Here is a 72,089-nt window from a genome sequence, read left to right on the forward strand (position 1 = left end):
GGAAAGCTCTATTGACACATGTGGAGCCCCATACTGGGTCCAGAGACAGCCTACAGCCATAATGCTGCATGCCTCAGAGCGGCATCTCTGAACATATCATCCAATGCCACCAGCTAGCCCCCTACACCTGACCCTACACTCCATCATAGAAAGCAGCCGCGTCCATCTTTAGACACTTTCCCATAACCATTTAGTTGGGGCAACTCCCAGCTTGGAACACTGGCTGGACAGGTAGATAGACTCAACTCCTTCCACTCCCTGGCAGCCACTAACCCGGCACAGTGATTGCCCAATTCAAAACAGCTTTCCAAGACAGATGTACAGCCCTCAGAGAACAACCCACAAGACCTCCAGAGAAAAAGGTCCCTTATTAGGAAGTAGAAAGGGAGAGGATGAATGAGATACAGTGTAGACACTAAATTAGAGACCAGGAACTATAAGGTTTACAGGCTAGATAAATAGATAAGACCGGGCACCCATATCACAAGAATGAGCTCAAGAGGAGATCCTTGGAATGCAGTCTCCTATCAGGGACCTGTTGGTGCCATACCCCACTTTCAGGTTCCCTGCACCCAAGACCAACCCTCCCACCCTTGTAACCTTCACCATCCTGAGGGTAGAGATACCAGCAAACAGCAGACAACCCCATCTATTGGTTGAGAAGGGAAGCAGGAAAGATACTGATCTCCATCCAAAACAACCCTTGTTTCTTTCTTCAAGATTTTTTTCTTTTTTCTTTTTCCTCTCTATTCTCCCACTCTCACATACCCAACATTTGTGAAACCAAGAATTTACGAATTAGAATACTGAGGACTGGGATGTCTGAATAGTATATTACAGTTGTGTTGTATATTCTTTTATTTCCTATTTTTACATTTTTTATTCTTTTTAATATTTATGTGTGTTTGTTTTATATATTCTATTGTCTTTCCATTTACTTATCTCCCCCAAATCTCTTCCTCTCTCTTCTCTTGCTAATAACCATCTTCTTTAGATTTCTATTTCACACTTTCTAAAAACAAATAAGTCTATATTTTCACCTACAACCCCCTCAACATCTCATCCTACACCTCATCCCCTGTTCTTTGTCCACTATCAAAAACTATAAACCCTTTTGCAAACATACTGTTTGTATTCAAGATGATAATTGAACTTGCCATTCCTGTATATTATGACCAAAGTGTAAACATCTTAAGAAGAACTCTTTGGTTTAAGGTTGTATATTGTTTGTATTTGGATCAGTTAACACTGATCTTCCCCTCAAAGAAGAGGTATTGGAACTCTTCAGCGTCACTATGAGCCTATAGGATAAAAACGGTAGCACTGTGGATCTGCAGTGCTAGAAGGGAAGACATACAAACAACATGAACAAAAAAGGAAAAAAAAGTGTCCCAAACAAATCAAGATACTACATTATTAGAATCCATGGCTAGCACAACAGAAGAAATTACAGAGAAGGAGTTCAGGATGTTCATAATTAAAATATTCTGTGAATTAAAGGAGGATATAAAAGAGCAAATACAGGCAGCAAAAGATCATTTCCATAAAGAGGCACATAAACAAATTCAGGAAGCAAAAGATTACTTTAAAAAGGACATAGAGGTTCTGGAGGGAAAAAAACAAACAGAAATCCTTGAAATGAAAGAAACAATAAGCCAAATTAAAAGCTCAATAGAAAACATCACCAACAGATTAGACCACTTGGAAGACAGGACCTCAGACAATGAAGACAAAATATATAATAGTAAAAGAATATAGATCACACAGTGAATATGGTAAGAAACCATGAACAGAATATTCAAGAAATATGGAATATTATAAAAAGACCAAATTTAAGAATTATTAGGATAGAGCAAGGTATGGAGTTCCAAACCAAAGGAATGAACAATCTGTTCAGTGAAATAATGTCAGAAAATTTTTGAAACATGAAGAATGAATTGGAAAACCAAATACAAGAGGTTTACAGGATGTCAAATGTACAAAATCACAATAAATCCACACGGAGTCACATTATAATGAAAATGCCTAGCTTACAGAATAAGGAAAGAATCTTAAAAGCCATGAGAGAAAGGAATCTAGTTACATAGGGAAACCAATTAAAATATCTGCAGATTTTTCAACCCAGACCCTGAAAGCTAGAAGATCCTGGAACAACATATACCAAGCTCTGAAAGAAAATGGATGTCAACCAAGAATCTTATATCCAGCAAAATTAAGCTTTTTATTTGGTGATAAAATAAAAACCCTTCCATGGAAAACAAAAATTAAAAGGATAAGTCTGCACTGAAGAACATCCTCAGCAAAATATTCCATGAGGATAAAACAAAAAACAACAATGAAAATAAGCAGAAGGATGTATTACACTAAAGGAAAAACTAATCAAAGAAGAAACCAAGACAAGTTCAATACCAAAATAAACAAAAATGGCTGGGAATACAAATCCTGTCTCTATAATAATCCTGAATGTTAATGGCCTAAACTCACAAATCAAAAGACATAGACTGGCAGATTTGATTTTAAAAAAAGAGGGAGAGACCCATCAATATGCTGCATTCAAGAGACTCACCTCATAGGAAAAGACATCCATGGACAGAGAGTGAAAAGTTGAAAAAAATCACACCACTCACATGGACTGCAGAAACAAGCAGGGGTCTCCATCTGCATATCAAATAAAGAATTATTCAAACAAAAGTTAATTAAAAGGGATAAAGAAGGACATTTCATACTGCTTAAGGCAAACATACATCAACAAAACATAACAATTATAAACATATATGACCCAAACAATGGAGCATCTACATTCATCAAACAAACTCTTCTCAAGTTTAGGAGTCAAATAGACCACAACACAATAATTCTGGGTGATTTTAACACACCTCTTTCACCACTGGATAGTTCATTCAAACAAAAGCTGAACAAATAAACTATAGAACTCAATAACATAATAAATAACTGAGGCTTAATTGACATTTATAGAATATTTAATCCAATAATGAGTTAATACACTTTCTTCTCAGCAATATATGGATTCTTCTCTAAAACTGACCATGTATTATGACACAAAGCAACTCTTAGCAAGAACAAAAAAGGAGAGATACTACTCTGAGTTCTATCAGATCATAATGGAATGAAATTAGAAATCAATAATAAAATAAAAAATAAAATTACTCCAACACCTGGAGACTAAATAATATGCTATTGAATGACAATATGTTGCAAAAGAATTCAAGAAGACATTAAAAATTCTTAGCGGTAAATGAGAATACTGATACAATATATCAAAATCTCTGGGACAATATGAAGGCAGTACTAAGAGGAAAGTTCATTACATGGAGTTCATTCCTTAAAAGAAGAAAAAGTCAACAAATAAATGACCTAACATAACATCCCAAATCCTAGAAAAAGAAGAACAAATCAATACCAAAAGCAGTAGAAGAAAGGAAATAATTAAAATCAGAGCTGAAATCAATTAAATTAAAACAGATGAAACAATTGAAAAAAAATTGACAAGAGAAAAAGTTGATACTTTGAAAAAATAAATAAAATTGATAAACCCTTAGCCATGCTATCTAAAGGAGGATATAACAAACTCAAATTACTAACATCTTTGATGAAAAAGGAAATATCACAACAGACACTACAGAAATACAGAAGATAATTAGAAATCATTTCAAAAAATTGTATTCCAATAAAATAGAAAACATTGAGGGCATTAACAAATGTCTAGAGTCATATGATTTGCCCAAATTGAATCAGGATGATATACACTATTTAAACAGATCAATCTCAAGCAATGAAATAGAAGTTGCTATCAAAAGTCTACTGACTAAGAAAGTCCAGGACTGGCTAGATACTCAGCTGAGTTACAAAAGACATTTAAAGAATAAATGCTGTTCAAATTATTTCATGAAATAGAAAAGGAGGGAACACTTCTAAACTCATTGTATGAGGCCCAAATCACTCTGATTCCAAAACTGGGCAGACACATCAAAGAAAGAAAACTTCAGATCAATATCTATAATGAACATAGATGCAAAAATTCTCAATAAAATTCTGGCAAATCAAATACAAAAGACATATCAAAAAGATCATGCACCATAATTAAGTGGAGTTCATTCCAGGGATGAAAAATTGGTTCAACATATGGAAATCAACAAGTGAAATTTATTGCATCAATAGACTTAAAGATGAGAATCATATGTTTATTTCAATAGATGCTTAAAAACATTCAAAAAAATACGGCACCCCTTCATGTTAAAAACACTAGAAAAACTAGGGATTACAGGAACATATCTCAACATTGGAAAACCTATCTATACTAAGCCCCAGGCCAACATCATTCTAAATGGAGAAAAGTTGAAAGCATTCCCTCTAAAACTTGGACCAAGACAGGGATGCCCTCCTCCACCCTTCTATGTAATATAGTTCTCAAAACACTAGCCAGAGCAATTAGGTGAAAGATATTAAAGGGATATGGATAGGAAAAGAAAAACTCAAACTATCTCTATTTGCCAACGACATGATTCTATAACTAGAAGATTCAAAAAATTTATACAGAAAACTTCTAGAATTAATAAATTCAGCAAAGTACCAGGATATAAAATCAACAACCATAAATCAAAGGAATTTCTGAACATCAGTGACAAAACCTCTGAAAGAGAAACTAGGAAAACTACCCCATTTATGATATCCTAAAAAAAAAAAAATCCTTGGGAATCAAATTAATGAAAGAGGTGAGAGATCTCTACAATGAAAATCATAAAATGCTAAAGAAAAAAATTAAAGAAGACCTTAGAAGATGTAAATATCTCCCTTATTCTTGGATAGGCAGAATTAATATTGTCAAAATGACCATACTACCAAAAGGACTATACAGATTTAATGCAATTCTAATCAAAATCTTAATGATATTCCTCATAGAAATAAAAAAGAAGTCATAAAATTCATCTGGAAAAATAAGAGACCCAGAATAGCTAAGAGACCCAGAATAGTTATCCTTAGCAAGAAGATTGAAGTAGGTGGTATCAGTATACCAGACCTAAAACTATACTACTGGCAATAGTAACAAAAACAACATGATACTGGCTCCAAAACAGAATGGTAGACCAATGAATAGAGAACTCAGAGACTAATACAGACTAATATAGTTATCTTACATTAGACAAAGGTGCCAAAAACATACATTGGAGAAAAGACAGCTTCTTCAACAAATGGTGCTTGGAAATCTGGAAATTCATATTCAACAAAATGAAATTAAACCCTTATTTCTCACCACTCACAAAACTCAATAAAAAGTGGATCAAAAACCTAGGACCTTGCATCTTATAAAACCAGAAACCCTGCATCTAATACAAGAAAAAGTAGGCCCAGATCTTCTTCATGTCAGATTAGGCCACGACTTCCTTAATAAGACTCCTACAGCATAAGAATTAAAATCAAGAATTAATAAATGGAATAAATTCAAACTAAAAAGCTTCTCAGCAGAAGAAACAATTAGTGAGGTGAACAGAGGGCCTACATTTTGGGAGCAAATTTTTACCACATGCATATCAGATAGAGCACTATTCTCTAGGATATATAAAAACGAAAAGGGTACTCTTGTACATTGCTGGTGGGACTGCAAACTGGTACGGCCAATTTGGAAAGCAGTATGGAGATTCCTGGGAAAGCTGGGAATGGAACCACCATTTGACCCAGCTATTGCCCTTCTCGGACTATTCCCTGAAAATCTTAAAAGAGCTTACTACAGGGATACTGCCACATCGATGTTCATAGCAGCACAATTCACAATTGCTAAACTGTGGAACCAACCCAGATGCCCTTCAATAGATGAATGGATAAAAAAAAAATGTGGCATTTATACACAATGGAGTATTACGCAGCACTAAAAAATGACAAAATCATGGAATTTGCAGGGAAATGGATGGCACTAGAGCAGATCATGCTTAGTGAAGCTAGCCAATCCCTAAAAAACAAATACCAAATGTCTTCTTTGATATAATGAGAGTAACTAAGAACAGAGCAGGGAGGAAGAGCAGGAAGAAAAGATTAACATTAAACAGAGACACGAGGTGGGAGGGAAAGAGAGAGAAAAGGGAAATTGCATGGAAATGGAGGGAGACCCTCATTGTTATACAAAATTACATATAAGAGGTTGTGAGAGGAATGGGATAATAAACAAGGAGGGAAATGAATTACAGTAGATGGGGTAGAGACAGAGGAGATGGGAGGGGGGATAGTAGAGGATAGGAAAGGTAGCAGAATACAACAGTTACTAATATGGCATTATGTAAAAATGTGGATGTGTAACCAAAGTGATTCTGCAATCTGTATTTGGGGTAAAAATGGGAGTTCAGAACCCACTTGAATCTAATGTATGAAATATGATATGTCAAGAGCTTTGTAATGTTTTGAACAACCAATAAAAAAAAATTTAAAAATGAAAAAAAGAAAAAAATAAATAAAATACTTCTAAAACAATTCTTAAATGATCAAAATGCTTTATTTTTTTAAAAAAGAATAAACTATTGTGTATTCTTATCTAAAAAAAAAAAATCTTAACACCAAAAAACAAGTAGCCCAATCAATAAATGGACCAAGGACCTGAACAGACACTTCTCAGAAGATGATATACTATCAATCAACAAATATATGAAAAAATTTTCAACATCTCTAGTAAATAGAAAAATGCAAATCAAAACCACTCTAAGATTTCATCTCACTTCAGTCAGAATGGCACTATTAAGAATATAAACAACAATGTGTTGTTGAGGATGTGGGGGAAAAGACACACTCATACATTGCTGGTGGGACTGCAAATTGATACAGCCAACATGGAAAATAGCATGAAGATTCCTTGGAACATTGGGAATTGAATCACCATTTGACCTGGCTATCTCACTCCTCAATTTATACCCAAAGGACTTAAAAACAGCATTGTACAGTGATGCAGCCATATCAATGTTTATAGCAGCATAATTCACAATAGCTAAATTGTGGAACCAATCTAGATCCCCTTCAGTTGATGAATGGATAATATAAATGTGGTATATATAAATAATGGAATATTAATCAGCATTAAAAGAGAATAAAATTATGGTATTTGCAGGTAAACGGGTGGATTTGGAGAATATCATGCTAAGGGAAGTAAGCCAATCCCAAAAACCAAATGCCAAATGTTTTCTCTGATATACGGATGCTGATTTATAATGTGGATGTGGGGGCAGTGTGGGCATAATAGAGGAACTTTAGATAGGGCAAAGGGGAGGGAGGGAAAGGGAAGGGGCTTGAGAGTAGGAAAGAAGGTGGAATGAGACTGACATCATTACCCTAAATACATGTATGAAAGCATGAATGGTGTGACTCTACTTTGCGTACAAGCAGAGACATAAAAAAGTGCTCTATTTGTGTAATATGAATTGAATTGCATTTTGCTGTCATATATATAACAAATTAGAATTTTTTAAAGAAGTTTCTTGTTTATTTCTAGTCTCAATATCCTTGATCTTTTATAATTGATATTGACCTGTAGTAGCACAAAGCATTAGCTCTATCCTTAAATTTTGAAGAAAACTGGGTTGCCCATGAATTATGCTGCAATGTGAAGTTCATGCAAGAATCAAAACTTAAATTTCATATTTCCCAGCATAACTGGAAAGTTAACACATCATCCTACTTGCTCTCATCCCCACAGTATGTTTTCCCTGGAATTTTTATATTATGTCCCATGTCTACTTCAGATCATATTTTTTGAAGGTCATTTTTCTAATTAAATGAAAATAAATATCCCATTACTGATAACCAACAGCATTACCCATAAGAGATAATAAACACTGGATACTCTCTATATGACAGGTCTTATGCTAAATTAATTTAAATAAATCATTTGTATGTGCATGGTAAATTTTTATAAAAAATATTTAAGCAGAATTGAAGTGAACACCCTATTTAGTACATGGGAGATTAAAGTCATGCATTTCTTGGTATTTATCTTATTTTATCATTCACCTGATTAGGGATTCAACTCTTGTTCTCTAAGTATATCAGAGTATAATAACTTTAATCCCTTTTATATGAAGTTTTGCTTTTATTTTCTCTGTCCTTGATATGTAGGACTTATGCAATTTTACTATTTTCATGTCTGTTGATGCTCGACATGAGTGAGATCCAACTCTGTGTGCTAGGGTACTTAGAATCCATATATTAAATATCTGTAACTTCTGTAGGTCTCACCAGGAGATTGGTTTTGTATGTCATCATATACAGAACTCCCCTAAGGCAGATAATATAGCTGCATAAGAGCAAACTGCAGCATTCTAAATTTTGAAAAATAGTTACATTAGTTTATTTCCTTTTATTTATGTTCTGATAGAGAGCTCACTTCTTGTATTGAAATTTATTACAGTATTAATGTTAAGAGGAAAGCTAAACTATAAAAGAGATCATGAAATGTTCTCACACAGAGTATTGAATTTTTAAAGCAATATTTACCTTTCATTTATATTTTTGTTTTCATATTTATAGCTTATTTTTCTTTATTTTTCATTTATACTTTCATTCCATTTATATTTCCTTTGTCAACATTTATTCTTGTGGAGAGGGTTAAGTCATTCTTTTACTTATTTCTTTGTTTAAATGAGGTTCATATTATTGTGAAGTTCAATCCCAAATTATTCAAATGGAACCAATATATATCCTTCTCTCTCTAACCCAATACATGTGAAGTTACAACAGAGCACATCAACAGGAAAAAAAAAAAGTGGCCATTTTAGGTTTGCCTCCAATGTAAGATTAAAATTCTCACAAAGACCATTTCACTAAATATCTCATATCCTACAGGGAAGAGCTAAGCTTTTATTTTCCAAAAACTAGGAAGTTAAAGTGCTTTAAGCAGGGATAATAAAATTTATATTTAGAAGATTAACTCGCTTTGAGCTGTGACCAGAGTGAACTAGCTGGCTAGAAAATATTCATAGTAATGCAAGTGGGTGACAAAATGTTCTGAACTCTTGTGGAAGTAGAGTTAGAAGTGGCTATACTTGAGGTATCAAAGAAGGGTCCTATAGGTCTTTGAATCAATTAGGTCTTAGGTCAAGAAGAAAGTAAAAAAGTAGCTACTAGTTTTCTGCCTTAAGCAAGTTATGATATGAGAAATACAGGTGTAGCCAAGGCAGCCAGGACAAAACACAGAGGTGTGCAGAGATGAGATTCTAACAATATTGGAAGCAATGCTCATGGGTTTTAGAATAAAGAGGGGAGGAAGCAGAGATAAGAGGAACAGAAAGAGTGGAAAGGTCAAGAGAATGGAAATCTCAATGAGCATGGGGAATGAACTAAGAATGAGATTGTGATAAAAGAATAAGTTGGAACTTTACATTTCAAGAGTGCAACTGCTCTTGGTGATGACAAGTTTCAGGGCATTGCCACAGGAAGGACTGCTGACAGAGCTGACATGAAAAACAACTGGAATCCAAATTAAGTCACTGAGAGGTTATGGCTATCACTCAGGGCCATAAGTTTTCAGCAACTGAGCAGAATTTTGGGAAAGTCAGTGGGTACATATTATCAGATGAGGGAAATATATTATAGACATATTGGAGGATTGTAGAAGAGCACATTTTGAGGGTAGGTACTAAAAACTGTATGTGCTCTTCTTACTCCCCCAAATGGATTGGTAATGTTCTAAAAATACACTCGGGAGACAGAAGATTGTTAAGCACACTGAAGGCACTCAACTCACCTCCTGGTCCTGATCCTTGTGACATGGAGGAATGAGCAGCCAATATTTATAAGAACTGCAGGGGAAATTCTGTCCTTAGGGTAAGCCAGGTTTCCACTGAGGGGTATGTTCAGCTGTGAGATAGATAATGTTGAGGAGATTTTTTTTCTTTCATTGGATTACCTTGAGGTGTCAGCAGCCATAGGGAAAGGCTGAGTATGAAAGCAGTGGAGGACAATGCTGTCAAGGGAAAACTTATTACAATATAGAGAAAAACACAGGTAATTACAGGAGCTTACACATTTGTTTAGAAAAAAGAAAAAGATATCTTGATATCTCAAACATCATGGTATAATTAGCTGTCATCAGTGTTTCTTTTACTCAAAAGACATGGTCTAAATGGATTGTTTCCAGAAAGTAATCATGGGATAGATAAAATTTCAGCCTCAGGTGTGAGAAAACCAGGCAAGTAGCTCTCTAGAAGAAGACATTCAAATTCGAATGCAATATGTTTTTAAGACAGCTGCTAAACAGTAGAGAAGGTATTCAAATCCATCCATCTCAAGAAAATCATGTTATTTCTTTAATGTTTCACTGCATTGTTTTTTCCATATTTTAAAGATAAGAAATATACATACCACAAGCCCTACCTTAGCACAGAATAAAAAATAATTAACTTGGTCCTAGGCAACAATACATTGGAGATGGTGCAATAAGAGCAATCATAGACAGATCTGACAGGAAGTCAGCAGCCTAAATATGAGAAGCCAAAGCACAGGATGGGGAGATCCTATTCACAAGACTGTCCTTGGAGAAAATATTGGGTTTCAAAGATCAGACGATAACTTCCATTGATTTGCCTCAAAATGATCTTGAGGTTACAGGGATATTGGTTCAGATATGCTAATAGTTATGTGGAAACAATGTTATAGTTGCAATTAAAAGTAGGGGTTCAACTTCCAGTTATTCTTGACACTCACTATATAATCCTGGATTAAGTTTCTCTCAGCTATAAATTGATTAACTGTAGAATAATATCTACAATTATATCTGTTGTAATATCTGTTGCAAAAATGTATCCTGAAGAATAAATGAGAAATTACCTTTTCCATTGCAAATGTCAAATTTGTAAAATTGATAAATTGAAGGATTGACCTGACAATAATGTTTTCATTCTTCGGTGCTCATTTATTCTTCATGTACAGTTACTAATCTCTTAGCTGACTATATGCCTACTCTATCTCTCTTTTTCAGTCTTTCTCAAGACGTGATTAGTCTCTAGCTTCATTGGAACCTGTCTTTCTAGCATAATTTCCTATCTGTCAACATAATCGCTCTATTCCAACCAAGTTGGTTTATTTGTTATCTTCTAAACACACTGATTTTCTTCTCTAATCTTTTTCTCACATCAGTTTTGTAACAGGGAAATATCTTAGCCCACAAACTCACCTTTAAGGAATTTCAACGTGATTATATCCAGATTTAATCTTAAGGGTTAGAAACTGACTCTCAGTCACATTATCCTTCCCTACCCTTCCAAAATATATTTTTTAAATTATCCCTTCTTCCTACTTCCAAAGATCTTTTCTTTCTTCAATTCAGGGTTTCATCTGATCATCCACGCAAGCAAAAGCTTCATGAACTCCTCATCGTCTATCTGGCATGAGAGATGGGTGATTTTTTTCCTATTTCATGGCACTTCGGGAACATGAGAAGTTCCTTCCTATCAGGAGCACTGAGCAGCCTATGCAGGTTCTCCAGCCTCAACAGCATAAACATCCAAACCTTTCTACACTGGAATTCTGTTCCCGTCCCAGAAAATTCCAATGACTATAAACAAAAGATCTCTGCTTTCAGATACTCTGAACATTTCAGCCTATCTAGTTCTAGGTTGGTTCAAACCTGTTGTCAGAGTTATGAATTGAGGAAATCCACAATTAAGTCAATAGTATAATATCACTCTGGGCAAAGTGATTTTCTCAGAAATAACTTGACCTAATTCATACCTGTATCTTCTGGACTAGAAGGGTCCTAGCTTTTCTGGCAGAGCCAGTAGAAGTCAGTGCTTTTGGGTAATGTACTATGCAGTAAGACATAAGTTAAGAAATTCAGATCATGTTGGAATATGAGGAAGGAAGAAGATAATGTATATTGGAAGCTTTATTATCTTCCATTATGTGATCTAATCAATTAATTTATTTTCTATACTAAATTCAATTTTGTGTGAAGTATTATAGAAAAAGTAACAATGGTTATAATTGCTTATATTAATACTATACACATTTTTAATGTTTCTTCCATTTTTTCCCCAAATAAGTTTAAATTCCTTAAGTACAGAGGTTATGTCTTATGTTTCTATTCCTAGCATATTGCATAACACATATTAATGTCATATGAATATCTATAAACTGGTTCATCAAGGTATCTAACGTAACTATTTAAGTTTGGTTTCTAATATAGTCTGGTTTTAGATGTTATGAATTCATCTAAAAATAATTTGGAAAATAATCTTTTTTTTAGTCAAATAGTGGTTTATATCTGACTAAAAGGGGCATATTTCAAAATGCATAGATTCCCTGGCCAGTTTTATAAGGTGACCTGCTTCTGAATAGACACCATCTTCAGATAAATTCCTTAAGGACTTGCCTATCTTGTTGAATCTTTGTTATGAGCAGATTTTGAGGTATTCATTTACTGACAATAGGTATTCTATGAAAAATGTACAACAAAAGTCAGCCATTTAAGATAGAGACTTTTTAAAACTTTCCAAAAATGAAGAATGAATTGGAAAACTAAATTCAAGAAGCCTATAGTATGCCAAATATACAAAATCACAACAGATCCATACCAAGGCACATTATAATGAAAATGCCCAAAATACAGCATAAGGAGAGGATATTAAAAGCTATGAGAGAAAGGAATCAGATTACATATAGGGGGAAACCAGTTAGGATAATGGCAGATTTTTCAACACAGACCCTGGAAGCTAGAAGATCCTGGAAAAACATATATCAAGCTCTGAAAGAAAATGGATGCCAACCAAGAATCTAGTATCCAGCAAAATTAAGCTTTAGATTTAATGATAAAATAAAAATCTTCCATGATAAATAAAAGTTAAAAGAATTTACAGCTAGAAAACCAGCACTACAAAACATCCCTGGCAAAATATTTCATGAAGAAGAAAAAAGAAACTATAATGAAAATCAGCACAGGGAGATAGTACCCTAAAGAAAAAACTAATTTAAAAAAGTCAAGTTAAATAACAAAAAATTAAAAAAAATGGCTGGGAATACAAACCATGGCTCAAAAATAAGCCTGAAGGTTAATAGCCTAAACTCACCATTCAAAAGACATAGGCTAGCAGGTTGGATTAAAAGACAATAACAACATGATGCCTGCAGATGACTCATCTCATAGAAAAAGACATACATAGACTGAAGGTGAAAGGTTGGTAAATATTGTATCACCCGCATGAACTGCAGAAGCAAGCAGAGGTTTCCTTTCTCATATCAAATAAAGTAGACTTCAAGCCAAAGTTAATCAAAAGCGATAAAGAAGGACATTTAATACTGCTCAAGGGAAACACACACCAACAAGACATAACAATTATAAGTTTATATGCCAAAAAATGGAGCATCTGTGTTCATCAAACAAATTCTTCTCAAGTTCAAGAGTTAAATTGACCACAACACAATAATCCTGGGTGACTTTAACACAACTCTCTCACTACTGGATAGATCTTCTAAACAAAAGTTAAATAAAGACACTATAGATCTCAATAACACATCAATAACTTTGACTTAACTGACATATATAGAATATTTCATACTTCATCAAGTGAATACATGTTCTTCACAGCAGCACATGGATCCTTCTTTAAAGTAGACCATGTAATATGCCACAGAGCAACTCTTAGCAATTACAAAAAAGTAGAGATACTCCCCTGCATTTTATCAGATCATAATGGAATGAAGTTAGAAATCAATGACAAAATAAAAAATAAAAATTACTCTAATACATACAGACTAAACAATATGCTACTGAATGAACAATGGGTTACAAAAGACATCAAAAAGGAGATTAAAAAACTCTTAAAGGTAAATGAGATCATGGACACAACATATCAAAATCTCTGGGACACTATGAAATCAATACTAAAGAAATTCATTGCATGGAGTTCATTCCTTAAGAAAAGAAGTCAACCAACAAATGACCTAACATTACATCTCAAAGCCGAGAAAAAGAAGAGCAAATCAACACCAAAAGCAGTAGAAGGCAGGAAATAATTAAAATTAGAGGTGAAATCAATGAAATCAAATCAATTGAAAAAATTGACAAAACAAGAAGTTGGTTCTTTGAAAAAAGAAATAAAATTGACAGATTCTTAGCTACAGTAATAAAGAGGAGGAGAGAGAAAACTTAAATTACTAACATTTGCAATGAAAAAGATAATATCACAACAGATACTACAGAATACAGAGGATAATTAGAAATTATTTTGAAAACTTATACTTCCATAAAATAGAAAATATTGAAAGCATCAACAAATTTCTTAAGTCATATGATTTGCCTAAATTGAATCAAGATAATATACACAATTTAAACAGACCAATATCAAGCAATGAAATAGAAGATGCCATCAGAGGCCTACCAAACAAAAAAAAGCCCAGGACCAAATGAATACATAGCCAAGTTGTACAAGACCTTTAAAGAAGAACTAATACCAATACTCTTCAATTTATTTCATGAAATAGAAAAAGAGGGAGCCCTTTCAAACACATTCTATAATGCCAGTATCACCCTGATTTTAAAAACCAGGCAAAGACACATTAAAGAAAGAAAATTTCAGACCAATATCTCTAATGAACACAGATGCAAAAATTTTCAATAAAATTCTGGAAAATTGAATACAAAAACATATCAAAAGATTGTGCACTAAGATTGATTGGGATTTATCCCAGGGATGCAAGATTGGTTCAACATACATAAATCAGAAAATGTGGGGATGTGGCTCAAGCAATACGTGCTTACCTGGCATGCACGGAGCACTGGGTTCGATCCTCAGCACCACACAAAAATAAAAATTAAAAAAAAAGATATTGTGTCTACCAAAAACTGAAAAATAAATATTAAAAAATTCTCTCTTTAAAAAAATTAAAAATAAAATTTAAAAATGTAATTCATCACATCAAAACACTTAAAGAATCATATGATAATCTCAATAGACACATAAAAAGCATTTGACAAAATGCAACACCCCTTCATGTTCAAAACACTAGAAAAATTAGGAATAATAGGAATGTATTTCAGCATGATAAAGGCTATCTACACTTAGCTCCAGGCCATCATGATTCCAAATGAAGAAAAATTGAAGGCAATCCCTCTAAAATCTGGAACAAGTAAGGGATGCGCTTTTTCATCACTTCTATTTAACACAGTTCTTGAAACACTGGCCAGAGCAATTAGACAGATGAAAAAAATTAAAGGGAAGCACATAGGAAAAGAGGAACTCAAACTGGCACTATTTGGGCAATGATATGATTCTATACCTAGAAAATCCAAAAAATTCCACCAGAAAACTTCTAAAACTAGTAAATGAATTCAGCAATGTAGCAGGATACAAAATTAATACCCACAATTCAAAGGCATTTTTGTATATCAGTGACAAATACTCTGAAAGATAAATTAGGAAAACTACCCCATTTACAATAGCCTCAAAAAATAAAATACTTGGGAATCAACTTAACAAAAGACGTGAAAGATCTATGCAATGAAAACTACATAACCCTAAAGAAAGAAAACAAAGAATACCTTAGAAGATAAAAAGATATACCTTGCTCTTGGATATGTAGAATTAATAATATCAAAATGACTATGCTACCAAAAGCACTATACAGATTTAATGAGATTCTGATCAAAATCCCAATGAAATTTCTCATAGAAAAAAAGCAACCTTAAAATTCATCTGGAAAAATAAGAGACTCAGAATAGCTAAAGCAATCCTAAACAGGAAGAGTGAAGCAGTAGCATCAGTAAATCAGACCTAAAACTATACTACAGAGCAATAGTAACAAAAACAGCATGGTACTGGCACCAAAACAGAATGGTAGACCAATGGTATAGAATAGAGAACACAGAGACTAACCCACATAACTATAGTTACCTTACATTAGACAAAGGTGCCAAAAACATACATTGGAGAAAAGACAGCGTCTTCAACAAATGGTACTGGGAAAACTGGAAATCCATATGCAACAAAATGAAATTAAACCCCTATTTCTCACCATGCACAAAACTCAACAAAAAGTGGATCAAGAACCTAGGAACTAAACCAGAGACCCCGCATCTAATAGAAGAAAAAGTAGGCCCAAATCTTCTTCATGTCAGATTAGGCCATGACTTTCTTAATAAGACTCCTATATTGCAAGAATTAAAATCAAGAATCAACAATTGGGATTGATTCAAACTAAAAAGCTTCTTCTCAGCAGAAGAAACAATCAGGGAGGTGAATAGAGAGCCTACATTTTGGGAGTAAATTTTTACCCCTCACATTAGCTAGAGCACTAATCTCTAGGGTATATAAAGAACTCAAAAAGCTAAACACTAAAAATCCAAATAATAAGTGGGTCAATGAATAAGTGGGCCAAAGACCTGAACAGACACTTATCAGAAGAGGATATACAATCAATCAACAAATATATGAGAAAATGTTCATCATCTCTAGCAATTAGAGAAATGCAAATCAAAACTACTCTAAGATTTCATCTCACTCCAGTCAGAATGGCAGCTATTATGAAGACAAACAATAATAAGTTTGGGGAAGGATGTGGAGAAAAAACGGTACACTCATACACTGCTAGTGGGACTGCAAATTGGTGCAGCCAATATGGAAAGTGGTATGGAGATTTCTTGGGAAATTGGGAATGGAAGCACCATTTGACCCAGCTATCCCTCTCCTGGGTCTATAACCAAAGGACTTTAAAACAGCATACTACAGGGACACAGCCACATCAATGTTTATAGCAGCACAATTAACAACAGCTAAACTGTGGAACCAACATAGATGCCCTTCAGTAGATGAATGGATAAAAAATGTGAACACAATTATGGCATTTGTAGGCAAATGAATGGAGTTAGAGAAGATAATTCTAAGTGAAATTAGCCAATCCCAAAAAAACAAATGCCAAATATTTTCTCTGATATAAAGATGCTGATTCAAAGTGGAGTAGCATGGGAGAGCATGGGAGGAATAGAGGAACTCTAGATAGGGCTGAGGATTGGGACAGGAAGGGAGGGGAGAGGGGGTTAGAAATGTTGTTGGACATCATTATCCAAAGTACACATATAAAGACATAAATTGTTGTGGACATACTTTCTATACAGTCAGAGATATGAAAAATTATGTTCCATATGTGTAAATATGATTACAATGCATTGTGCTCTAATATATAAAAAATAAAACAGAAAAAAATAATTTTAGCAAGTTAAAAAAAGAGAGTCTTGGGGCTGGAGATGTGGCTCAAGTGGTAACGCGCTCACCTGGCATACTCGGGGTGCTGGGTTCCATCCTCAGCACCACATAAAAATAAAATAAAGATGTTGTGTCCACCGAAAACTAAAAAATAAATATTAAAAATTCTCTCTCTTTCTCTTTTTTTTAAAAAAGAGAGTCTTTTAAACTTGATTTGTTTCTTTGAAATCACTTTGAATTAAAATGTATTCTTTAAAATGCATTTTCCATTTAGGACTGCAAAATATGAAAAATGCATTGTGTGGTCAAATTAACTATTTCAAAAAAATATCTAGGGAATTTTCTCTATGTGTAAATATTGATTTTTAAGTTTGTGTTTGCTCTCTCCAGTGAACAAGAGCATATAGAGTCTTGAACCAATTGCAAACCATTTGATTCAGCTCAACCCCATAACTGCTCTTCAGAAATTCATAAATCAAAATTTATCAATATTTTAAAGTTACTTGAAAGAGAAATGTTAAATAATTTCACCACATCTTGCAGGCTGTATATTTTTACTTGCCCTAAAATACAAACACTGTACCACAGATCTACTCAAAAGTATCTCATAAAAAGTCTTGGGCTGGGGATGTGGCTCTAGAGGTAATGCGCTCACCTGGCATGCACAGGGCTCTGGGTTCAATCCTCAGCACTGCACCACATAAAAATAAAATAAAAGATGTTGTGTCCACCAAAAACTGAAAAATAAATATTAAAAAATTCTCCTTTTCTCTCTTCTCTCTCTTAAAAATAAAAAGTCCTAATGCATGCAGTTTGGTAACTGAATTTCATGTAAATAAGCTCCCATTAGGTTAATGTGTACATTTGGGGGTTTTTTGTTTGTTTGTGAATACTTTGTCTGAAGACTGCTAGTTTTTCTTTAACTCTTCCAAGGTTATTTTGTCTTTCCTATTTTTAGTCTACAATTTCATGGGGAGTTAGCATCTGTTATACTACAATCCTGGCTCATTACGGAGGTGTTGAATATCACCTGTTTTCTGATGTTTTTCATGAATCTCCGGTTAAATTTCAAGACAGCTGCCTTCTCAATCTAGTTCTTGTCACCCTGGTATATGAAGGGCATCAAATGGATAAGCATGAATTAGCTCCAGTTCTTAGTTATATCGATGCTTTTGTGTTTATTTATTTTTACTTTATGAATATTGAATTTTTCATAAAAGTTCATAAGAGGCCAAAATTTACCAACATTATTAAAAAAATTATTTTCAAATAATATTTTTATAAATTCCTGTCTGAAACTTCTGATCCTGGAATTTTAAGCCATTAATAAGTATATTTGTTTATTATAGACTTTTCTAAACTCAAGGAATGTGTTCTCCATAGTCTTCTGCTATCAAAGAGGCAACTGCTACAAAATAAGTATTTATCAACTATTAAATATTGATTTTCTAAAAATCTGATATCTTTTTACATATTGTTTCCTCTGTTTTACATTTATGCTTTTTGTTCCCCTCCCTCTAATTTTCCACTTATAGAAATAAATAAAAATCTGGGCTGGGATTGTAGCTCAGTGGTAGAGGTAAAGTGCTTATCCAGCATGAAGCACTGGGTTCAATTCTCAGCACCACATATAAATTAATAAATAAAAAATAAAGGTCCATCAACAACTAAAATAATATTTAAATAAAAAGAAATAAATGAAAATTCATTCCAGAAGTTTTTGGTAGAAATAAAATTACATAACACTCTCATATTGTTTTAAGAGTTGAAAAGAGAAAGTCCACTTGATCAAGGATTTAATTTTAGAATGTAATAGTGAATGGAATTGACCCAGGAGTTCAGAAACTAGATGATCAATCTACCCATATCTTGTGATATTAAACAAGTATGTGATATTCATCCATATTTTCTAATTTTTCTAAATACTATAATTCATGTATGCTGTGACTAAATGCTAGATAGAATGCAGTATTTCACTGCATAATTGTCAGATTTTATGATACTTTTTTTTCAAAAAGTGGGATAAAATTATTATGTGAAGCTTTTAAAAATGGCTCTTATCTCTCACCATGCACAAAAGTCAACTCAAAGTGGATCAAGAATCTAGGAATTAGTCCAGCGACCCTGCACCTAATGGCGGAAAAAGTGGGCCAAAATCTTCATCATGTCCGATTAGGCCTCAACTTCCTTAACAAGACTCCTAAAGTGCAAGAAATAAAATCAAGAATTAAAAAAATGGGGTGGACTCAAACTAAAAAGCTTCTTCTCAGTAAAAGAAACAATTAATGAAATGAAGAGAGAGCCTACATTTTGGGAGCAAATTTTTGCCAAACACATCAAATATAGCGCTAATCTCCAAGATATATAAAGAACTCAAAAAACTTAATAACAAAACAAATAACCCAATCAATAAATGGTCTAAGAGCTGAACAGGCACATTTCAAAAGAAGATATACATGTGATGAACAAATGTATGAAAAAATCTTCAACATCTCTAGTAATCAGAGAAATGCAAATCAAACCTAATGTAAGACTTCATCTCACGCCAGGCAGAATGGCAGTTATCAAGAATACAGGCAACAATAAATGTTGGTGGGGATGTGGGGGAAAAGATACATTCATACATCACTGGTGGGACTGCAAGTTGGTGCAACCAATCTGGAAAGCAGTTATGGAGATTCCTTAGAAAATTGGGAATGAAACCACCATTTGACCCAGCTATCTCACCTATTGGTATACACCCAAAGGACTTAAAATCAGCATACTATAGTAATAAAGCCACATCAATTTTTATAGCAAATCAATTCACAATAGCTAAACTGGAAGCAACCTAGATGCCCTTCAGTAGAATAATGGATAAACTGTGGTATATATACGCAATGGGATATTACTAGGCATTAGAAGAGAATAAAATTATAGCATTTGCAGGTAAATGGATGGAATTGGAAAATATCATGCTCAGGGAAGAAAGCCAATCCCCCAAACCAAAGGCTGAAAGTTCTCTCTAATAAGTGCATGTTGATCCATAATGGGGAGCGGGGAGGCATGGGAAAAATGGAAGAACTTAGATTGGGCAAAAGTAGGGAGAGTGCATGTGGGCAGGAGAGATGGTGGAATGAGATGTACGTCATGTATGGCTGAGATGTAGGTACATGTATGGCTGCACATATGGTGTGACACTACATTGTATACAACCATAGAAATGTAATGTTGTGCTGCAACTGTGTACAATGAATCAAAATGCATTCTGTTGTAATATATGCTTAATTTAAATTAATTAATTAATTTAAAATGTATTTTTATTATTTAAAAACATTTATTACTAAACTGCCTGTGGTGCAAGAGTAGGGTGCATGGAATACTCATGAATATAGATTCATGTGGTGGCTATGACTATGCAGGGAAATATGATGTGGATACAATGTCTGAGATCACAGAGCTGACATTCTAATGGGGAAAGGGCCTGAGAAGTCCACAGGACAACCTCATTTTAGGGATCAAGGGAGGTTTTTGTTCTTTTTCTTTGGAAGCAATATCCTCCTTGAAAATTCAATAATGAACAAGGTAAATATGGACATAGAAAGAACTGTCTAAAAGCAAGAGGGCAGAAAGAAACTCAGTATGTGGATGTTATAGAGCAAGTATTTGGCCTGAGATCAGGGAGCAAGGGAACAATATTGGTGGCATTGGATAAATGCCATAATGCTAGACAAGCAGCTAAGGAAGGAGCTCAATAGTAGGGTGCATGCATGAAGCCCTGAATTTGATACCTAGAATCACACAAGTGTGCATGCACACACACATGCACACATACACAGACAGTTAAGTAAGTGAGGGAAAAGGAGTAGATATTACAAAGAAGAGAAACAACCAGGGAAACAGAAGAAATTCCCAGTCAGCATTATGAGAATAGTTAGACCAGAGAACACAAAAATGATGAGCATCATTCCTGAAGATTTGAGTAAAGTAAAAGAATGTCATCCAAGAAAACCACATGATACTTTTCCTCGTCTCTGTGGCAATTTCTGTTTGCTTTCCCAAATGCAAGAAAGATCCAGGAACAACAATTCAAAACAACAACAATGAAGTACGAGAACCTTATGACTGTAACCCAATGTTAGTCATATTTAGTTTTTCCTGATATTACAAATCTTTAATATCCTATTGACCATATAAAATACATTAAGCATGTAAAGGTGAAATTTAACAATTTACCTAATGCTGTGTACATTTAGGTTTTCATAAGTTATGTCTTAAATACTTTTTGGTGGATTTTACTTATTGCTTGATCTAAAAATAATTTATGCTAAACACTGTGCTAAGTGCTGCATGTACAATGACAGATAAGTAATAATGATTGATTCCAAGGTGTTTAATGTCTTCTTTGTCACATAGAATTTTCCAAATCCAGGATGATTACTTTGGATGGACTTCTAAATATGAAAAAATAAATATAAGAACATAGTGAAAGCTCTTGGTAGTTATTACTAAATTGAACTTTTAAAATGATATACCAATATACAATCCTTTCAGAAATACATGAAAGAAATTCATATTTTGTCATCATTTAATCCAGACTAATTATGACTAACATAAAACTAACTCAAGCTGGAATAAGTTAAAAAAAAAGTGGCAATGAGGCAACTGGGTCATTGATTTAAGTTCAACTCACTGAATCTAGAAGGAATATTGTTGGTTTCAGGTGTTGAGAGATTTAGGAGCTCAAACAAGGGCATCTTCACAATTCTGATTTTTTTCTTTAATATGATGGTTTTACTCAGGTAGTCTTTGTCTATTTGGGAATAAGGATATCCAGGTTATATCCTTAGAGAAAATCTAGGAAAAAGAGAGCTGAATCATAATATTCCCTTATTTTAATTAAAAATTCCAAAACTACAATGAAAATTTGGTTTTAGGACAGTCTGTTGACTCCCTTTGCTTTCCTTCTTTGATAAGCTCTAGAAAATTTAAGTATAAAACTTTTGTTTATAGTATACTCTTTTTAAATATAGTAAGCTTCACTTAGATAGTAAATGTCTTAAGTGAAAGAGTAACTTTTTCATGTGGTATAACATTTTACCTATGTGCCTAGAAGAAGATAAAGTTACTTCTCAAGTAACTTTCAAGCAGTTGTATCTCAAATGAGTTTTGCACAAATATTTTGCATGTATAAATCTACTAATAACATATAAACATTCAAATTAGCTGAATCATTATCTTTCTGTATATGAAACTATTACATATGATCACAAAAATATCAATATTTCCCAGAGATCATCTCTGAGCAGTGATATATTACTCAGTCTGAGGTAGGTCATTCATGAGAAGCACTCTGTCCACATGAGGGATACATGAAGACGAGGGAAGATTTTATTCTATGTTCCCTCTATCTTTCAACACCTAGTTTATAGGCTAAATTGATTTAAATAAATGTCAAAGGCAGACTTAATGAACAACAACAGCAAAAGAAAAAACAAAGAAAGGAAGCTACAATGATATAAGTGGTATGGAAAAAGCATCCATAAGTCTTTACTTTGCCCAATAAATTAAAAAGGGACTTGGGGATTATTGCATGAATAGCAAAATGGAGTTACCTCTTTCCCCAGGACCCTTGTATCACAACTGTCCTCAACCTTTTTCCCCAATAGGAAATAAAGAGGAGAATGAAAACACCAGATTTAGCTGTTCATGAAACAAATGTTTGCTGAGTAATTACTGTGCCAGTCACAGTGCTGAGCAAATGAGATTGAGATTGTAAAAAAGAACAAATGATTCCTCGGTTTCAGAAAAAAACCATGTTCTTCTGAATGAAGATTTAGACACAGGAACATGGAATTATGATTTGTTGTTGTAAGTGCAGTGAAAGTAGTTTAGAATCCTGAAAAAGACTTCAGACCATATAACCAAAGAAATTCAGGAAATTTCCTAAAGGAAGTCACATCTTGGCTACAAATATTTAGGTGAAGAAGGTGGAGGAGATCTAAAGTATGACTTGAGCAAATAGAACTGTACTCCCAAAGACCCAGGGACCAGAGATTGATCCAGGAAAACTAGTGGGTCTGAAGTTATACAGTACACATAGAGCTGAAGTGCAAAGTTAGCAATCATAATAAATCAAACTGTTGAAGGAAGTTAGACCCAAATAAAAAAGGAAGTGAAGAATTTTACAAGCCAAACGAATTATATTGACTTAATAGGAGAGAATCAAGGAGGGTAGTAACATAATATGTATTTATAAAAGCTGACTCTTTTTTTTTTTTTTGCCTGGCTCATTTTCTTTTTCTTTTTCTTTTTCTTTTTCTTTTTTTTAAAGAGAGAGAGAGAGAGATTTTTTAATTTTTTTTTATTGTTGGTTGTTCAAAACATTACATAGTTCTTGACATATCATATTTCACACTTTGATTCAAGTGGGTTATGAACTCCCATTTTTACCCCCTATACAGATTGCAGAATCACATCAGTTACACTTCCATTGATTTACATATTGCCATACTAGTGTCTGTTGTATTCTGCTGCCTTTCCTATCCTCTACTATCCCCCCTCCCCTCCTCTCCCCTCTTCTCTCTCTACCCCCTCTACTGTAATTCATTTCTCCCCCTTGTATTATTTTTCCCTTTCCCCTCACTTCTTCCTGTATGTAATTTTGTATAACCCTGAGGGTCTCCTTCCATTTTCATGCAATTTCCCTTCTCTCTCCCTTTCCCTCCCACCTCTCCTCCCTGTTTAATGTTAATCTTCTTCTCATGCTCTTCGTCCCTACTCTGTTCTTAGTTACTCTCCTTATATCAAAGAAGACATTTGGCATTTGTTTTTCAGGGATTGGCTGGCTTCACTTAGCATAATCTGCTCTAATGCCATCCATTTCCCTCCAAATTCTATGATTTTGTCATTTTTTAATGCAGAGTAATACTCTATTGTGTATAAATGCCACATTTTTTTATCCATTCATCTATTGAAGGGCATCTAGGTTGGTTCCACAGTCTTGCTATTGTGAATTGTGCTGCTATGAACATCGATGTAGCAGTGTCCCTGTAGCATGCTCGTTTTAGGTCTTTAGGGAATAGACTGAGAAGGGGAATAGCTGAGTCAAATGGTGGTTCCATTCCCAGCTTTCCAAGAAATCTCCATACTGCTTTCCAAATTGGCTGCACCAATTTGCAGTCCCAGCAATGAACAAGTGTACCCTTTTCCCCACATCCTGACTCTTAAAGTAGATTAGAAAAGGTAACGGAATGAGGAAAAGCAGTAGGAGTGAAAGTATAGAATATTTTGCAGACATTAACTCAGGCTGAAATCTGTAGAGGCCAAAATGAGACTCCATTGGAGTAAAGCACAATGAATAAATTTACTTCAGAGACTCTGCAAATACCTTTCTAAAGATCCATATACTTTCTTTCAGCATCCCTACCTTGGATCATCTGACACAGGAAACTATCACTGGATTATAGCTAAGTCATCCTTTCATCTTATAAGTTGCTCAACTAGAACACAGATCTGTGGTGATCAGTCTTCTTTATCCCTTCTTTGTCACTAAAAGAAAGATAATGTTTTCATGGAGTCATGTGCCTATAAAGCTATTTCTAGCATATGCCCTGCACTCACTGTGGCCAGTGAGAGGTGAAGTCTACTAGGTAAAGCTAAAAAAAAAAAAAAAAAAAAAAAAAAAAAAAAAAAAAGTTAAAAAGAGACAGATTTAACTGCCACATGGTTTGTTTCCTCTGCTCTTATCCCTTCTTGTGTGTGTTGGTAGACAGTGACCTAAAGGCAGAGGAGCTGCCTATGACCATAGGAACAAACAAACAAAACATGGGTGCTTAGGGTAGTGCTTAAGGAAATAAAAGGAAACCAAGTAACTGATAAACATAGAACTGCTACACTAGCCCCAGTCTGCCTCCCTGTCGAGGTTCCTATTGTGTGAGAAAAATAAACCTTTGTTTGATTAAGCCTCAGCAGTCCATTTCTTTTAAGTTCAGCTGAAAGTAGTCATAACTAAATCAGCAACTTTCTTTGCCCTTTAACAGAGCCCTCTAGTATTTCTTTTTGTTTTCCTTTTTCTTTTTCTTTTTTTTTTTTAACTGACTAGTAAAATGAGTGTCCTTTAAAGTAACAACAACAACAAAAAAGTTATCCACCTGAATCTTCTAAGCTGGCTTTTTTAAGCAGAGCTTTGTGGGATAAACATTCAGGGTAACACCCTCAATGGCTTCTACAAAGATGATATAATGTATCTCCAAATGAATTGGTAGGAATGTCTGTTCCCTTTCTAGCTACTTAAATTTTCACAGACACAAAGAGAGAATCAAAGTAAATTTGATTGATTCAGAAATAGACTCTCATTTCCACAGAATAACAGAAAGGAAGACTTAACTCATCAATTAAGCTGGACGTTATTCATTGCCTCTACAGGCCATCTGTATCAGGAACCTATCTTTGTTTTATTACAAACCTTTCCTGAAGCCTTGGTCCCTCACCTATCTTATCCCAACACAAAGTGATAAGCTCTTTTATTTACTCTTTTAATAAACACTTAAGGAGTGCTTCTACAAATTGTTAACATTGTTCTGGCTGTTAGAAATCAAAAACATCCCTGATTTCAAGGTAGAGGCTAAGAGGAGGAATGCTTAACAAAGAACAGTCACAATTATGATGCTGTGATTCAGGCCTCTTCAGGGCAGTGGGGCATAGCTCTGATAGGTGGCAACATGTCCATACAGGAGAGCACTTGAGCAAGTCTTGAGTCACTGTTGGCATTTGCCAGGGGAACAAGGGAAGTATTCATGTTAGGCATAGCAAGTAGGATCATCAAGGCAATGATATATGCAGGAAATCTAATATGGTACATGAAGTTGCAAAACAACTACAAAGAAGAATCTCAGGCTGGCATAAGGAACCATCGACATACTGGAAATAGTGATATAATCAAATATAAGTCTGGGTCTTAGAAAGATTATTCTGGAAGAATTGGCATGTATACAATCATAAGATATACTTGACGAATTCAGAGAAATGATTTATTTTTGCCAAATAAGTTTATAACACAACACTTAATTTCCTAAGGTAGAAGTTGCATGTTTGAGAATGATCGAGCAAATTTTTAAAAATATGAGGAGCATAAATAAACAAAAATTAGTGTTCAGTGAAGAGAAATTTTAAAAAGGCAGTTTCAAGGACAATTTCCAAATTCCCTTTGTGGGTGACTAGGTGAATTATGATTTCATTCTTCAAAATAGGAAGTAGAGGAAAAAAGTAGATTCAAGGAAAAAATATTTTTAATCTGTCTTTACAGTAGACTTTGATGTGGGCCAATGAAAACATGTTTTGAAAGAAGATGGAATTGAGTTCAAATCCCAGCTCTGCATACAGCATATTTGTGGCCAGGGATTCTCATTTATATCCCCGAGTCATGATTCCACTTGTAAATAGAGGGTCATAATTTCTTTCTTGGAGCATCATATTGCTAACAATATTGCAAGATGCCTAACAGGGCCTCACTGAATTAAAGCTGCTGTCATTACCAACTTGACAGTGAAATCTTTGTGAGATCCAGGTAAAATTCTTTGGTGGTTGTTGGAAAAATGAGAAATTGGACATTGGTGCACATATGATTGTTTATAGTAGATTCCCATAAAATATTGTTACATTTAAGTTAATCTAATCATAAGGAGGATACAGTGAAGGGTATAAAAGAATGACAGTCTTTAGCAAGGAGAAGAAAGGAAACATTCATTTATCAATTACTCCATGCTAAGCAAATTTATACAAATTATCTCATTTCAGTTTTACTCTAACCCAGTGAAGTGTTTGATATCATCTCAGATTTTACTAATAAGCAAACTGAAATTCAGGAATATTAAGTAGCTTTTCAAAACCACACAGCCAGTAAGTCTTTGTTAGGAATTGAACTTTGATTACCAGCAATGTCAAAATGATGTCATCAGACTACTATTTGTGTTTTATTTCCACTCTTTATTTTTCCTTTCACCATATTTTATAGAACACTTAGATGGGCAAAGAGACAATTACATAATTGCACAAAGGTTTTGTTGTGTACAGTAGCATAATAGGCATATATATATATATATATATATATATGACTTAATACAAAGCTGCAGAATTCATAGAAGGATTGACAGACACCAAGTCACACGCACTTTTTTACAAGTGTCAACCAGTATTATTATATTAGAAGACTTGAAAAAGCTTTACTTTTTTCCTGGAAAGTAAATAAAATAATTTTTGTAGACCCAGTATTTCTTTTATACAATAAAAAGAGCTGTATAGCAAATGTGCATAGCTCTATCTCAAGGGAATTCAATCTAGGATACTTTTGTCCCATTACTTTAGCAGGAGCAGTAAGAGGGATGCATACTGCCCTCTGCTGAACAGTGTGCATAAATGCACTGCTCACAATGCAAAGCTTTTATCAGAGAAGCTATTTTTGTTCTTGTTTGCATACTTTATTTCCACATTTTTCCTGAGTAATATCACAGATTGGTAAATGGCAGAAACCTTTATACTTCCTTTAAAGATATGAGATCTGAGATGTCAATGCAATATCCAAAGACATACAAATATTCAGTCATCAGGGCCAGATGGTCTGACTCATTCCCTTTAACATTCCCTATAAAAAAGCAACTCATGATTTTTAGAGTGCACATGAATCACTTGGGAATTTGTTTTAAAAAAATGAGCCCTTTCCCAGTGACTCTGACTTAGTTGCTTGGGTGAAGCCCAGGAATTTGCATTTTAAACAAATAGCCACATAGTCTGAGTCAGGTCTTCCACAGACCATGTTTTAAAAATCACTGATCTACAATCCTCTCCTTATCTTTCCAAGTTTTTATTAAAATCTGATATGCAGAGAACTTTAGAATTTTCTTTGCACCTATGTATCCCTAAACAATGTTCTATAACACCACAAATCTCCAACTTTTTATCTATAAACCCTATATGTTGCCTACCTAAAATATGACCCTTTATTTCTCAAAGGTTATGAACAAAAATATGTAGTATGTGAATTTAGTGTTTAGATTATGGTGTATTTTTTAAAATGCATTACTATTTTTAATCATTACCAAAGATGAGAAAATTGTCAGGTCATTTTTCACAGGACAAAAAAAAAAAAAAAGAAAAGAAATCTTACAGTCATAGTAACAGCTGGTAAGGGCAAAACCTCACTTAAACTTGACTCTTCTGATTTCAAATCCAATTTTCACTTTGCTACATACTCTGTCACCAGAAGCTTTCCTCAAAATTCTTACCCCATGTGTTTTTCACTAAGAAATAAAGGCATGCTGAGTTCTCTTAATGCCCCAGAAAGCTTTGGTCAAACTCAAGGGAAAATGCTGGAATGTTTTCTCAGTTCTTCACAGTAAACCACCTGACTTCTTTAGAATGCCCTGTAGACATTATCAAGTTTATTTTTTGGGTATCATTGGACTCACACTTTGACCAAAGTAAAACTGTTGCTCTAATTCCAATCAATCTTTATTCAAGATAATTCTTGAAAGAGGAGTCCCATGGCATAATAGATTTAAGAGGTTTCTTGGCTAGAAACACATTTATTTTTAGCTTGATATAGAATCCCAAAGATTGCCTTTGACCAAAACCATCATTATAATCCTCTTTTTCCTGCCTTATAACTTACAAAAAATGTAAAGATTATCCTACATGATTTAATGCTAAAATAAATTGCTTGGAAGTACTTTCACGTATGTAGGAATATTTGTTAACAATTCTGCTTTATACTTTATCTGTTGAAAAAGCACACTTCCCAGTCTTTTTAAACATCAACATCTCTGAAAAGTATAGCATGTATGTTAGGGTATATTAATAAAAATATTCCTTATTTTAAGAATGTTGCAACCTCAAGTTTATTCTTGCATAGTTGAAATATTTAAAAAAAGAGATTTAAGAGGAAAGAATATCTAGCTATAATGAAAAAGTAAGCAAATTAAATAAGTAGTTTGATAGTTTGACAAAAATATAAGAATCATTCCTGGGCTATTGCTTTTGCTGTTACTTTTTCTATTCTATAAGAGAATAAACTTAAGAAAAGTTTAATCAAAAAATTTAGCAGTTAAATCTAACCAAAAAGAAATTATACTCAAGCACAGCTTCTATTAGATCATCAGATTTTGCAAAATAAAATATTGGTCATGGGGCTGGAGGTGTAGCTCAGCTGTAGAGCATATGCTTAGTGTGCATAAGGACTGTGGTTTAATCCTCAGCAACAAAACAAAACAACAACAAAATGGATCAAAATATACTTGTAGAAAAGCTTCTTTTCTTTAAGCTCTTCAAAATAAATTAAAAGTGATTTTAAAATTTTGCAATACAAACCAGAGATAAAGAATATTAAAAAATTAGTCCTCAAATCATAGTATAAAATTCAGAATAATTGTATCACATAGGAAAATGAGATCAAACAAAAACACATATTTACACATATACAAAATCCACACTATCTACTGGACCAATGAATAGGTAAGTCTATTTTATAAATGACAACATGGTAAACACAAATACATCTACATCATTTGCACCACAATTTTCATCTTGCTCAATAAATTTATAATATTAAAAAACCACTCTGTACTAGTCCTAATGAATAAAGCCTTCCATAAGATCATAAGGTGAAAGTTCTATTACCATAGAAGCTAAAAGTTGCCCTTGGCCATTTTCAACTCTTCTTGCCACTGAACAAATGAGCAGATACTGATCCTTATTAATAATAGGAATCTGGTTACTACTACACCATATGGGTAAGGAGTCTTATATTTGAATCCAGGACATACTTTGATATAACTTCTAATATTATAATGATCATGGAAACTTAAGTTCCCTTCAACAGATAAATGGATAAAGAAAATGTGCTATATATACAAAATGGAGTATTACCCAGCCATAAAGAAGAATGAAATTTTGGCATTTGCCAGTAAATAGGAGGATCTGAAGCCTATCATGCTAAGTGAAATAAGCTAATCCCCAAAAAAGTAGTCTTTCTGATATATATGAACACTAACACACAAGAAGGGTAAAGGGAAAGAATAGAAATTCAGTGGATTAGACAAAGGGGAGTGAAGGAAAAGAAGGGGTATCCTGGAATAGGAAAGACAGTGGGATGAATCAACATAACTTTCCTGTATGAGCATGTGAATACACCACAGTAAATTTCAACATCATGTATATCCACAAGACTGGGATCCTAATCAGAATAAGATACTAATCAGAATAAGATACTCCCTGTTTTTATAAATATGTGAAAATAGACTCTACTGTAATGTATAACTAAAAAGAAGAAATTTCAAAAAACTTTCAAAATAACCTTATAGAATTTTTTAAATGCTACCATCCATTTTATTAAAAATAAAATATTTTTAAAAAGTCAATAGAAAACTGTGATAAGCAAAATACAGAGAGACTTGTGAGAAGGCCTTGTTGGTTTGAAAGAAAACTTATTTTATGCAAAAAGAGATAATTAAAACTTAGCTTTGAGGTAAACATCAAATCAAGGCTTTTTTATCCAAAATATTAAACCTTTGAATAGATAAAAATAGCAAATAGCAAATTCTTTCAGTTGGATGAAATGGCTCATGGAAAAGAGATTAAAGATGTGGATCTCTCACCTCAGCCTGACTGGCCTCAGTCCTATAAATTGAGAGAGAAAGCATGGTATAGGAGGAAAGAAACATTGCAAATTTAAGAAATATTTTGTAGAAAGAATACTAGATGTGGCTATTAGCACATGTAATAACTAATATGGACATTTTAAAATCTGCTAAGGTTTTAAGAGAGTTTACTGGTGAAAGAGTCATGGGCATGCGCCAAAAAAAAAAAAAATGTCTATTCAAGAATTAAAATGACGCTTGGACCCTGACTTTCAGGCAGCAAGGAGCAGACTAAAAATGAAGTTTTCCTCCAGTAAGAACACAGCATCACAGTCTCAATTTCAATTCAGATATGGAATTGAAGGAAAATAATTTTTAAAAATCTAGTACTAAATAATCAAGAGTAGCCAAGGGCCATGAAGAAAAGTTAGAGGAGAAAACTTCCATGAACTAGAATTTCTGTCTGAACAAGAATCATTCTCCACTTTCCCAGATTAAAGACTTCATATTGTCTAGAATGATTTTAGAAGGTGTAAAGGCCATCTGCTGCTCAGTGTTTCCATTTGTCCACTTTGCTGATGGTGACGATTATACATTCCTATTCTGGTGTGGCATGTTGGGGCTGGTCTGAGTGATAATCTGTTTTGTATGTAGATCTCCAAATCAAGAAATGTTTAGATGAACAGACACATGGCACCACTTGGATAGTATGGATACTGAAGCTATCATGTAGGTTTTACTGATGGTGGTGTCTTTGTGAGAGGGAGAGGGACTCAAATACTTGGTGATCAGAAGGGCAGACTGACTAGTCATTATTGATGGTCATCAAATATTCAGTACCACTTGCTTTGGGGCACATAGATCAGATTACACCTTCTTGAAGTTACTTTGATTATTAAAATATGAGCTGAATTCTTTCTCATTTCAAGATAAATATCTTTATAAATCAATGCATGAGTTGCCTTCCCCTCTCTTTCACTCTGCCAGGATCACCAGCAATGTTGCATAGAATTAAATGGTATATAATCTGAGTAAGGACAGTACTCAGGGGAGCGTCACCTCACCCAGAATGAAAATGTAGTATGAAAGAGAAATAAATCATCATTTCTTTGAGCCACCATTTTCTGGTTTACTGACTCAAAAGGAATGATCACTAGACTTGAGAAAATCTGTTATTTCTATTCATCACATAATTTTTCACTCTTTTTAAATTATCATCTTTTCTTTTGATATTGAGGACCCTGGAAGGTACAATCTTTCCTTATTTCAAACATTACCTCCTTTAATAATTTCATCACTTGTATTACTCAATCTGAAAATTTAACTTAACTTTTACACCCTGGTAACATTGATATCAATCAGTATATTTCTAAAAGTCTTTTATTTTTAAAATAGTAAAATGCAGACTTGGACTTAGCAATTCTGTGAGGGAGTACACATAGTCAATTTTTATATGCATGCTTCTTAGATTAGCTATTTAAGTATTATCAACATTAATACAACATGCAGAATGATTATCTTACACATGAACTTCTTCAGTCACCCTTAAAATGCATAGAAAAGAAAAGCCATCATCATGGTATCATATTTTAATACTAAGAATAAAGAGTTATAGGTTCTTCTTTTATTCATAATCATCATTATACTCTGACTAAGCCCTGGAGCACCTTTGAAAATAGCTCTCTTCTTTTCTTTATTTTTACAAGCAGTTAATATTACATAACTATAAACAGGAGCAAAGAACCTACAACTATATGAAAAAAACAAAACAAAACAAAAAAAGCAAACAAACATGGACTTGATTTTCCTACTTCTTTAGCTACCAGGAAATGAAAGACATTGTATCAGGGTGAAGTTTTCTGCATATCTGTGTTAGTCACCTTTTCATCACATGACTAAAACATCTAACAAGTACAACTTTGAAAATGAAAAATTTATTTGGGGCTCATGGTTTTAGAAATTTCAATCTCTGATCAGCCAACTTCATTGTTCTGAATCCCAAGATGAGGCAGAACATCATAGCACAAAAGTGACTTTAGTAGAAAGCTGCTCACCTCATGGTGGCCAGGAAGGAGAGAAAGAAGGTAAAATGCCCAAGAGCATGCCCCAGAGACCAACCTCCAACAGCCTCACCACAACTACCTTCAGTTACTACCTAGAACAGTAATCTTTTCAAATTATTAGTCCATCAAATGGATTAAGCCATTACTTAGATTACACCTCCTATAATCTAATAATTTCACCTTTGATCACTAACACAGGAGCTTTTAGGGGTACCTCAAATTATATCTAAACAATAGCATTCTTTTCTGTCTCCCCAAATTCCATGCCCATCTCACAATGCAAAATGCATTTAGTCCATTTTTTAGAATCTCCAATAGTCTAAAAAGTTTCAGCATTTCCCAAAAGTCCAACCCCAAAGTCTTTTCTGACTCAAGGCAAACTCTTGGTCATGAGTTCAAGTAAAATTAGAAGCAAACACTATATGTATATAGTGTTTACATTCACATTCCAGAGGGGGAAAATAGCAGCATAGAAGGAAAGAAGGATGGAAACAAAGCAAGACAAAAAATCTGGGCAAACAAGTCCTATATCTCTACTTCCGGCATCTTGGACACAAGGTGAAATAATGTACTCTCCAAAGGGCTTGGGAAGCCCCAGCCCTATGGCCTTGCCAGTTATAGCTCACATCACCTCTCAACCTTGCTCCATGCATGGTCAGCATCTTTCCTTGGCAGAGGTTTCATGTTACTTTCAGTCCAATTATTCTTATTTTCTAATTATCCCTTAATTTTAGGGATCTCCCCTGCAGTTTTGGCTTCCTTCTCACAACTTCACACAACACCCTCTTAGGAGCTGCCTGCTTCCAACTCTGCCGCACTTTGCCTAGCTTCCCAGGCCTTTCTTTGGAATTGTGGTGGAAACCCCCATGAACCCTTAATTCCAGCATCCTGCATTTCTGCAAAACCAGCACCATATAGATGACATCAAAGACTGTACCAGCCTGAGCAGTATCAGGGACCACTTGGGCCATGGATGCAGTGTTCTAAGTGCCAGGATAGCTGAGCATTCTTAAACAAATATACAATGCTTAAACAAATATATAATGTTTTTACATTATATATTTGTTTAAGCATTAGAATGCTTTCTAGAATACCCCTGTGCAAACGGTGTGTACCTCAAAGTCTTTTAAATAAGTTTTCACTTCTATACCCTGACTCTGTGATGAATGTGGTCTTGTTGATTAAGGAGATGTCCTTAAATCATCTTTTCTACTGTCTATGAAGTCCATAACACCTTGTTAGTGGCTACGTTCTCTTCAACAATCATACCTTCCTTGGCCCCAGTTTTACATTTCTGGCTAAACTACAAGGTTTTAAAACCCTTTTTCTCTGCTATCTTTTCCTGATTTGGCTAACAGCTTCTTGAAATATCCATGCCACTGCCTGAGTACTATGATGCCTTGAAATTATTTCTACAGGATTAATTAGTCCATCATTTTAAAATTCAACCTCACAGAAAGTCTTAGGACTTGGGAAAATGTAGACCATTCTTTGCCAGAATGTAACATGAGTGGCCTATAGTCCAATTTCTAACAGAGGCTTCATGAACACCTTCTTTACTGTCAATATTTCTGCTGGCATTCTGGCCTACTGATCTTCCCCAAGAATTACTCATACAACTCTTCTTACAATTTTCTAAGCCTTAACTATCCTATATTTACAAACTTTTCCAAACTTATCCTGAAAAGAAATTCTAAAATCTTCTGAACCATATGATCAGCTTAGGCACAGCAACTATTCCATTTATCTGGTAACAATTTCTGTGTTAGCTTTTCATCACTGTGACCATAATAGCTGACAAGAACATCTCATAGGAAGAAAATTTATTTTGTGCTCATGGTTTCAGAAGCTTCAGTCTGTGGTCACTCAATTCCATTGACCCAAGGTGAGGCAGAACATCATGGCACAAGGGCAGCTGCAGAGGCAAACCACTCACCTCATGGTAGCCAGGAAGGAGAAAAAGAAGGTATAATCCTCAAGGGTATACCCAGAGACCACCTCCAACAATCTTACCACACCTGCCTACAGTTACCACCCACAATACTAGCATTTCAAATTATTAATTTATTAAATGTATTAATCCTTTCTTTATTAATTTAATAATTTCATCTCTGAACATAAACACAGGTGCTTTGGGGGTACACCTCATATCCAAATCATAATAATTTCCAAAGGAACACTCAATGGGAAAAATTTGAGGTGGTCTTTGGTGCTTCTGAGTCACTTCTGCATTTCAATACACACCTTCAAAGGATGGCAAGACTCATCTGCCAAATTGGGCAAACCAGCCAGAGAATGGTAGAGACCTAACTGCCCCTAAAGCTCACTCTAGCCAGCCATTTTTTAAAAAACCAATTTAGTAGTCCCAAATCCTGGTTGCATCAAAACTCTTGGGAAACAAATTAGTGGGTCCTTTCTTCGAATTGCAAAATAATGGTGTTTCATTAACAAACTCTAGATAATTTTGGCAAGTAGCTAGGCTTATCTTACTATTTGGGAGCTTGAGCTTTATAGACCTGTAGTTCAATAGTTCTTAGTTTCTGCATATTTCAGAGATGTAAGTAAAGCAAATTTTCAAGGTGTAAATGTATATATGAACATGCCAAAAGCTTGTATACTTAAGCATACTGAAGTTCTGTTATGACTCTCATGTTAACAGAAGTCATAACTATTATCTTACAAATTGTACCTGTACTGGTTTAAAGCCATGACAATTCTCTGTTACCAAGGATAAGAAAGCATGTTTCCTGCAAAAACCTCCTCAGTTTCATTTCGTAATCTCAGACAACTTCTCCAGGCATCACTTCCTTTATGCTTTTATGAACCAGCAATGTTCTGTCATGACGATATGTGTCCCTTAAACTTTAATTCTGTTTAAAGCTTTTATATATTTTGCTTGTAAGATATTAATATCTACATCTTTCATATCCTGGTAATTAATCCTTAATTGTAGTTTGTCCTTATCATATGGAGGGACAGTCCATTGTTTTCAGTTTGAAATGTTTCTCACACTTCTAGAGGTACTTCTGTAGGAGACAGGCTGTTGTTATTAAATGGTTAGGATTTATCTAAGATATTTAGCTGGATAAGATTCTAGTCAAGTTTAGTTTTGATAATACACAAACTTTTTATAGCCCCATGTGTAGTGATTCTATAATATTTTCCATGAAAAATTAGAAATTAATCATAGTTCTGATAATATCACAATGTTGACACTATTTTCAATCCACTTCAGTGGTGGTGAGGCTGCTATATAGTCATCATACATGAGCTGAAATTTTTCCTTTTCTTTTATCTAATAGAGGGAGAGTTGGGACAAAATTGGGCAGATAAAAAATTTGAGAAGTCAATTAGTAATACATCTGTCCTACTCTTACTGTTTGGCAATGCACATTTCTGATCAGCTTGCTGCTTCAGTGTCATATCCACTTATGGTCTGAAAATAGATTTATGTGCTAGCCCTCTGGTATTATTTGTATTTTAATAATTCAAAGGATCGCATGACTTCAAGAACTAAAAGGCTAACTAATATCCTAAAAATGTCTCCTTGTGGATGCAATTGTGCTTCCTTCCAAAACTCTTGTGTACACTGGCCTCTTCTCTCTCCTTAAAAAGAAGGCCTTGACAGAGAGCGTCAAATCTCCTGCCTCCCCAGAAACCTAAACTAAGGTATGTTTCCCTTTATAGATGCTTACAATGCAATCCTTTTCTGGTTAAAAGATCACGTGATTACAGTTCATCACCTGCTACATGTAACTATATGATAATGTCTATCAGAATAAAAGATAGTTAAGGGACATTTATGCCGTGCTTAAATATATTGAACTGTTAATCATATAAAAATAATTTTTCAACTAACATTACTTTGCATTGTTAAGATAAAGATATACATGGAGGCTTGGTTCATAATTTTAGACCAATTAATGTGCAATAAGAAGTTAGTTTCTGCATTATTGAATAACAGCCTGTGCTGAGAACTGAGTTTTCTGACATGCTTTGGGTCGTAAGTTTGAAAGGCCTTGTTCTGATTGGTTTAAACCATACCTGTCAATGCTTTAAAAATTTTTTTAAAATATATTTTGGCACAGATATGGGTGGTTTAACAGAGTACATAAATGTCAGGGAAGTCCTTTGGTTATGAATAATGAATCACAAAATGGTTATGGACATCACAGGATATTTATCGAGGGTCTAGGGCATTTTGAAACTATGATCATTAACATAATACAGTTGTGAATCTTTTTGGTTTTCTACATCTAAGGCATTAAATGGAAAAAGGCCATCAAAGCACTTTTCACTTTCATGCTTGAGTACATAAAAGACTCCTACATAAAATAAATCCAGATTTTATGGCTTAGGTTTTGAGGATAGTTAATATTTTACAAAAATGCTTAGCCTCCAGGATTACAAAGACAGGCAGCAATATATAATCAAAAATCAAGCTCTGCTTTATCTTGAATGATATAGGTTTAAAAAGTAATAGTGTTCACTACTAATTTTTAAGCACATTTTGTATGCTAAGGATTATAATATGTTATCTCACTTAATTCATGTAAAACAAACCATGAAGAAAGTACTCATATACACATTTTACATTTGAAAACATTGAACCTCTATAAACATTAATTTGTCTACTTTCAAGCTGATAATTCTAAATCCAAAGCAAAGTCCATACACTTTTCTCAATGCCGCACTCTTCCTCTACATATGGAAGCAATGTTTTAGAGATAACATGGATAATTTAATTGGATTTATTTACAGGGTATTTTATAGACTTCTGCCAACCTATTATTGCTTATAAAACAAATAAATAAGACCTCAGATAAAAAATTATAGAGGAAAATATTTTGTTATTAAAGCAATTGGTAAGGCATATACATGAGATATTCATTAATTCCCCCAATGCTAAATTGTATAATAAAATACACTCAAAATTCCATGGACATCACAAAGCTCCTCTGAGTGTATCACACATTTGAAACAAATGATTTAGGGGCAGAATGAGGTAATATTCAAAATATTAACACAGATGTTGAAACATTTCACAAACTAACTTTGTAACTTACTGAGCTTATGCCCAGGTGTTTTATACAGATTTTTTTTTTTTCTGTTGTGACCAAAAGACCCGACAAGAACAATCAGAGGAGGAAATTTATTATGGGGACTTATGGTTTCAAAAGTCTTGGTCCATAGACATTCCTTGGGGCTTGAGGTGAGGCAGAAAGTCATGGTTAAAAAGTGTGCTGGAGGCAAGCAACTGGGAACATGGCTCTGGGAAGGTGTAGGGGAAGAGGGTGGAGAGAGAGCCCTTCATGGAAAAAACATAAATCCCAAAGGTATGCCCCATTGACCCACCTCCTCCAGCTACACCCTACCAGCCTGCAGTCACCACTCTTTTAATTCCTAGGAAGGAATTAATGTACTGATTAGGTTAAGGCATATAGCCCAATCATTTCACCTCTTTCTTGAATTGTCTTACACACAAGCTCTTTGGGGACACCTTATTATCTAAACCATAGCAACAGGTTAGATACATCCTACTTTCTCATGGTGGTCATGGTGGATTATTTCTCTAGATTATTATTGTTGTTATTTTGGTTTGAGCTCTTGGAAGTAAAAAAAAAACTTAAAAGGTCCATTTGATGGTTGCTTAAAAGTTTATAAACATCAAATACCTTAATAATCTACCTATTTTCATAACATTTTTTTGAAATTTTTAAAAATGTACCTTGTATAGAAACCTCTGATATGATAAATTCTCCAAAATAAAGCTTTAGTCATAAAAATATATGTGAAAGATGGAATTTCTTTTGCTTACTACCTCTTAAGCTGATTTTAAAGTGCAGACAACAATGATATAATGCTTTTCAATATTTTTAATAATAGCATTACCTACTATATTACAAATTTCTTTAATATCAAGTTTGATAGAAGACTGTTACATTCTTATATCAACTTATGCTTAATAGTTTTTTTAGAACACTTTCATAAATCTGTTTTCAGAAGTAACTCAGAATGAGAGTGTATCTTGTGTCCCTAAATTCTGTAATTAGACTAAAGTAAGTGTAGTGAAATTTAACAGAAGGTTTTATTATCTGGAAAAACCACTGGCATTTCCTCTCATTAAAGTTCCTTGCTCTAACTTTTATATTCTTAGAAAGAAATTTTCCATGTTGATTTATCTATCAGGTGTTTATAGACAGCTTCCAATTTTACATTCCCAATAAACAACTTTACCTCTTGGCTTGATCCTACTTCTCATCTTCACATTGACAACCTCCCCCAGCTGTCACCCACATAGTAACAATATAATCCATCATTCATCCTTTAAGAGGGGCTTTTTAATGTTCTCATATTCTCTAAGTGACCCCTCCTTTCAAACTAATTTTGTTCTTTTTATAAGCTACTAAGAAACTTATAGCCTGTGTACATGGGGCTAACCAGTTTTGTATAGCATATGTTAAAGCAAATCAGCTGACTTCTGATTTATCAAAAATAGAGAAAACACTATATAAACATTGTAAATTTGAAGGGATGGGGGTCATAAGGTAAAAAAATGTTGTTTTAAAAGTTAATTTTATTTGAAGGCTAAAGAGATATTATTTAAATAATTAGACCTCTGGGAACAGTAAATGAATATACATCAAATTTTATACCACTTTACAAGTACTAATACTCTGAAAATAGTTTTTTCAGTTATTATAACTTTCAGAATTATCAAAGACCAGTGAATTCACATCAATATTAAAACACAGAATGAAAATAACATAATTGCATACTTATTGCACATATATTATATGCATTTATTATTATATATTGTGATTGCACACATAAGCACATGTTAAAATTTATATAATTATAATAAAGGACATTATTAGATTTCCTTTAATAAAATAAAATTATAACATATTTTGAGATCTTCATAATAGAAGCAGAAGGATATTACTCTACATTAAATTTGAGTACACTTTATATAAAGAGAGTTTTGCAATTCATTTCAAGTAATATGTTATTCTCTTATATGTAAAATATTTACACCTAAGTTCTTTGACACTAACTTTAAAAAATACGAAAGTTTGGGCTTTTATGTAAGTCTATATAAATTAATTACTATATATTTGTGTTTTACCATGTTCTATAAAATAGTTGATGTAAGACTTACATGACTTATTTTGAATAATAAATAATATAGGCAGATTGGTCCCTGTAGATCAAAGTTCTCTAACTTATAGCCTCTACAATAGCCCTCTCAACAAATTCTGGGATTCTAAACATAATCTATAGTCCTTGAAATAATTCCCTCTTTAATATATTTAATAAAATTGGTATGTGTGATGATAATGAAATGAATGAACTATATCTCTAAGTATTCTATACATCAAGATTTTATGAAAATAAATAAAAAATCAAATACTAGGTTAAAATTAATTTCAAGATGGGCTAAATGATGCTCCTGAAAGGAATACTATAAATTCTCTTAAGTGTGGATAAAATGCAAAATGTTTTGTATTATCTGGGCCAAGGTAATGATACTAATATTTTTGTTAACTTTGATCGAGTTGGTGTGCTCATTGTCAATAAAATAATGACAAATTGCTGATAATTAAAAACAAATTTGTCTAACTTGTCTTAGTTTTCATCAATAAAGCATAAATCTTGGGGATTTTAAGCAAGAATTTGCTTTGGTAATGTATAGCTATGGATTGCTTTAAATCAATGGAAAGGTATTAGGTCATTAGGTTAGACAATAAGGAATGAAGAAAAAATTTAGGAAGTAGATTCTAGAAAAAAATCTCAGATATAGAATTTAATGAAATTTTACAAGAATTATCACAGGGTTTAGCTTTCTGCTGGTAGGTTCTGAATAGAATTCTAAATCTTTCTGAGCTAATAGAAACTCAGCTCTTAGTTGAAGATTTCTTGAAGAAATTCTTCTCCAAAAACATGTTTTAAATTATTCTAATAGGTTGAGGGTGTAGCTCAGTGGTAGAGTACTTGCCTACCATGCACAAGGCCTTGGGTTCCATCCCTAGCACTGCAACTTTAAATTAAATGAAATTAAATTAGACTAAATTCAATAAATAAGAAAGTATAATAAAATAAAATGCTTCTGACTTTTCCATAAAATATATAATCACAGAATGCTGATGGGAGAGACAATATATAAGGTTTGGTTTTGGTTTGGTTTGGTTTAGATTGTTTTCAGAAAGAGCACTTCTAATGGGAAGAAAGACCTCTGCAATAATTTCCAAGTTAAGGATTAAAGAAGTCAACATTTTGAAGAGTGTACTCAAAAGACCATTCCACATTAAAATAATAATGATTTATTTGATTTTTTGTTTGTTTTTAGCAGTACTGGGATTAAACCCAGGACCTCATGCATACTAGGCAAATATTCTACCATTCAATCACATTCCCAAGTCCTAATGTGATAATGATTGACACTGAACTTTTCACAATATATGCACAATTGCAAGAACTAGTATTTTTCTGTACCTGATTTGACAGTCTAAATGTTCTCCTTATCATCAAAACAAAAGTATAGGTGTTTATGTGGCTACAATGTCAAGACTGATTTCTTAACTGAACTCTGTCATTTCCTCTTCCTAGCTTTGCGTAAGCCACAACTTGCTCCTGAGCTTCAGCTTCATTAAAAATGGCATTTTTAAATAGCAGTCTATTTCATTGTGCTATTCTCAGATTATTTTTGTAAATCGCTTAACACAGAGCATTACCAATAATCCTCAAAAATATTAAGTATCTTTATTTTTTTGAGGTTAAAAGGTGTGAATTTTATGTTTTTCCAATTTTTATTCTAATTTGTTATATATGACAAGTATCTTTATTTGTAAAAGACTTTGATTATTTCTGAATATAATAACATGTCCAATACTTAGGGATTGTGGGTTTTATTAAACCCAATATACTGGATAAGTAGAGGTATAACTTTAGTCACATTTTCTGTTACCTATTCTCTAATTTTATTCATATTTTCCCAATGGTTGGAACATTATCTGTCACAAGTATATCACTCAATCAATACTTATTAAAAAATATAATAAACTATTTAATACTTATTTCTTTAATTAAAATAAACACACACACACACACACACAGTAAAGAATCATACATCCTACAAACACTCCCATAGAGCCAGAATGATTGAAATCTACTACTTGGGCAAGGTAGGAAGATAATATATTTTGGTCCATATTTTCCTTCACTGTCCCTTGAATGCTCCCTGTGAATTGATTTAATTGCTCTGCTTATGGGCTGCAAGAGCAAGAAGACCAGGAAGAAGGAAAGAACAGGAAGAAAGCCCAACCTGCAGTCACAGTGTCATGCATGTTACATTATCTTTTAAGCAGGAGCTTCTCTGGCCTGGAGGTTCCTGTGAGTGTTCAGAGTCCTTAGATGACAGTGACTTACACAGACTAGCCTCCCGGCTACAAAGAAAGGATTTTGATGTGTTTCTATGTCTTTGAAAGGAATTTACCTGCTTAATAGTATATTTCCTTTGAGGCCCTTTCTCTCTCTGTGTGTCAAATGAAAATCTGCTCTTTGGAAGAGTAAAAGAAAGAATTAGAGGATAATATACCATGGTGCCTCATAGTTAGTAGAAAGTGATCAACTACAAAGAGACTTATTTCGGGTAAAGAATGTGAAGCATTCAAAATCTGGAAGATGAATGGGGATTGGTGACAGGGCAAACTGGAAAGATAAACTAAGAAAGAAGGAAATAATTATATAAATACATTATTTGGAGAGATTTTGGACTTGAGGTCAAATTGAAAAAGGTCAGGAACCTACAAAGAATGGCCAAATTCAGCATCATGTATGGGAAAAAGTAAACTAAAATAATATGAAAAAGTCAATCAGAAAGCCAAGAAAGGCTGAGGAAAGGGAGAAATAAAGGAATAAAGAGACAGAAATTAAAAATAAAATAAATTAAAATCATATTTTCTTCAAACTCATATTGAATTTTACTTGGTTTTCTTTGTGCAGAAAGGAAAACTGAAATGAACATATTCTTTATGAAAACCAAATATACATCAACATGCAGCAATTCATGTATGTGATCATGACATTCTATGCTGACCCTCTCTCATCTATTGAGATAATAAACAGAAACACACAAACCAATAATAGACTTAATATACTCAGGCTTTCAATATACAACTTCCACAAAATTTTGAATTTTTGGGGGATGAATTTATGACATATAGGATTTAAATCTCATGCAGCTATTTGCAGCTTATCTGTGGTAAAGGAACATCCAACATCCAGGGGGCAGTGCCGTCATGGGAAAGGGAGTAGAACTTGTCGACTGAGGCATTATATGTCCTAAAATCTGACCATCCAGGCACTCAGCCAGTCCAACAGATGGGCATTAGCCCTGAAAGCAATGTGACCATGTATGTTCATCAAGGTTGTTTTCTATAGAGCAAAATTTTCACCCACAATTGTTCTAACAGCTGTTCACACTGAGCTTATACACTTCCAGTTGGGAAGAGATGTCATTGCCCATTCATCTTTGGGATAAACTTTCCACATAAAAAGAGAAATTGCATATAAAGTGACCATTCAGCAGCAACAGTGGTAACGCTGATGGCACCAGAGTCATCAAAATCTCTCGTGGAGAACATCCACTTGAAGGCACTTTCCACATTCATGAGAGAAAGTTATCTTACATCTCTGGTCCTAGACCCTTAAACTATCAAAACACTTTTGGTCGTTTCTAATAGTTGCGTGGATCGTGTGTCTGTGTGTGTGTGTGTGTGTGTGTGTGTGTGTGTGTATTCTGTGTGTGCATTCAATACCATCTTTATAGATAAATCTGGTATTTTATTTTACTTTATTTATTTATTTATATTTTATTGCTTAGGGCCTCGATTAGTTGCTCAGTTAATCTGACATTTTATTGAGTTTCATAGTAATTAAATGTCCTATAGATGACAAAGAAAACTTTGGGAACAAATACTTAAATCATGTAACATATTATTATATTAACTCTTATGGGAATTGTGGTCTTCCGACTACACAGATTTCTCAAATCAAGGGTAATGCAGATGCTGAGGTGAAAAACACTCATATGTACATCAGGTTCCAAAGTAAAGCCCAATTATGATAATTTAGATGAAGAGAAAAGAGGGATCAATGGTGGGTATGACACCAAGTGACTGAATCATTTGAAGTATTAAATGAGTTTTTTGTTTAGTTCTCTAGTTTTAAACATTCATTTCCAGTTGCTCATACTGAAATCCTCTGACTAATTTTGGAGTCCTTCTTCTGTTCTCATCTCCAGTAGGTCACCAGGTCCACCCTGAACATATCTTGTATCTGTACCTTATCCACATGTACATTACCATTGTTACGATTCAAGTGTCCTCATCCAGCCCAAATTATTGTTATTAACTCCTTACTGGTTGTGTTAGTCAGCTTTCTATGGATGTAACCAAAATAACTAAAATGAACAGCTTAAAGGAGGGAACATTTACTTTTGTCCACAGTTTCAGAGGTTGCAGTCCCATAGTTGGCTGGTTTCATTGCTTTTGGCCTGAGGGGAAGTAAAACATCATGGTGAAAAGGGCATAACAGGAAAGTTGTTCAGTTCATGGCAGCTGGGAAACAGAGACAGAGGGGCCAAGGATAAGAAATATATTTTCAGGTCATGCTCTTTGGGACCTACTTTTTTTCAACCTGGTCCCAAAACCTACAGTTTCTATTCTCCTAGTAGTCCATTCAGCTGTCAATGGATTAATCCATAGATGAGGTCTGAACCCTCACCTTCTCACTTCCACACATCTCAATGTCTGAAAATTGCTGCATTGGGGATCAAATATTCAACACATTAGTCTTGGGTGAACACTGTATCCAAACCATAACATTAGTCTTCCTGTCACTGGTTTTTCCTGAGGGATTTTAGTCACTCTTTTTCCTAAGCTACAAATTTTTTCATAAACTTTTATTAGAGCATACCTAACATGAAACATTTATTACATTCTTCTGTTTCAGCCCTCAGATTCTAAGTTTTTTCAAAAAAAGAAAGAGACTAACCCCTGCCATATAACTAGTCTTCAATAAATATTGACTGAATAAATATTGCATATTTTAAAGTGTATTATAAACACTCCTTTTTTCCCTAGAGTGAATAGAATATTCTTAATTATGCATATATTAATACAGGTTCTCCATGTGTGAATACACTGTCTGATACTGAAGTACCATTTAAATAAAAACTAAATTATTTCAACACCTGTGGTCCACTAAGAGGGTTTTATCCTACTAGCAGTATGTAGCAAAGATTGCACATTGAATTACTTCCTTATATTAGTTGAAAGGCTCTCACCTTCAGAATAAATAATAAATCACATGGAATCCAATGAACTCACAATAAAATCCAACTGGTTATCATTTCTCCAGCCTTATTTCCCACTAGTTTCCCAAGAACATCCAACTGAACATACCAATTACTCTCAGCTCATTAAACACCCACAAGCTTTCTTTTCTTTACCTTTGCATATGCCATTTCTTCTGGCTCCTCTTCACAGCTTAGTTATCTTAATTTTCCTTGTGCTTTGAGCTTTCACTCAGCTGTTGGTTTTGTCTGCACCTGGTGTAGGTATCCCTAGCTTCAGGCTACATCAATTGTCTCTCATCAGTCCCTTTTTTTTAAACAATTCTCTTTTACAAAGTACAGCTATAATAATATCAAATTCAAGTACTCAATAATTCTGATATACATTAATCATGATAAATACAAACAAAAGGCTATCTTGCAATCTACATTTTATTGACAAGGGACATTTTTACCCTAAAGTCGTATAACTGGTAGTTGGTCAATCAAAGAAGAATTTAAATGCCACATGTCCATATGAATCCAGAGTCCTTGCTCTCATCCACATTGACATTTACTGTTTATTTACAGACTTTCCAAAAAGTAAGTTCCTTCAGGACAAGAACTGCATTATTTTTTCTGCATCACTTGTACCTGGGATATTATCTGGTTTTTACTGCTTAGTCAGATGATACTTGCTTATTGAATAAATAATAATAAATAGAAGAAAGTATAAGTGAACTTGTCACTGAATGAATTTATTAGTTCTGTGGTACATAAAAGATAAGGAATAATAATAATAATAATAATAATAAAGAGCTATCCAATTTTTCTGGCTTATCCTTTCATTTGAATGGAGCTGTATAATTTAATATTCAAACAAAAAATGCCTTGTTGTGTATACCAGAGTCCACCTCTAACCTAAAACTTTTAATATTCAGTAATCTGGAGGACAACAGCTCATAGTTCATGTAATGATCTTAAATACTTCATTTCTCCATTAAATGGTCCATTTCTGAAACACAGACCTAAATTATAAAATCCATTTGCAAAATGTTCTCTAGGATACTAATGGGCTTTTGGAAAATAACCATCAGTAAGAGTTTAAAACATGGAGAATATGAAATGAAAGAAACTTCATCCTGAGTCAATTCTCTTAGACTTTGTTAGTTTTAGAGATAATTATAATCACTTCATATTTCAGCCCAAATAAAAAAGAATACTTATTTTTAATAAACATTTTTACTTAAATTCATAACCTTTGCTATATGTGGCATATAGTTCCCAAATTAGCACAGTACTTGGTGTTTCTTTGTTTTAATACAATCATATAAATTAATAAATTCATATTTGAAAATTAAAACCAGTTTAATATGTAAATACAATAAAATTTGAATATGATTCAATTCTATATGGTTTTCTATTTCATGAGCTTTAGTAATAATAAGTTTTAAGGCGCTTGCCTTACTTTCTTCAGTTGTTATTTCTTCTGCAGTTAGTAATGTTACTTCTGAGACAATTCTTAACATGCTGCCCTCTAAAGGATGGTGAATATAGGTGGTTCCATTTAGTTCTTCATAATAATCCGTTTTAATTTTCCATTAATAAATGTCATGGCTATCATCCAGCAGATAAAAAGGAAGTAATATGATAGTCTTATCAAATACTACATTTATAATCTTATCAATAAGAGAATATGTAATATAAATTACTAATTTAGTAATAACTCATAGCTATCTAATTTTAGGCATTTAGATATCTAGTAACATTTGCCTACTCTTGATAGATCAAAATCATTGAAAACATTCCTAAAAGATGAGTATTTTTTATATTATTTCCTAAAAGTATTTACATTGCCAATTTAAAATTAATAAGTACTGTACATAACTTAGTTTGCTAGATCAGGCAGTACGGGCCAGAGTTTGTTATGCTAAGAAGACACCACCAAATCTTATTAGATTAAAATAATACAGTTCTATTTTTATTTCTCATTATATATGTCTAACATGAATCATTAGAGGGGTTTAGTTTATCTTGACCATTTACTAATATAAGATGATAGGGAGATTATCTTGATATGTTTTGCTGATAACGGTGATAGAGAATGAGATATGAAATGGTAAATACTACAGCTTTGATATAATACATATAATACAATTTACTTCAACCTATGAACCATTGCTCAGAACTAATAATTCTACCCACCTGAAAAACTGATTGGAAAAATTATCATTACATATCTTAGAAAAGAGAGAATAAGATATATATTTACATTAGGACATTAACTTCTGAAAATGTTAACTTGAATTGTGTATTTATTTACACACACAAGCTGGATTATCCAATTTAGAAAATTTGCCTTCATCCATTTATTTGTTAGGTTTAACCTCAATGTAGATTTCATTTTAAAATTTTTGAGTCAAATACTTGTTTTTATTTAAAAATGAATATTATGTAATTTTTATATCCCAAGCTCCAACTTGTCAAAAATATGTTTCCTGTTGCTCTACATTATCAATAAAATGTGAAATACTTCCATGATCTTCTCTTTCTTCATATTAGGTTGCTGACTACATATTACATTTTACATGTACAGATACTAACCCTTCCTAATAGCTGCATAAGATTAACTGTCATAGAAATCTTTATATATCTATATCAGCAAAAATTGAAACATCTAATATATGTTTTACTTGATACATGTAAAAATTATTACAACCCCAACTGTTGTAACATGCAAAATGACCATAGATTTTTTTTAAGTGACACAATATGATTGCTAATTCTCAAAAATTATATAAGGATTTACTTTGGCACTTGACATGTTTCTTCTCCATGTTCAGGATTCTAAGTCTTCAACAGAGTTGGGAAACTTTCATTATTTGGTTTTTCAGGTTTATATATTTAATGTGTATATTTATGTGCTTTTGTTTTGAAAGATTAGATATACAGAATGCTGGTGTTGAAGAAAACCTAAGAATTTATATAGTCAACCTATTTGACTGATTGTCTTAAGTCTCAGTTCTTCTATTTCATTTCCAAGTGACATTATCTATTCTCTATTGAAATACCTATTAATACATGACAATTTAAAATACTCAATATTGCTAAAAGAATGGACAGTATATAGATATCACTATTAGTAACAATTTATACAACTAATAAGATACATTGAAACGTGAATGTATTTATCAAACTACTATGAAACACTACTTCTTTCCTTTTGTTTTAAAAAATGATTTTGTATCAACAGTTAGTAATTTACAGTTAGGTAAGAATAAGAAGCTCTGGTGTTCTATTGTACAGAGAAGTGACTATAGATTACAATTATGTCTCATATATTTCAAAAAACTAGAAGAAAGGGCTTCAAGTATTTTCAACATAAAGAAATGATAAATGAGAAGATAGATATGTTTAATCTTATTTAAACATTATACAGTATGTACATATATCAAGACATCACATGGTACCCCATTAATATATGTGTATCAGTTGTAATACATGTATGTATAATATATGTATCAGTTAAGTTTTTAAATATTCATGTAAATAATTTTTTAAGAACACCCTTTATATTAGTTTCAAGGACTGGGAAAAGCAAGAGGGAAATTATGGACTCTAAAAGGTATTATGTGATAGCAATGCACTAAAATTGGTAGTATGGTCATCAACATACTATAATATGGTCAATCCACATAAATATTCTGAGTTGAACTTTAAGATTTTTAATTTTGTCATAACAGTGGCTAAGTAATGAATTGCATCTAAATTGCTCTTTAATGTATACAAAAGAGAGAGTGGCCTGCAAATAGCCTTCTAGTCAACTGTGAAGGCAGAGTTTTGCATCTAGGCAGTAACTTAGGCTCTGCCTCATTAAAGGAATAGTTTTATGTGTCCTATACAGAAACAGGACAAGGCTTAGGTAGCCAAAGATAGAATGACTTTTGCATTGCTCATATCAATTTGTCTAGCCCAGGGCTTTATAATATGTGATTGTCATTCAATGTTAGCAAGAAGAATGAATGACTTACTGATAGAAACGAAAATCACTTTGCTCCTATTCTAATTGTGAACATTTGAAGTTTGTGTTTGATCACTGTGAACAACTAAGTACATATTTGGTATAATTCTCAAAGTCCACTATAGAGATATAGTAACAAAACCAGTGTGGTATTGCCAAGAAGACCAATGGACACAGAGAGAAACCCACAGAGGTTTGCCAAAAACATACATTGGAGAAACAGCCTCTTCAACAAATGTTATGGGAAAACTGGAAATCCATATGTAGTAGAATAAAATTTAAACCCCCTCTCTCTCTCTCTGCACAAAACTGAAATCAAATTGTATTATGGTTTGGACAACAACAACAACAAAAGAGTCCTAAAATTCATTTCTTAACAATAAAAAACCTAGGATAACCAAAGTAATTCCAATCCAAAAAAGCAAGGCTGGAGGCATCACAATACCTGACTTCAAATTATACTACAGCACTATAATAACAATAAAAAAACTGTAATGGCACTGGAATAAAAACAGACAAAAAGTGTCTTGTTGTATTCCTAAGTCCTTGATCCATTTTGAGTTGGGTTTTGTGCATGGTGAGAGATAGGAATTTAATTTCACTTTGTGGCATATAAATTTCCAGTTTTCCCAGCACCATTTGTTGAAGAGAATATCTTTTCTTCAATTCATATTTTTGGCACCTTTGTCTAATATAAGATAATTATAATTCTGTGGGTTAGTCTCTGTGTCCTCTATTCTGTACCACTGGTCTACCTTTCTGTTTTGGTGCCAATACCATACTGTTTTTTGTTACTTTTGCTCTGTAATATAGTTTAAGTTCTGGTGTACTGATGCTACCTGCTTCATTCTTCTGCTAAGGATTGCTTTAGCTATTCTGGGTCTCTTAGTTTCCCAGATGAATTTCATGATTGCTTTTTCTATTTCTATGAGGAATGTCATTGGGATTTTGATCAAAATTGCATTGAATCTGTATAAGGCTTTTGGTAGTATGGTTGTTTTGATAATATTAATTCTGCCTATCCAAGAGCAAGGTAGGTCTTTCCATCTTCTAAGGTCTTTTTTGACTTCTTTCTTTAGGGTTCTGCAATTTTCATTATATATATATTTCACCTCTTTTGTTGATTCCCAAGTTTTTGTTTGTTTGTTTGTTTGTTTTTTTGTTTTTTTTTTAGGTTGTTGTAAATGGGGTAGTTTTCTTCATTTCCCTTTCTGAGGATTTGTCACTGATATACAGAAATGCCTTTGATTTATGGGTTTTGATTTTATATCTTCTACTTTGCTAAATTCATTTACTAGTCCTAGAAGTTTTCTGGTGGAACTTTTAGGGTCTTCTAGGTATAGAATTGTATCATCAGCAAATAGTGCAAATTTGAGTTCTTCTTTTTCTATGTGTATCTCTTTAATATCTTTCATCTGTCTAATTGCTCTGGCCAGCGTTTCAAGAACTATGTTAAATAGAAGTGGTGAAAGAGGGCATCCCTGTCTTGTGTCTGTTTTTAGATGGCGTGCTTTCAATTTTTCTCCATTTAGAATAATGTTGCCCTGGGGCTTAGCAGAGATGAACTTTATGATGTTGAGATATGTTCCTGTTATCCTTAGTTTTTCTAATGTTTTGAACATAAAGCAAAGCTGTATTTTGTCAAATGCATTTTCTGCATCTACTGAGGTAATCATATGATTCTTATCTTTAAGTCTATTAATACGATGAATTACATTTATTGATTTCTATATGTTGAACCAACCTTGCATCCCTGGGATGAATTCCAATTGATTGTGGTGCATGATCTTTTCGATATATTTTGGTATTTGATTTGCCAGAATTTTATTGAGAATTTTTGCATCTTTAGATGTTCTTTAGAGATATTGGTGTGAAGTTTTCTTTTTTTGATGTGTCTTTCCCTGGTTTTGGAATCAGGGTGATATTGGCCTCATTGAATGAGTTTAGAAGAGCTGCCTCTTTTTCTATTTCCCAAAATAAATTGAAGAGTATTGGTATTAGTTCTTCTTTATAGGTCTTCTAGAACTTGGCTGTGTATCCATCTGGACCTGGGATTTTCTTGGTTGGTAGACTTTTGATGGTGTCTGCTATTTTGTCACTTGAAATTCATCTGTTTAAATTGTATACATTATCCTGATTCAATTTGGGCAAATTATATGACTGTAGAAATTTTTTGATGCCTTTGATATTTTCTATTTTCTTGAGCACATGTTTTCAAAATAATTTCTAATTATCTTCTGTATTTCTGTAGTGTCTGTTGTGATATTTCTTTTTTCATCACGTACGTTAGGGATGTAAATTTTCTCTCTCCTTCTTTTCATTAGAATGGCTAAGGGTCTGTCAATTTTGTTTATTTTTTCATATAATGCAGGATATATCTCTATTTTTTATATTTGCTAAGTGTTGCTTTGTGGCATAGTATATGGTCTATTTTAAAGAAAGATTCATGTGTTGCTGAGAATAAAGTATATTCTCTCATTGAAAGATGGAATATTCTATATACGTCAGTTAAGTCTAAGTTATTGTTTATATTATTGAGTTCTATAGTTTCTTTGTTCAGCTTTTATTTGGAAGATTTCTCTAGTGATGAAAGAGGTGTGTTAAAATCATCCAAAATTATTGTGTTGTGGTCTACTTGACTCTTGAACTTGAGAAGAGTTTGTTTGATGAATATAGCTGCTTAATTGTTTGGGGCATATATATTTGTAATTGTTAAGTCTTGTTGGTTTATGGTTGAGCATTATCCCTTGAGCAGTGTGTAGTATACTTCTTAATGCTTTTTGATTGACTTTAGTTTGAAGTCTACTTTATTTGATATGAGGATGGAGACCCCTGCTTGCTTCCACAGTCCATGTGAGTGGTATGATTTTTTTCCATCCCTTCACCTTCTGTCTGTGGATGTCTTTTCCAATGAGTCTCTTGGAGGCAGATTATTGTTGAGCCTTGGTTTTTTGTTTGTTTGTTTGTTTGTTTTTGATCCATTCTGTTAGTCTATGCCTTTTGAATTTAGGCCATTAACATTCAGAGTTATTAATGAGACATGATTTATAATCCAAGCCATTTTTGGTATTTAACATGACTTGGTTTGTCCTCTGATTAGATTTTCCTTTAGTGCAATCCCTGTCTTTTGATTTTCATCATTGTTTTTAATTTCCTCTTGGAATATTTTGCTGAGGATGTTCTGTAGTGCAGGCTTTTTTAGTTGTAAATTCTTTTAACATTTTTTTTGTCATAGAAGGTTTTTATTTCATCATCAAGTCTAAAGCTTAGTTTTGCTGGATATAAGATTCTTGGTTGACATCTATTTTCTTTCAGAGCTTGGTATATGTTGTTTCACAATCTCCTGGCTTTGAGGGTCTGGGTTGAAAACTCTGCTGAGATACAAATTGGTCTAACCCGATATGTGATCTGATTCCTCTCTCTTGCGGCTTTTAAGATTCTATCCTTATTTTGTATGCTTAGCATTTTCATTATAATGTGACTTAGTGTAGATCTGTTGTAATTTTGTACACTTGGTGACCTGTAAGCCACTTGTAATTTGGTTTTCCAATTCATTCTTCATGCTTGGGAAATTTTCTGATATTATCTCATTGAAGAGATTTTGCATTCTTTTGGTTTGAAACTCTGTGCCTTCCTCTATCCCAATAACACTTAGATTTGGTCTTTTGATGCTGTCTCATAATTATTGGATGTTCTGCTCATGGTTTCTTACTATCTTCACTGTGTGATCAACTTTACTTTCCAGATTGTATTCTTTGTCTTCATTAACTGATATTCTTTCTTCCAAGTGATCTAATCTGGTGGTTATGCTTTCTATTGAGATTTTTACTTGGTTTATTGTATCTTTCATCTCAAGGATTTCTGACATTTTTTTTCAGAGTCTCTCTCTCTTTTGAAGTAATATTTTGCTACCTGTATTTGCTCTCTTATCTTTGTTGGAACGATCAAATTTTGCCTATATTTGCTCATTTAAGTCATTCTTTAATTCACAGATCATTTTAATTATGAACCTTCTGAACTCATTCTCTGACATTTCCTCAACTTCGCTGTTCATGGGTTCTGCTATTATACTATCCTGGTTTGTTTGGGGCACTTTCCTTCCTTGTTTTTTCATGTTGTCTATGTGTCTTCCTTTCTTGCAGGGTGCATCTGAGATATTACAGTTTCTTCCCTATATTCTTGTAGTACCCATGTTGTCCCTTACCTTGATGTTGGGCTTCCAGGCCCTACTCGTGTCCCTTAATGTATGTTACCGCATCTAAAGTTGGTAGTGGCAAAAGCAGAGGTAACTTAAGATAATAGTTAAGGTTCCCTAAGATGGAAGCAATGTCTTACAGAGATGGGGCTAAAAGAGTGGGCCTCACACTCCCTTTGGGTTGCCTGCTCTGAGATGCAGCTGTTCTAGGTCCTGTCTGTTGTCAAAAAGTTAGGGGCTACTGTGTGGGGAAGACTATGATGATGACTGTAGTGTCCCAAGATGGAAGTGGGTTAGACTTAGACTCCCAGGTAGGGGGAAGGGCAAACTCGAACCTACCCTGGACCTGGGTCCTCTGTACTTTGGTCTGGACAGATCTGGGCCAGGCCTGGACTCCCATGGTAGTCTGTTGGTCAGAAGAGGCAGTCCTGTGCTGGAGGCCAGGCTCTGGCAGGTGCCTGCTGGTGGAGGGGTGGATCTGGGCCTACTGTGAGCCTGCGTCCCACACAGGCAGTTGTGGATGGATGTGGGCCGTTGGGTTTGTGGTAATCTGCTGGTTGGAAGGGGAAGTCCTGCACCAGAGGCTAGGTTCTAGCGGGTGTCTGCCCCACTGGTGCAGGGGTGGACCCGGGCCTACTGTGAGCCTGGATCCTATGCGTGCGGAGTGGGCAGTATCTAGGAATTTCTCTTAAGAACAGAAAATGAGTTTTTTGCTCACCAATGCTCATAGTGTGCAATGTGAAACCACCAAATTGATTAAAAAACTCAAATGAAAAACAATGATAATGTTTCAGCAAACCATACTGATTACTTTGAGAATTTACATTTGATTTCTCAATTGCCCTCAGGTAAAAAAATTATGCTACAAAAACATTTTAATTATGATAAGTTTCATATTAAGTTAGAGTCTAAATTCCTAATGTCTTCAGAGTACACATTGTGCCACAACATCCAGATGTTGAAGATGTAAAAGAAAGATGTTAATAAGAAGTAACAGAAAAAAATGTAGAGGAATTTTTCTGCCTATCACCTTCTTTTTCTCATTGGTCCTAGTTATTTTTCAAGTGTACAATAATGCATGATTTGCCACCAATTCACACATTAGATCATGGACTCAATAATTGTAATAGGGATAATCTTATAAATTAGGATTAAGCAATAAGGATAGTGTTATCTCTAAAAACATACATAAGGGACTGAGGATATAGTTCAGTGGAAGAGTATTTGTCTAGTATGCATGAGGTCCTGAATTGATCTCCAGGACTGCAAAATTAATTACTTAGTAGATTAATTAATCAATTAATCAATATTTCCATAGACTTTTACCTAGCTGGAGTGAAAATACAGATATATACTATATCATGGAAAGTTCAGTATCATGAACAAAACCCAGAAGTAACAAGCAAGTTTGTATTATGTAACAGAATAAAATTATATTCTTTATTCTGGTAATAATGTAGATATACACCAGGACATCCAGAAATGCATTTTTTTATTTTTTTAAAGCAGTGACTGAACCCAGGAATGCTTAACCATAGAACCACATATCCAGCCCCCTTTTATTTTGAGCCAGGGTCTGACTACCTTGCTTCCTCACTGAGTTTCCAAAGGCTAACCTCAAACTTATGATCCTCCTCCCTAGGTCTCCTGAGTTGCTGGGTTCACAGGTGTGTGCCACAACACCCATCTGGGATTTTTCAAGTTTTAAATCTTAGATACATGTCATATTAATATTACTATATAAAGTAATTCCTATAGGAAAAAATGAAAAGTAATTCAAAATTAGAATTCACTGTTAATTTCAAAACTTTGGCAAAAAAAAGAGAGAAATTCCTACCATAAGTAAATCCATTATTTGACTTCTACTCACTTAAAATTTTCTATATATTTTTCAATAATTACAATGCAAGGATTAAATATGATTTATTATCTATACAGTACAATAGATTATGTATTAGTAGCAACTGTTTCAATATAAAATAGGCCAATATACTTATGATTTTGTATCATGAATAACAAGCTGATCCTAATTCAAGAAAATAAACATCATTAAAATAAAGTACCAAGCCAGGAATAGTAGCACATGCCTATAATCCTAGAGGCTCAGAGGGCTGAGGCTAGAAGTTTTCAAGTTCAAAGCCATACTCTGCAATTTAGTGAAGTTCTAAGCAACTTAGTGAGGTCTTAAAATCACATATCAGCCATAATGAGTAAATATTAATTGATAAAATTACTAAAAAAAATCCTTACCCCACAGATTCATATATTGCATCCTGTTTAAACATATCTTTACTTCACAAGGTCAGTAGAAGGTTTATATCAGGAAGAAGAAGAATTTGAAACAGCTACTTATATATTGTTTTTTCCTTTTTTTGTATGTGTGGATTATATTAGTAGATAAAGGAATAGACAAAATTTGGGGGTAATGTTTTATTGTGTTAAAAACAAAGAATCTAATACAATATTTGCAGAAATCATATTCTATATGCTGATATTATTTATAAAATTGAAATCCTATAACTACCTCTCACCCACACACATACACATACTTATCATATTCCTCCTACGCAAATATATTAAAAATGGATGAAAAAATTAGACCTTCCGTTTTTGAATAATATAAGTTATAGAAGATTTTCCCCAAGGGAGTTAATATTTAAATGTTAAATGATTAAAATTAGTTCTTTACAAAATGGGATCATGAAACCAGAATGATAATAGAATACTGACATTAAACTTTCACAATCTATCCAGGAAAATGTGAACATAACTCTTTAGGCCAAGATCAATTGGCAATGAAATGAAGTCTCAATGGAAAAAAATATTAAGCCCTCTTCATTTGAGAAAACTGGAGTGTCTTCAGAAAACAGAATTATATTTGTCTTCATTTTAGTGCAGATTAATTTATTTAATGGTTTAATACTATAAAATCAGGAGGTTATGGGTTTATGTCTTTTTTACTTTATTTTTCTTTATTTTATTTTTTTAATTAGCTACACATGACATTACAATGATCTTGGCAATTCATATATTTGATTCATTGGGGTTTATGTCTTTTGAATACTTAATTTTCTCATGAAGAACTATAGTATTCTGTGTAATCAATAAACTAGGAATGATGGTGCTTATATTAAAATTTAAGAGACTTATTACTTAATTTACATGTATTTTATATTTTGTAGTGAGAAAAAATTTTTCATCATTTTCTGGAATTCAAAATAACTGCTTATTTAGGTATATAAATTTTGCATCTAGCCTCTTTACTGAACATCTTCTTAATTTTTAGACCTATCTCCTGTTTTTCTAATATCTTTAATAATGTATATCTTTTCCTTCTTTCTAATAATGACTCCTTTCATTCTGTATCTTTAAAAAATTATTCCATAATTATCAGCTTCTATTATTAGGTACCCTAAAATTATACTTTTAAGGAATTTAAAATAAATCTTACTTCATTAATCTTAATTTCTGATATGGATTAAACAATATTTTATTAGGGAATTTTGTAACCATTTGTATGTTATACCAGTCAAAAGATTTCTTTTTTATATTGATCTCTGCCAACTTTTCTAATTGGTCTTCTACCATCTCTGTAAATCTTCACCTGTTTAATAATTTTGTGTGGTACAATAGCAATGTGAAATTTTGTGAAAAGAAAAAAAAACTTTCTTGATTAGGAGCCAAAGCACTAGTATAAGAGCTGGATTCTCTGGTTCTCTGGTGAACAAGTTTCATTCAAGAATATTTAAGATTTTTAAAATATCCTGTAAGATATTTTTGTATCTGATAAGCAATACTCCATAAGTTTTGTCAAACTTTTGTTAAGATTTCTGCAGCAGCATAAAGTTTTTATGGTTTTAATTAAGCACAGATTTACTGTCCTTGAGGTTTAATGTGAAGTTTGATAAGATATAAAAAGACATGAGTTTACTTTTTAATTAAGAGGATAAATTGATTGCATCTGAACAAATCACTTTTTTAATTCTCTACAGAATATATTAAATAAGTATAGGCACATAAATTGCATCAGAAAATAATCTGGGATTATTCTAACATTGTAATTGGTAAATATGAAAATGACTTAGGCCTTCATATATAAAATGTGAAAAATAGAAACAATAAAGACAGAAATATACTACCTCATGCAAGTAATTAATAGAAAACTAAACTATAAGATGTAAAAATATGCATACATTCTCCATCAGTTTCTTATTATTCTACAGAAAAAAATCTTCCTTTTGCTTAAAAATCTCTACAATTCGACACATCTGATATATGTGTTTTCATTCTACAGTTACCTGAAAAGATAGATATCTGTATTTATAACAACAGGGAGTCAAATATCCTATTGTTAGAAAGTAAAAAAAAAACCTCATAAAGATTAAACCCAATATTGTTAAGATTAACAAAATTGGTTATTTCTCCCTTCTTAAGAGACAGCTAATGACAGGATAAATATGCTAATACCAAGTCCATCATCAGTATAACCAATGAATTTAATTGCATAAATTCTTCAATGTCTATAATATACAGTAATGGCTACACCATTAAGAAGTTGCTTGGATTGCTAAAAGGATTATTGAGTAATTTTTAGTTTTGCATCTTTCTAGAAAGGAAAAACCATTCTCTTAGAAAATCTGCCAAAATTTCAGTGCAATGATTTGGATGATTTCTGACACAGTGTGTATATTGATTAGTAAGATGGTTAAAATCTCTAAATCAGCTTTTCTACTCTAAGGCAAAAATGACACTCTTAAATACAATGTAAGGATTACATTAAGGCTTATGAAGTGAAGGCTATATATTAAATTTGAAAGAACACTCTTAAGTTACTATTGTGAAGTGTTTCTTTTTGTGTTAAAACTGAAAAACAGGTTCTCCAGTGCATAGATTAAAGGCTTGTTTATCATCCCAAGTCACCTGTTATACCTGTCAAATGCTTGTTATAGGACTTATTTAAGTAGTACTTATTTCACAATCATACCAACTAGAGTTTGTTTAAAAGTTGCTTACATTCCAAATCACTGATGAGAGCTGTATTCTTGTGCTAAAAAATTTTAAGATTATACTCCACAAGTCATACACAGTTACTAGCCCTTTAAGCAAAGTTCATGCCACACATCAGAAGTAACTAATGCTTTCCAAATTACACCAAGCAACCAGTCTCTTGCATATTTGGCTTTGTGTCCTTGGAGCGATTTTCAGCATCATTAGGCAGAAAGTACATCATTTCCCAAGTAACAGGAATGGAGCACATGGAGATTGACTTGGCATCAGTTACATAAACTTTCTGTTTTAGATTTGCAGAATTTACATAATACTGGAACAAAATAATACCCTGCAAACATATTTGTGGTGTCAGCTCAATTTCCCTACAGTGCCATTCTACAGTAAGTCCTGCCAAAGCTTATCTGGCTGTTAAATTTTATGACATGATTTTTCTTTCATACAAAAATATTTTCTACCTAATTTTTTAAATTTATTGATGATTTTTAGAATATTTATTCTACACAAGATGCCTCCATGAAACTTGAAAATATTTTTTTAATTGCTTTGGGAATCAAGAAGTTTTTACATATTCAACTCTCCTATTCCAAAATGAATTCCAATTAAAGATCATATAAAGTTATGATTTCTGTATGCCTGTATTTATGCATTTATGCATGTGTGTCTAAATGTTTATATATCCTTTCCTTTGCAAGCCCAAACTCAAAGACATATTTAGAGATTTGTTAAATACATTGTAAAGGTCTATCACATTTGTGTTTTTTTTACCGTCCATCATGCTATAACAAAAATACTCATTGCAAATACAAAAGTATACTCAATAATTCTGAAATAAATATGAGGATGAAATTATAAATGTTTAAAATTATTTAGTAATAGAAGTGGTATAGTTTTGTTAAAGTTAATTTCATTCTCTGTATATATAAAAAACTACTTGCAAAGTTTCATAATATCAAAGTAAAATAGAAATAATTTTTTTTATTTTATATATCTCATGAACTATGAATGATGCACCTCCAATGATAAATTGAAAGTATTCATTGTTCATGGATATCTAACCTGAAAACAAGAGTTTTATCTGTTTTAAGAATAAAAGAATACATTATCTTTTATACTTGTAGATTTAGGTGAACATTAGAAATCTGCAAATCACGAAGTAAACTTTGACATACATTATGTAAAACTATTGTAAGAGCTATTAGAATAAAAAGTGAAAAATGTCTGGTGCTATTATTTTTTATAAAAAGTGTGATAAATTGTCATCTCAGCATCCTTTGTAAGGAATTATTTTCATAATCTAAAAAGAAATTTTCAAAATCATTATAATTATCTGACAAATTCAAATCATCTTTATGACTGACTTAAACAAAGACTTTTAAGATTTTTTGACCTGGATCTTCCAGAATGCTTGTTCTTAGAAATGATTCTAATACCACAACCTAAATGCAGGACCACAAATGGCCAAAATTTACTGGATATATTGGAACAAACCATCTTATCTTTGTTGAATGAAACCCTATGCAAGAGACATGGAATGGTCAGAGAAGTAAGACTGACTTATTTTCTACCCCCCTGTTCAGTCCAGGGTTCTTGTGAAAAGTGCATTCATGCATAAATTTGTACATCAGTTTAACAAACTTTTCTCACACTTATAAGCACATTCACTTACTCTCCATGCTATAATTTTAAAATTTCAATGTAATTGGTATTGAACTAATGAGCCACTAAGCAGTTATTATTTCATGAAACAGAGCAAAAATTTGGAGTGACACTGAGATGCTGGTAAAAAATTGGGTGTCACTCCCCCTGATATTTTAGGGTATCTTATTTGTACTTATGGAATTTTGTGACAAAATAGGACTAGTAATCACATACAGTGAAAATGTTGAGATATAACAGAGTATTAATATTTTCCTTCCTTTCTTGAGGTTACTGGAATATTTAACATATTATCAATAAAGACAAAGACTTAAATGAAATTCTGAATTATATATATTTGGTTATCAGAGCATTGAAGGATGCTGAAGTCTTCACTGACCTATATAATAAAGTCTCTCCCTGAGTGTACCTTATGGAATTACTTTATTTTGGTTGTTGTTGTTTTTAATGTCAGACTAATATTTTAGAGTCAAATGTACCACATGTGATGTGCCAACACTTCAGCCCCAGTAACTAATAAAACATCATGAGGTAAATTGTACTGCTTATGCATAGAAAAAGAGAAAACCTGGTCAGATGCTTTCTGATATTTCCTACTTCTATAGATTAATTTCTCCTTTCAAAATTACTTTAAAAATAAATTGTTGGGCTGGGGATGTGGCTCAAGTGGTAGCGCGCTCGCCTTGCATGTGTGAGGCCCGGGTTGGATCCTCAGCACCACATACCAACAAAGATGTTGTGTCCGCCGAGAACTAAAAAATAAATATTAAAAAAAATTCTCTCTCTCTCTCTCTCTCCTCTCTCATTCTCTCTTTAAAAAAAAATTAAAAAATAAATTGTTGAAATATACTATGGAGAGTTCTGAGACTTTTCCCTCCAGAGCTGACTATCACGAACTGATGATAAAATCCGATCAATCACAAGAACTTCGGTCCAGCAGTTGCACCACAATGTGGGACACTGAGAGTTCTTTGAATCCATCTCCTCCCTGACTTAACGAGGCTTCTAGTGAACACAAGAGGTGCTCTAATCAATGTCATCCTTTGCAGAATCAGAGGAAAAGCAATAGGGTTGCCTGTAATATCAACTGCAAACAAGTGAGCATTACCTGGTATAGTGTCATTAATGGAGTTGAGGTTGAGGGGTAGTGTGTCTGAGGGGACCAGACTCATTTTAGATCACATGAATTCTGATTTACACATGTCACAGATTACTAATATAAATCAAATCAGTACTTTTCATGTTTTCCTTTGAATCACATCAAAGACTAAAACTATGACCACAACCACTCCCACATGTTTTCATGGAATGCCTCATTCAGACTATGATATTTGACCCTTAGCACTTGAAAATGCCAAACTTTGCATTTAATCTTACAGCATGGAAATAAGAGTGCACATTCAGTTGTTGGTAGGTATTTTGAGAAGTAAAGGCAAAGCCAGAACACCAGACTTGGTCTTTTTTAGTAAGATTTTCTGTTTTTCTTTTGTTTTTTTTTTGTTCCCTTCCCTATTTCTGTCTGGCTTGTCCTTGTTGGTAGCCTTTCTTTCTGCTGTTGAAAGCTAAGACATGGTGGGATCCAATTGTGTCACATCTCATTCAAGTTGGTATTTGTGGCAGCAAGAACAGTCTATGTTCATACAGCTGCCCACAAGTCATTCTTAGCGAGCTCTCAAAGGTTAGTGACTCAAAATAAACAATGCTCCTTCTCTTTTTCTTCTCTTCTAATGCCAGGGAATCTCATGATACTCTCAAAAATTACTATAGAGTTTGAATCAGTTTCTGAATTACCTGAAGGGTTCTTAAAATATTTTCCCTAGGCTTTAAAATACCACCAGTCCAGATTATATCATTCTTGTTTCTCAAGTTTGGTGAAAACAGCAAATCCAGTCTCAGACTCGTATTCCACGAAACTGTATTGCACACACAGTACAAAGTTAGACTTTACCTATGTAATTAAATGTGTCAGCAATGAAAAGAGTATAAAAAATTAAAATATTCCAATTCCCTCTTAAGATTTTATTTTATTTTTCTAAAATGTACTTTTCCCTCCATTATACTTCAAAGAAATCTTTGATTTCAAACACTTAGTTACCCCAATTATAAAGATCAGGGAATATTTAAGACAGTTTATCCAACTTCAAATACTTGTAAATAAGTTTATGAATAATTCCATGACAAAAACTACTGCCTTCATTGTATATACATTTTCTCTCAAAGGAGCCTGTGCACACTAAATCCATTATTTTCATTTGTATGCACAATAGTCAGGTGGTTGTCTGGGTCATCAAATAATTTTGTTATAGTACTACAGACACTTTCAATATGGATTTTGTAAATTTCCAGTCTTTATTTATATATTAGGGCACTGCTTTGTCTATAATGTGGGAAACTTTAGGTGTTGAATTCCAAACTCAATCCATTCCAATTCATTTATTCACTTAACCAGTATTTATTGAGCATGTATGGAAGGCATTATTTAGGCACTAGGTATGGAACCATGAATAATGCTACATAGAAATCCCATTTCTTATGGAGCTTACAAAGAGGAGGTGGACCCCAAACAAACAAATAAATCAATATAAAATCTCAAAGTGATGTTTCAGACAGTGACTGATGTTAAAGGCAGATAAAATTAGATAATTAGATAATTAGATAATATATACATAGGATGGCTAATGGTCACAGGGGTTCAGTTGAATAGTTGGAATAACTGCTACTGTTCCAGACCATGTACAATAATTATGGTTGATAGTAATTAATTGTATATTTTAAAATAGCTAATAGAGAAGATTTTGAATGTTCTCAACACAAATGGTAATTTCTGAAGTGATAAATTTACTGATTACCCTGATCATATTACATGGTAAAAACAAGTATTATAATATCACACTGTGGCCCTAAATATATGCAACTATTATGTCAATTAAAAGTTAAAAATATATTTAGAAAAAATATGAATTTGGTGATACAGAACAACCAGCTCTGTAAGAACTTATATATTAGGGAGGAGTTTCAATTTGAGTATAATTGAAGTGGGAAAGTATCACAGGAGTTTTGGTGGGGAAATTAGACAGTTTGATCTACATTATGAATGGTAATTTTGTATTTCACTTTGCAAATCTTGAATTTCCTAAACAGCGTTTCACACATCTAATCACCTATTTAAAAGTCTTAATTGTCCCTAGTCTCAACAGAATAACAGTTTTCATAACAATATTCTTAACTTTCAAAAATGCAAAGGAAACATACTTAAATCTTCCCAAGCACAGCTTCCCTCCATCTACTCTTTCCTACATCAAAACATCTTGGGTCAGGGTTTCAACAAACATATTCTTTCCTTTCCTACCTTTGAAACCCTGTGCATCATTCCTCTTATAAACTGCTCCATCCCTTATTTCTCCTGAAACTCTTCCCATGTTGTTCCTATCATCTGAAAATTGTGTAATGCCCCAGGTAATACCTAAATAAGTTGTTTTCTCTTTACCACTAGAAAATTCGTGAAGTATATCTTTTACATTCTGGTACACAGAACCAAATAAACCCACTGTAATTTTGATGAGATAGGTCACTGTGATTTTAGCTTCTTTCTTTCTCTCATCACTAGCACATAATCATTACTAGCATGAATAATCTTAAATGTTTGATAAAAATAATAATGTGATTATCTTTATGCTCAACCTGTGTTTCTCTATCTAAATTGTTTCTTTCTAAAATTCAAAGCAATAAGAATTTTTCAGACATGACTGGTAAATCTGGGGTATAGTTCATGATCATGAAATAAAAAAAAATATTTTAAATCTGTCATGGGACTTAGTCCATGGCCTTGAACTCCCTGGCATAATACTTTGTTTTCTGTAATCATTATGGAATAGTCAAGGTTTTTCTCTAAGGAAGAAAAACATCCATGAAGGGACCTATTAATTTTTTTAAGATAATTTTACCTCAAGCCCAACAATTTTGTGAAAGAGTGGAATGAGTTCGTGTTCCTTTAGGATATCTCTTTGGAACACAAAGCAACTCTGCTGGAGTTTAAAAATAAATCAATATGGTCAGTCATAACCTTTTCTAGTACATTTAATCAAGCTTAAGTAAATGAAATAGATTGAATTAACTTGTTTTACTTTTAAAATAAACTACAAAAAAATTATCTACTTTAATGGCTCTATTTCTAATGGAATACAAAGAAAACTCAAATTCTATTCTGAGGTATAAAATGAAGACCTGAATACCTACAATGGACACAATTACAAGAGAAATGTAAACAATCTCTCACTAACTATTGTACTGTCAGCAGTTGAACTGGTCAGTTTTCTGTTTTCAATTTTGGAACAACAGAGTACTTCTTAGTGTATAATGGGCTGCCCACTACAGGGGCAATCACCTGGGAAATCTGGGGTGAAGTTTGAACATCAATATAAATATACATGGTATCAATGTAATAAAAATTTGATTGAACTCTGTAAAGCATAAACCATCCAGGGGGTAGGGAATGCCTTAGAACTAATTATGTGCTAACATAGAAGGTCAACACCACTATACTCAGTATAAATGCTTCTATTAGTGAATCTAAAAAATTGCTTGAAACATAACTGAGAAAGGATCCTGAGCCACAGTACACTATAAGCATATATGCACACATATGGAAAAACACTTATTCACTAAACTGCTTTGTTATTTTTAATATTCTTGGTCATACACACACACACACACACACACTATTTATTAAAGCAGGGGAGAAAGAATGGGTTTACATTGCTAACTGTAATTGAGAGCTGTTTTATATTATAATAAACTGTTTCTACATGAAGGTAAATGAAAGAAGAATCTTTTTTCATCATTATCACTGAGATTTCCTAAAGCACACAATCAGAAACAGGGTGATGAAAAAGTTAGATTCAATTCAGCTAAAAAATAACAATTTGTAAATATTTCCTTAGCATTCATCTTCCTTAAGTCTTCTAAAGAAACTTAGGCCAAATGGGAGGAACATTTTTCTCATTGGAAGTCAACCTTCCCCATCCAGATGTGAAATTTATGACAACAAACAGCCAAAATAATTCTATAAACACTTTATTTTAAAATCCGTATATTCATTATCTCTTTTGGTTATAATGTATGGCATTTTAGGAGATACAGATTTTAACCTAGAAGCTGTTTTGATTGTTCCTGTTTCCTTGATTAAAACAGATTGCAAGTCTAGCCAGATTTATGCCACCCCATCCTTAAAGGTACTAATTTATAGTCTAATTCATAGAAAGCATATGGAAGACTGCTATACGTTTTAATTAAAAAAAAATGTACCTGTAATTACCACAGCCAGTGGACCAAGGGATGAATCACAAAGTAAACTCCGAGTTGCAGAGAACTTGTTCTCATACTTGAAATTCTTCAAGAAAAGCAAAAATACTCTGCATATACACAACTACTTTTAAAAAATTTTCTGAAGACTAAAATTCTATAGGAAGATAAGAAAATTAGCTGCTTGTTTTTGAGATATTTAATATCTCATACTATAAGTCTTCAATTCATCATTTGTGATGTTTTAAAGAGTTTTAATATCTCACACCATAAACCATTAACCCATTATTTGTATGCATTTCGATAAAGATATTTCTTTACAATGTCCATATCCTCGATGCAACCAAAAATATAACATTAAAGAACAGAACAAAAATCCTTATCCAAATGCTATTCATACACTTTCCTAATTAATTCCATATTGTGAATGTCTGGGTAATGTGAAATGTTTTGACTTTTTTTATTGTCTAGGAGAAGAAAACTTCTCTCTAATTTATATTATTATAAATTACCACAGCTAGTGGACCAAGGGATGAATCACAAAGTTTTATATATATATATATATATATATATATATATATATATATATATTTTTTTTTTTGCCTAGATGGCTGTTATTCAGAAAGACATTAGAAATCTGTGAGTGACAGTAGCAAGACTGCATGTTTGTGTCATTTCCTTGTCTTCTCTTATAGGTTAGATATGAATGAAGTGTCCCTCAAAAGCTTATGTGTGAAATAATGCAAGAATGTTCAGATGTGGAACAATTGTCTTATGAGAGCCTTAACCTAATGAGTTCATTAATCCATTGACATGGATTAACTGGGTAGAACTATAAGCAGGTAGTTTGTGGCTGGAGGAAATAGGCCATTGCAGGGAGGGGTACTTGGGTTTATATTTTGTCCCTGATTAGTGAAGCTCTCTTTCTGTCATTTCCTGAACTGCCTTCCTCTGCCAAGCCCTTCCACCATGCTATTCTGCCTTAACATGGCTTCTGACCTATGAAGTTGGCCTAACATGGACTGAAACTCTGAAACCATGAGCCAAAATAAACTTTTCCTCCTTCACATTGTTTTTGTCAAGTCTTTGGTTACAGCAAAGCAAAGCTGACTAAAAAATCTTCTATGAAGGGGGGAAACACTAAGAAAAATGAATTTTAATTCCTTGACTAGGCCCTTTTTCTCATTGCTTCTCACCAAGCTCTTTAGTGTAAGATCTTCTTACGGGGAAACATTTTGCTAGTTTGGCATATAATAACAATTCACTTAGCTGCCTGTGCTATTGCTTCAACCTGAAATATGTATTTTTTCTCCTCTTTTTCCTTGTTATATTATCATCTTGTGATAGTAAAAGCAAATGTTACTCCATTTTGTTTTGTGACTCCATTCTGTAAAACAACCATGCCAAACAGTAGGGTCATGATCAGCACAAGATGTACTTTTCCTTTTACTATAGAAACCTTTAAGAACACAGAACTACCTAATGGGGCATTATTTCTGTAACTTGGGTAACAGGGCTCTGTTTCTGTAACTGGGGTGATTGGGCTGTGATTGGTTAGGCTTCCCTCTGCTTGACTGTACTCTCTCTCTTCTGTAAACTGGCTTGCTTGCGTTGGCTAGACCCCCGAATATCCCTTTTGCGGTTTTCAGGCTTATAAGGAGCGCCCTTGCAATTGTTCAGGGCTAATCAGGGGAACAGCTTTATGTTCTGGTCAGTCGCCACTAGTGTGGTTCAATAAAGGCTTGATTTGATTATATGTGAGTGGTCTGGAAGTCAGTTTATGAAACCCTTGGGGACGCGAAGCTTTAACTATAACAATCTCAACTCATTCTTCAATCTCAATCTAAATGTCACGTAGACATTAGACTAGGACCCCCTGCTATCTGTTCTTAAAATACACACACCTCTTTAGTATCACATTTCACTTATAACGTTTTATTTTCTGGATTCATTTGTATCTATCTGCAGTAAATACTCCAGAGTTCTCTTAGATCAGGATCTGTAGTTCCTTGTTTACAATTACATACCCTAATGTCTAATATAGTGTACACACAATATATAATATATGCCTTGAATAAATACATTACAGATTACATGAATAAATTTACAAGAGTTGATTTCAATTGTCTATGTAAATTTAAAAAAATTTAAAAATCATATTTTCCAAAATTTCTCATAGATAAATGAACTTATACAAATGTTGGTAAAGTCAAAATATAACTACATTGAACACATATTTTCTATATCCTTTCAGAAAATAAAATATAGGCAATAACTCCTGAAAAAAATTAAAAATATTATCTTCTTCTCAGATTATTTTCCCTTCATGTATTCATTTCACAAATATTTATTGGCTACCAACTATTTTCTGGACACTGTGCCATATTTTGAAAATGGCACAATTGGGCTGTTTTGCACATCTTGCATTTGATGATTTAATTTTAAAGTTAGAACCCAGATGATTTTTAAAACCAGATCAACATACAACTAAGATGAAATATAAATAAGAACCTCCAAATGAAAAAAAAATAATCACTAGAAACTACTGTCTTGTATATTCAAAATAGAAAGTTACATGTTGCAGAGACTTAGGGGAATAACTAGCTTGATTTGAAACTGCTGGAATTCTCAGCATTTGGCTGATGATCAGTGGAATTTCACACAAGTATTATAAGTATATTTGTCCTCACAAACAGAACCCCCAGGCATTGAAAAAAATCACTAAGTTGCACTTGCCATTTTCCATACATAAACTAGAATAAGGACACTATATATGAATCCAGAAAAAATAAAGAAGATAAAGTGTTCTCAAAACAATGCTGACATAATTTTTCTTACCTGTAAGCAAGATTTTAATTAAAGACTAGAAGTTATGGAAAATGTAGGTCTATATAATCTGAGAAAGAACTGGAAAGGGTCAATGACCCTCAAATTTTTCCACTTCATTTTTACAAACTTATAACATTATTTGAAAAATCTAATATTAGGTTCTATTACCTACATACAGATATAGAATCCCATATATAGTTTTACATATAATGATATAAAATATGAGGAGGATAATCTCATAAAATTATGAAAAATAATAACAGTTAACACAGTCATTTCATTAAAAGCAAGAAATCCCCATTATTTTTAATTTAAGGAAAATTTCAATATTTACCCTCAACTGTTACTCATTTGGAAGATACATAAAAATCAGCTGTTACCTGGCTCTTATAAAAGAATGGAACTTGAAAGGATTCAGATGAATTGTTCTAAATGTGAATTTTTATTGTTTCCTTTATTCCATGACCTATAGAATATTTACAGAAGCTTAAAGTAAAATGTGTTTCCCTCTTTACTCTGCTCCTAGTCATTGGCAAAAGTTGCCTTTTTCATGTGTTTCAAATCAAATAGTTAACATGACTGGCCTTGTTGAACATTTATTTCAAATAAGAGGTACTTTTATCAGGTAAATAGTTTGTGTATGAGCACATTGATGATTTTATTAAAAAATTGAAAAACAAAATTTTGGTAAAACCTTAACAAAATACTAGTGGATATGATGGCAATATTCAATGCATATAGCAAAACATGATGGTAAAAAGAGTTAAGGAAATTGAAAAATGAATGTTAAGGTTAAATATGAACCTGCAAAGAATACATTTCAAAGGTGAATGTAAATGAATATTTCCATACCTTTAAAAATAAGTAATATGTTAAACAATTTCTTCTACAGTATATTTCACACCTGCATATTATTCTATCATTATAAACTATAATTCATTTATTCATCTACCACTGGCATTTTAGTAATTTTAGGATTCTGTGTGTATGATGATGAATCACACATTTTTATACACATTTCCAAAGATTTCGATAGACTACTTTCATTGTGTAGTATATTGTCACAAGATAATGTCATATGGTTTTGAATTGATCTTTTGAATAGAGTCCACATTTTAAGACTCCTCAGGGTCATTATTTTTAGGTTCCTCATAAACAGAACCCCCAGGACATCTAGAGGTGGCACTGGGTATGCGCCCCACTAGAGTGGACCAGAGTTATTTACAAACCTTAACCTACTTTGACCCTTCTTCAGTGTCTTCACCTTTTAGTAGTTGACTCCTTTTCTAGATTCTTTAATAAACAAGGTAATTAGTTAAAATTAATATTAAAAATGTCTAAAGTGGTAAGCAAAATCAGTCAAACTAAGAAAGTTAAGGGTCATATGTTTTCTTTTATGTGCTGAGACTAGAGGGGGGAAAAAGATGGGAATGGATCTCATGAAAATCAGACTGAGATCAGAAGAGTAAAAGGTCGAAGGGGTGGAAAGTGGGAAGGAAGGCAGAAGTCCTGGGAGGTGATATTGGCCAAATTATGTTGTTACATTGTATATTGTGGGCACATAAGAATATTTAACAAAAATCCCATCAGTATGTACAACTATAATGCACCAATATATATGTGGGAAAAAATGTCTAAAGGGCTCAAAATTTTCTCTAATTCTTTCAAAAGGGAAGAAAAAATCCTAATCTCAGAAAGGCTTTAAGTCTGATATAAACTAATTTATATTTGAATAATTTTATAGTACTGATGTAGTAAATTAAAAATTTTATTTAGCAATTTGTGTTTTCGGGTCATAAGTTATACTGATTTCCAACTGAATGAATAAGTATTTGAAGAAACTCTGGTGTTGCCAACTTTATCTGAAATTTTCCTTCCTAAGGATAATACATGAAATTAGAATGCAGAATAATGATTTTTCCAAACAAACATATTAAGCAAAGGGTAAAAAAATGACTTCCAATTATAATAAAATTTATCACATATATTTGTCTTACTTCCCTCCTAAAAGTATATTAAGAGGACCACTAAACATGTACTAATAGGTGAGAAAAAAGAACAAATTTAATGAAACTGTGGTACACACATATCCATTTTTACAGAGAATACACTCATCTTCAAACTTTTATAAATATCTACTATTAATTGGTTCATAATGTCTCTCATAAGGAAGTTGATTTTTAGTAAGACATTATGGATATGAATAAGTCAATAGTAATCTGGAAATAAGGACTCTTTTATAGGAAGTAGACAACGTAAGCCAATGACATACTAGAACAATGCAATTGTTAAACACTCATTAGTTAAGTAGGATGGAAGAGTGCACATTGGCTTATGCAATATTTCTGCATTTAGGAAGTCTGAGTAGGGCTCAGGGGTAGGGCATTTTCCTAAGTAGCCTGTGTGAGACCATGGGCTTATGCTGCAAAGGAAGGAAGGAAGGAAGGAAGGAAGGAAGGAAGGAAGGAAGGAAGGAAGGAAGGAAGGAAGGAAGGAAGGAAGGAAGGAAGGAAGGAAGGAAGGAAGGAAGGAAGGAAGGAAGGAAGGAAGGAAGGAAGGAAAAAAGGAAGGAAGGAAGGAAAAAAGGAAGGAAGGAGAAAAAGAAGGAAGGAGAAAAAGAAAAGTATGAGGAAATAGATTATTAAATTGGGTGCCTGTAACTTAGTGTCATCAATTCAGTGAAGAGAAACAATGACAGGCCTAGAATGATTAATCACCAATTAGGGACAATATTTAAAAACCAAAGGCCCTCCTTGGCAGCATTTAGCAAATCCATGATCTGCAAATGGAGAGCAGATGGAATAAAGGATTGGGCTCAAAAGTAAATCATAAGAGTAGAAAATTCAGAAAATGCTAAACATTGCAAATTTTACAACAAGGTCTGATAATTGAAAGAGGACACATAAGGTACCATGGGGCATATTCATGTAAAAGTTTTAATAAAGGCAAAGAATGCAATAAGCATCAGAGTCTGAGAAATTTCCAGGCATAAGTAGTTAGGGTCCTTCTTATTCACACCAAGGCATATTTTGTCTCTGAACTGAAATTCCAAGATGTGTGTAAATAAATTTGATTTGGGGAGAATATCATAGAAGTTCCCAGCAGGGTTCTCTGTTCCTTTATAGTTTTATCCAAAGCAGGTATTAAGTTAGATATGAGCCATCAACAAACAAACCAGCCTAGGCTTGTAAGTCAGCTTTGAGTCTCTGCAACGAATATATCCAACAAGAACAACTTGGAGGAGGAAAAGTTCATTTTGGCTCATGGTTTCAGACTTTCAGTTCATGGATGGACAATTCCAATGTTCGAGGTCCAGGTGAGACAGAACATCATGGCAGAAAAGTGTGATACAGAAAAGCAGCCCATGATATGACACTCAGGAAGCAGGCTTCAGTGCAAGAAGCCAGGGATAATATAGCCTCCAAGGACCCATCCCTAGTGACCTACTTGATATTAGTGTGGTGACTAGTTGGGGTTCAGGTTCTTGGCATCCCAAAGAAAGAACTTACCAAGAAGTAACAGGCAGAGTGGAGATTTACTGAAATCGAAAGTGAAATTTCAATCTGTAAAATAGAGTGGAATGGGCCTAGCAGGAGAGAGTGGATAAAGGCCCCTTTGTCCTGGCAAGTCTTGTCTTATAAGCTGAATTGTACCTTGTCCCCTTCCCTAAATACTGAACACCTGATTGAAGACCTTGAACTGTTTTCATTAGTTACTTATTTTCACCTAATTAGAAGACAGAATTTGTGGTAGGAGTTGCCATGGCAATAAGTCCTCAGTAGTGGGAGTTGTCATGGGATAAGCCCAGTGACAAGAGCTGGCATGTAAAAGGACTTAAGGTAAATAGGGACCTGATGACTCATCTCCCCAGCTTGTAT

This window comes from Ictidomys tridecemlineatus, chromosome 14 (genome assembly GCF_052094955.1).
Source record: "Ictidomys tridecemlineatus isolate mIctTri1 chromosome 14, mIctTri1.hap1, whole genome shotgun sequence".
Taxonomy (NCBI): domain Eukaryota; kingdom Metazoa; phylum Chordata; class Mammalia; order Rodentia; family Sciuridae; genus Ictidomys; species Ictidomys tridecemlineatus.